Source organism: Loxodonta africana, chromosome X, assembly GCF_030014295.1.
Source record: "Loxodonta africana isolate mLoxAfr1 chromosome X, mLoxAfr1.hap2, whole genome shotgun sequence".
In the NCBI taxonomy this organism is placed as follows: domain Eukaryota; kingdom Metazoa; phylum Chordata; class Mammalia; order Proboscidea; family Elephantidae; genus Loxodonta; species Loxodonta africana.
Window position 1 is genome coordinate 142,323,136 of NC_087369.1, and position 72,089 is coordinate 142,395,224.

Genomic DNA, 72,089 nt, shown 5'->3' on the forward strand with positions numbered 1-72,089 from the left:
ATAGGTTTTAATTTTTCAGAGTATTTATTATATAATTTGAGTTACATGCATATTTAAATATAATGGTAAAAATAAGTACAGATTGAGATTTAGATATTGCCTATGGCCAGTGGCATTTAATTCTTTGAATTTTCATAAACCTGTTATTGAAATATGGCTTGATGGTAGACGATGATTTTAAGTAAAAATGTTTTAAATTCGGTTTAAAAGAAAAATCACTTCGGCTAAGCCAAACCATTATCATTTATTGCTTGGCCAACTGAAACAGCTTCCAACCTCTTTTCAGCCCTATTTACATTCTTGACCTGCTATAATCTCTAGCCCATGCAACAGTCAGGGTGGGACTTCACAGAGCTGATGACACCACCACTAGCAATACAACAAACCTCTCCCTTACACCTAGCATAAAATTCAGTCGTTTGCTATTGCCTTCAAGCATGTGCAAGATGGCCCCTTTGTACACATCTCCAACGGAGTTTCATCCCACTCTCTCTCTAACTCACCATACTCCAGCCACATTGGGATCTTTTCTATTTCTGGAAGATTTTAAGATTTTTCTACATCAAGACTTTTCCCACTGGAGTGCAGGTTTCAGGTCAAATGCTGCCTTGTCAAAGAGACCTTCCCTAACCTCCTTATGTAAAAGGAACAAACTCAAACCTCTGTGGGGTTCCTATCTCTCGCATCAACTTGTATATTGGTACCAGAATCACAACTTATAATTACCTTACTTATTTATTTACTTTTTCATTTATTATTCCTCCAAACGGGTGTAAACTGCACAAGGTTCAAGAAATTTTCAGTATTTGTCACCACTTATTGTCAAAGGAGCATGCTAGTACTCAATAAGTATCTGTCAAAGGAAAAAAAGTATGGATCAGATGATGAAGAGAGAAGTCTAAGTTGGACATAGATATTTGGGACAGAGGTAGTATTTAAAATGATGGGAGTGATTAAGCACCCAGGGAAAACACACAGAATGGAAAGAGGAGGAATCTGAGGACAAAACTTGGGGAACACTAACATTGAGGTACGATGCAAAGAAGAAAAAGTAGTTAAAAGACACTGAGAAAGAGAGTCGGGTGGGTAGGAGAATTATCAATACAATTCAGTGTTGTGGAATCCAAGACAGGATAGGGTGTCAAGGAGGGAATGGTCAACAGAATGAAACTCTACTGAAAGATCATATGAGAATTAACTTACAAATTATCCACTAGATTTTGTTCCGAGGTAGGGACAGCTAGTGACCTTATCAGAGAATTTTCACTAATGTTTTGGGAACAAGAAGCAAAGTGCAGCAGGTTGATTGGGGCAGAAGGAAGAGGACATAGTGTAGACTATTCTTTGATGAGACAGGAGAAAAGGAGGGGTTGAGAAAAGCAGGACATGGCTTTGAGCATGGAAGGAAGCTGAACATGCTTACTGTATGAGAGGAAAATATCCGTGGCATAGAAGAGAGGAAGATAAAGGAAGCACAGGGGGAATAACATGGCCTGAAGTTCCTGAAGAAATAAAATAGGAGGAACTATGATCGAGGGCAAGAGGAGAGGGTCTAGCAAGGTGAGTTGAAGGGCTTCATGACTCAAGCGCTTGATTTTCTCGATGACAGGGACTCCAAGGCCATCTGCTTAGACTGAGAAACCCGTTGTAGTTGAGTCGATTCCAACTCATAGCGACCCTAGAGGACAGGGTAGAACCGCCCCATAGAGTTTCGAAGGAGCACCCAGTGTATTCGAACTACGCCACCAGTGTTCCCCCTTAGACTGAGAGAGGAATGAATTGTGCGGACAGCTTGAGACTATATTGTTGTTGTGTGCACTCCAGTCGATTCCTCTAAGACTGAGTAGAACTGCCCCATACATTTTCCTAGGCTATAATCTTTACGGAGCAGGTCACCAGGCCTTTTCTCCCGCAGAGCACTGGCTGGGTTCACACTGCCGACCTATCCGGTAGCAGCCAGGGGCTTAACATTTGCACCATTAGGGCTCCTTATTGAGACCAAAAAAACTGTTGCCATCGAGTCGATTGCAACTCATAGCGACTCTAGAGAAGAGGGTAGAACTGCCCTGTAGAATTTCCATGGAGCTCCTGGTGGATTCGAACTGCCGACCTCCTGGTTAGCAACCATAGCACTTAACCACTACACCACCAGTGTTTACCATACTCTCTTCTATATGAGACTATATTGATGGCGTGAAACAGCAACCGAGAGTTAGGGGAGGCGGAGCTGAGCCAAGAGCAGCCCTCATGCACCCACGCATCCACACCCACCACCAGGTTAGGAATTCATTCTTGGTGGCCAGATGTGATTCCTGAAAAGCGATTGGAAACAAGAGTGATTTCTGCGTTCTGTGCGCCCCGCCCCCCAGTCCCACTGCCAGACCGCCACGCAGGGGGACACTCTTCCAAGGAACGTCAGTCCCAGCAGGCGCTGCGGCGAGATTGCGCTTGTCTCTGTGACGTGACAGGCCGTCTGGCCTCAGTAGGAGCTGGAGTGCCAAGGGAATCGGCTTCAGTCTTTGCGAGGAGAACCAAGGAGTAAGCGGGAAAGTAGATCAGGAAAGTCCATGACTGAATGAGACAGCAAAATTGGGACTGAGTGAGGAGGTGAGGGGCTGACCGGGTGGTGGCAGGGTCCCCTGAGGTTCGGCCTGCAGACTAGGCCGAAGCAGCCATGGCCCTGAACTCCGGGGACCGCAGGAGCGGGTTCAGCCACAGCGAGGTGGTCGAGTTCATCAATGAAGAGGTCCTCAGTAACGGCGGCGGCCCAGACTTCTACGTGGCCTACAGCTCGAAGCCCTGGAGCCTTGTGGAGGACCGGCTCTGGGCCATCCTGTCAGACCTACGGGTGCCCCGCACCATCAAGAGGGCCTGCACCTGGAGCGCGCTGGCCCTGAGCGTACGCGTGCTCTCGAGGCGGCGGGTACTGCAGGCGCGTCGGGTGCGGCACCTGCAGGAGCAGGTGGCACAGCGCGAGGCGGCCACCTGGGCCCTGGCCTCGGAGCTCCAGCGGCTGCTCGAGGAGCGTGAAGACATGGTTTTACAGCTGCGCCAAATGCAGGACGACCTGCAGCAGTCGCTGCACGAGCGCGAAGTGCTGCGTGGACAGCTGCTCCAGGCCAAGAGGTCGGCCCAGTTCAACCCACCGTCCGAGGAGGTCGATTGCGGGCCGCGAGCCCAGCAGCAGTGTGCCACAGCGTGGCCCCAGCATGCAGAGGAGCAAGGCAAGGTGGCGGCCGTGGGGGCAAACGGCAGGCGGGACGCACAGGCCCAGGAGGAGGCAGCTCAGGCAAGAGGTAAGGCCGGCAACATTTACGTGTCAGGACCCCTGAGTCCCTGGGTCCCAGTTTTTCCACCCCTTCTCCTAATGTTTCAGACACCCATTTCCATACCACACACCATTCCCAAAAGCGTTCCAATGCACCCTACCTCCCCCACCCACAGCTGTCACCGAGGCGGAAACAGCAGCAGGGGTTCCGTCCCAGATGCCTCGGGGAATGATCTGCACTCCTGGTGTGCAGGCTGCAGCGGGGTGGCAGAAGGAGATGGGCCCTCTCTGGGACCAGAGAAGCCCAGGCCAGGAGGAAGGTGCTGTATGTTCAGAGGAGGTAGACGCCCTGGTCGACAGCAGGAGCCATGGCAAGCAGGAGGCTACTGTGAGGCCCAGTTTCATAAACCCCTCTGGGCACAGCTGGAGCCAAGAAGACTCAAGGAACCAACCTCAGGAGCCAAAGACCTGCCCACCCAAAGGTAAGAAAGCCTTTGAATTCCAGCAACAGGGGAAATCTGCCCCAGACTCAGGCTGAGGGATTGGGATGGCCCATGGGCAGAGTGCGATGAATTTTTCCTGGCACTTGGACTGGTATCCATGCAAGAAAATCTGCCTATCAAACAAAAAACTTATCATCCATCAAGCAATAACCATTTTTAACACAATATAACTATTTCCACATATGGACCGCTTTCCCCAGTTTCATATTATACATGTGTTTGTGTGTCATTTTGACTACTTTGAAGAAAGCTGGGATTTCCGTAGACATCACAATTAATCTTTAAATGGAGATTTTCTCCAATTGTATTTAAATTCTCAGGTGGTGGACACTGTTAGGGCTACTACCACTTGGATGACACCCTGGAGAGGCTGAAGTTATGAACCCCGCTCTTTTTCCTCTTTCTCTCTTCTCTTTAACTGCCTCTCTGCATTCAAGCAGGTCTTCGACTGGGAAAGGCCAGGCTTCAAGAACATAACATTCATTATTGTCTAAGAATGCTGTTTTCATTGAGAATGTTATTGCTAAACTATAAAGTACATCAGTGTTTACAGTTTAAGGTTTTGAATTTTTTATTTCTATAAGATTCAAAGGTGAGGGCTTGTTCTTTGTGTCTCTAAGCTCCAGGAACTTTGCACGATGCTGAAGAAGCTCCGGCCTTCAGGATGTGATCCTCAGGAAATGACCCCCTGGCTCTCAAGTGCCTAAACCTCAGTGAGACCTCAACTGGCTGGAGCGGAAAAGAGTAGAAAGGAATAGGGAAGGAAAAAAATGTTTAGGCACACATTTTGAGAACAAGGGAGAGCAGACAGATATTTTTAGGATGTTAATTCCTCTGTCAGGTAAAGGGGAGTGACATAGCTGAGTTCACGGGGGTCATGAAGGGTAGTGTGAAATTTTACAGGTTATAACAAGGCCATTGAATTTTATTCATTAACTCATTGAAGAAATAGTTACTGATTGCCTAGTATGTGTTAGCAGTTAGAATTTGATGTTATTATCTTGTGCACACATTATAACATGCTTTGGGGAATTTGTTCAGTTGACAGGAGAGCTTAATTTAACTTGAGGTACACAGTAGATCAAGATTGTCATCCTTGCCTTGCATGAAGTGTGGCCTTCAGATAAACACAATTGAAATAACATCCTAATCCACTTATTCAGTGCTGGGGGCAACATCAAAGAGACTTTCATGAAAGGACTTGAGTGTCTGAGCTGCTCATCACACGTGAGAAAAATGAGCAGCAGTAAAGATCAGGAAGGACTTCTCTGATACTTTGCTGATTTCCTCGCTTGAGAGAGACACTTATGTTCCCGGTTGCCCACCAGCCTGGCTGAAAGACCACTGGCCTAGGGGAGTGTTGGCTACCCACTTGATCCCTCTTCCTTGGGCTGCCCCATCCCAGCCTCCCTTCAACAGTGAATGAAAAACAAATTGGATTCTAAGGACACACAATGGGGCCACAATGCTATGAGATGCTGGTTCTCTGAGAGAAGTAATTAGAGTAAGAGAACTAGACTGGAGCAAGCCCTCTTGGGAATGCTCCTGGACCCCTTCTCTTCCAACTGGTGTGTTCTCTGCAGGCTCTCTGCTCCCCCAAGGCAGCTGCTGCAAGGCAAGGAGGGAACCAGGAGGGAGCCCAGGTCGTAGGTTAGGTCGGCCTCCAGTCTGAACAAAAGGAAGCCTTTGATTCCCCCGTGAGATTCCACCCAGTTTACCAATATCCACTTTTGCCAGCCCTAACTTCTAATAAAGAGTGTGCATTTATGTGCCGTGTCTTCTGTGTAGTGTGTATCTCAGGACTGGTTTACTGAGCGGTGACAGCTTCATTCTGCATCTTACCTCCATCGCACTGAGGTGAAGCAAAGTTCAATCTCATTCACTGTTTATTAGAGGGCCTCTCCTCTTCCTGCGAGTTACTCAAGAATTGGGGGCTTCTGTGGGGCCTTCAAATCATGTTTTCCACTGCTACCCTCACTGTCCACGTCCACAGGGTCCCATGAGGTGGACATCTCTGTGCTCCAGAGTCAGTGGGGCATGGTTTGGAGGGGCATGTCTGCCCAGGCCGGGAGCCCTAGTCCCTGGGGTCCACAACCCCTACGTGCACCATGAAGCCAATCCCCTGAGGCGCTGTCTCCCTGAGTCCGGCTGAGATCTCATAAGTAGAAATTCACCTCTTTTCTTTCTGCCTTCCCAGGCACTCTCCCCTCTCTCTACTATGCATAATCCTCTCAAGAGGCTCAGGGTTCTGGAAAGCAGCCAGGCTATAGACTGTGGGCTAACAAGATAAACGTTCCATGAGAAAAATGGAGATCGAGGCTGGTGATATGCTTGGTATAGGGACAGGGATGAGGGCAGAGAAAGAAAGTGATTTTTACATGGGAGCGAAGCACTGGGAAGGTATGAAACTGTCTTAGTTATGTAGTGCTGCTAGAACAGAAATACCGCAAGTGAATGGGTTTAACAAACAAATTTATTCTCTTACAGTTTAGGAGGCTAGAAGTCTGAATTCAGGCGCCAGCTCCAGGGAGAGGTATTCTCCTTCTGTAGGCTCTTGCGGGAAGGTCCTTGTCATCAACCGTCCCTTGGTCTAGGAGCTTTTCAGTGCAGAGACTCTGGGTCCAAAGGACGCACACCACTCCTGGCTCTTCTTTCTTGGCGGTAATGAGGTTCCTCTCCTCTCTGCTCAATTTTCTCTTATATCTCAAAAGAGACTGAGTCAAGATACAATCTAATCCTGTTGATTGTGTACTGCCTCATTAACATAACTGCCTAATCCTGTCACATTAACATCATACGGATTAGGATTTACAACACATAGGAAAATTACATCAGATCACAAAATGGAGGACACCACACAATACTGGAACTCATGGCCTAGCCAAGCTGACACGCATTTGGGGGTACACAATTCAATCCATAACATTTTACCCTTTGGCCCTCAAAAATTCATGTCGTTGCCACATGTAAAACATTTTCACCCCATCATATCATCCCAAAAGTCTTAAATCACCTCCAAGTCCAAACCATTCTGGGGCAAAATTCCTTTTCATGTGTGAAATCTAGAATACAAGTTAACTGTTTCCAAAGGACGGTGATGGGGATGAGAAGGTACACAATACCGATTCCACATTGTAGGTACTTGTTAGAGCAGCACCCATTTTCGGTACCAAATTCTGTCTTAGTTATCTAGTGCTGCTATAACGGAATTACCACAAGCGGATGGCTTCGACAAAGAGAAATTTATTCTCTCACAGTCTGTTGTTGTTGTTGTTAGGTGCTGTTGAGTCAGTTCCGATTAATAACGACCCTATGTACAACAGAACGAGACGCTGCCTGGTCCTGTGCCATCCTCACAATTGCTGCAACTCTTGAGCCCATTGTTGCGGTCATTGTGTCAATCCATCTCGTTGAGGGTCTTCCTCTTTTTCACTGACCCTCCACCAAGCATGACATCCTTCTCCAGGGACTGATCCTTCTTGATAACATGTCCAAAATATGTGAGACGTAGCCTCACCATCCTTGGTTCTAATGAGCATTCTGGTCCAAATTCCAAATTCAGGGTGCTAACTCCAGGGAAAGGCTTTCTCCTCTGTTGGCTCTGGGGAAGGATACATGTCATCAATTTTTCCCCGGTCTAGGAGCCTCTCAGCACAAGGACCCTGAGTCCAAAGGATGTACTCCACTCCTGGCTCTTCTTGCTTGGTGGTAATAAGGTCCCTCTTGTCTCTGCTCACTTCTCCCTTTCATGTCTCAAAAGAGATTGAATAAAGATACAACCTAACACTGTAGATTGTCCTGCCTCATTAACATAACTGCCTATAATCCTGTCTAGAGGTTAGGATTTACAACACATAGGAAAATTACAACAGATCACAAAATGGAGGACAGCCACACAATACTGAGAATCATGGCCTAGACAAGTTGACACACATGTTTGGGGGATACAATTCAATCCATAACAGAGACCATCAGGGGCATCACACGCAAAGCTAAGTTTTCTGGTTTGGGGGCTGGTTTTGTGGTACTCTTGTGTGTGCTGGTAGTTTCCTGGAATTTTGGAAAGATGGGACACATATGAGACTTGGGATAGTTATGGTGCATTTTAATCCAGTTGTTCTCAACGTGTAGTTCCTGTACCAGCAGCATCAGGATCACCTGGGGACTTGCTAGAAACACAAATTATCTGGCCCTACCTGAGACCTCCAGAATGAGTTTTGGGGGGGGGGTCCAGCAGGTGTATCTGATGGGAAAATACCAGGATCAGAAGAGTGGCAGAGGAGCAGACGTTGATATAGATAAATGCACATAAAGATATATAGATCTACTTAACAGAGTAATTGTACATATTTCTTTGCAATGTTGATTTTTTACTTAACACTATGACATGAGCATACTCTCATATTCTTATTCTTGAGAATGTGATTTTTATGTTGTGTAGATTCCGTCACGTCAGTGTTTCACAATTCCCTTTACTAGTCCTATCTTATGGGCACTAACTTTTCCCAATTTTTCATTTTCACTGCCAACATTATGATCATGTGCAGTTTTCTGTACTGTGGCCAGTAGTGAATATTATCATTAAAAATATCTGAGGCATTTTGAAAGGTATCTTGTTTTAATTTATATTTTTTTGTTTACTAGAAAGATGGGACTTTATTTTTATTGTGCTTTAGATGAAGGTTCACAAATTAGTTTCTCATTAAACAACTAATTTTTTTGCGACATTGGTTCCCAACCCCACGACGTGTCAGCACTCTCCCCTTCTCGACCTTGGGTTCCCCATTTCCATTCATCCAGCTTTCCTGTCTCCTCCTGCCTTCTCATCCCTGCCCCTGGGCTGGTGTGCCCATTTAATCTCATATACATGGTTGAGCTACATGTATTATTGTTTTATTGGCCTGTCTAATCTTTGGCTGAAGGGTGAACCTCAGGAACGACTTCAGTACTGAGTTAAAAGAGTACCTGGGGGCCATATTCTCGACGTTTCTCTAGTCTCTGTCAGACCAGTAAGGCTGGTCTTTTTTTTTCCTTTGTGAGTTAAAATTTTGTTCTACATTTATCTCCCACTCTGTCCGGGACTCTCTATTGTGATCCCTGTCAGAGCAGTTAGTGGTGGTAGCTGGGCACCATCTAGTTGTGCCGGACTCAGTTTGGTGGAGGCTGTGGTAGTTGTGGTCCATTAGTCCTTTGGACTAATCTTTCCCTTGTGTCTTTAGTTTTCTTCATTCTCCCTTGCTCCTGAAGGGGTGAGACCAGTGGAGTATCTTAGATGGCCGCTCGCAAGCTTTTAAGACCCCAGACACTACTCACCAAAGTGGGATGTAGAACATTTTCTTTATAAACTATGTGACGCCAATTGAGCTGGATGGCTCCGAGACCACGGTCCCAGCCCTCAGCCCAGTGATTTGTTCCATTAGGGAGTTTAAATGTCTATGAAGCTTCTATGTCCTTGCCTTGGTCAAGTTGTGATTTTCCCAGTATTGTGTACCTTCTTACCCTTCACCGAAATTACCGCTTATCTACTGTGTAGTGTTTCCCCCCACCCCCACTCATCCCCTCCCTCAAAATCATCAAAAATTGTTTCTTTCTGTGTGTAAACCTTTTCATGAGTTTCTATAATAGTCGTCTGGGAAGCTTCTATAACTTTGCCTTGGTCAAGCTGTGCTGACTTCCCCTATAGCGTGTGTTGTTTTTCCCTTCACCAAAGTTAACACTTGTCTACTATCTAGTTAGTGATTTCCCTTCCCCAACCCTCCACTCCCTAGTAACTATCAAAGATTTTTTTCTATGTGTAATCCTTTTCTTGGGTTTTTAGAGTCTTTTACAACATTTGTCCTCTTGTGATTGACTTATTTCACTCAGCATAATCCATGTTGTGAGATGTTTTGCAGATTCATCATTGTTCTTTATTGCTGTGTAGATATTCCATTGCGTGTATATACCAGTTTGTTTATCCATTCATCTGTTGATGGGCACTTAGGTTGTTTCCATCTTTTTGCTATTGTGAATAATGCTGCAATGAACATGGGTGTACAAACGTCTCTTCGTGTGATGGCTCTTATTTCTTTAGAACATATTCCAGGGAGTGGGATTGCTGGATCATATGGTATTTTTATTTCTAGCTTTTTAAGGAAGAACCATATTGTTTTCCAAAATGGCTATACCATTTTACATCCCCACCAGTCAGTATCATTTTTTTTTAAAGCTAAAATTTATTTTTTACTATGTGGGTGGTGCAAAGGTTAACACACTCAGCTGCCAAGTGAAAGTTTGAAGGTTTGAATCCACCCAGAGGCACCTCAGAATAAAGGCCTGGCAATCTACTTCTGAAAAATCAGCCATTGAAAATCCTATGGAGCACAGTTCTACTCTAACACACGTAGGGTCACCATATGTTGGAATTGATGGCAACTGGCTTGGTTTGGTATGTACTTGGTGGTATTATTTAATTCTCTTTAAAATCCTACAAGATAGGTAGTAGCGTTATCCTCATTTTCCAGACAGGGAAACTTGGGCTTAGATTAAGTAACTTGTTGAAGGTCACATAGCTACTGTGTGGTAGAGCTGGGATTGCTGTATACTTATACAACATTTAAAAGACAGAAAAATGAACAGTAAATATTTGATCTGCTTAAAAATAGAAAATTGTAGCAATCATAGACTTCTGTTTTTCCCATTGAAAATGATATAAGAACTGGTACTTCATTCTAAAAACCAGAAACCAGTTGCTGTCAAGCCGGTTCCAACTCATGATGAGCCCATGTGCGTCAAGAGTAAAAACCTGTGCTCCATTGTATTTTCAATGGCTAAGTTTTTAAAAATAGATCACCAGGTCTTTCTTCCAAGGCACCTCTGGGTGGATTTGAATCTCCAAGCTTTTGGTTAGCTGCTGAACACTTTAACCATTTGCATCACCTAGGGAATCCCTTTGTACGAAAGGGAGGCTGTGATGGCAGAGTGCTTATGGCATTGGCTCACATTGAATCTGTTTACTGGCTGGTTGACCTGGCCTAGATCATTAGATGATGTATGATTATTAATTAACCTTTAATGAAAGATAGATCATGTACTCCACGTAGAGCACTCACTGCAGTGCTAAACACATATCAATTCTAAGATGCGCATTTTTTCACCTTTTAAGACATCTCTGAAACCCGCACGCCTCACAACCAGTTTCTTTGGCAGTATTTATCTTACAGTTCTTGGTATCTTAAATTTGATTTAACAAGTTACTGAGTACTTAATAAATGCTTAACTATTAGACAAGATGGCCACTTGTTCATTTAGCAAATATTTACTCAATGTGAAATATGTGTCAGGCACTGTTCTAGGGACACAGTAGTAAACACAGCACAAATCCTTGTTATCATGGAGTTTACCTTCTAGTGGGGGACATATATGAAACACAAACAAGTATATAGTATGTCAGATGGTAATAAGTAATAAGTGAAACAGAGTAAGGGCCATGGAAAGTGGCTGATGGTGGAGTGCTATTTCGAATAGGATGATCAGGAAAGGCTCTACTGAGGTAACATTTGAACAGAGACCTGAATGAGGTGAGGGGGTGAGCCATGAGGATATCTGGGGGAAGATCTTTCTAGGTAGAAGGCAGAGCAAGCACAAGAGCCTTGAGGTAAGACCACCCTTAGAGTCTCTGAGGAGCAGCAAGGAGGTCAGCATGGCTAGAGTGGAGTGAGCATAGGAGAGCAGATGAGGTGAGGTGTGTTTGCAGTTTATGGCTGGGAACTTCAAATATGCAGGGGTTTCTTGAAATCCCTTCACAAGGCTCTAGATCTGGGAGTAAGAGCTATGTATTGGGGTTCAGGACCACCTAACAAGGATTACTGAGTGTCATGGCTGCACTGCATCCAAAACCAGGGAAGGGCTGGGGGAGGGGGTGATATTAATTTAGGGAAAGTGAGGAGACAGTTCCATTTAGTCTCTTAAACACGCCAATGCACAGTGAAAATGATTTACGGTGTAGAACAGTTTGAGGGCAGAATGGTAATGATATGTGATCAGAATAATCAGATGAGGCTACTCTGAAAAAAGTGACATTCTGGGCTTAACATTACTGATGAGGTACAGCTCATGCTGGCCTTCATTTGATCTTTCAAAAGGCATGCTGCCACAACATCCTTCCGTGCCTCAAGCGGGCTGGACACAACTCAAGTTATTTTAAGAATACTGAAGAACAGTTATAAGGTGACTACATGCAAGATAAAGAGTACAGAAGTCAGCTTTCTATAACCATTTAGTATATGGCATAGGTTTTGCTTTGTTTGGGGAAATCTATCGTTTCTGAGAAGGGCAAGACATGTAGTGGTTAAGAGCATGGTATTTGGAGGCAGACAGAGTGGGTTCAAAGGTTACTTTTCTCGCTTACTCCTCAAGCAGCTTTGGTTAAGTCGAGCCTCAGCTACCTCATCTGTAAATTGGGAATGATACCGCCTAACCTCAGAGAGTTGCCGTGAGAACTAAACAAAATACTGTGTGTACAGTGTACAGCACTGTAAGTGCTAATAAAACTATAGTTGCTTTTTCCTACTAAAAATGCATTGCATACCAAGACTTTTCCTGTTCTTGAAACAAAAACCAGTTGCCACTGAGTTGACTACAACTCATGGCGACCCCATGTATGTCAGAGTAGAACTGTGCTCCATAGGGCTTTCAGTGGTTGATTTTTTTCAGGAGATCACCAGGCCTTTCTTCTGAGGCACTTCCGGGTAGACTTGAACCTCTAAGCTTTCAGTTAGCAGCAAGTGTGTTAACAGTTTGTACCACCTAGAAACAAAGGGACCCAAATTTATGTTCCATCAAAACACATTCAGGCAATAAAAGTAAAGCAAAAGAAAACATTTCCTCAAGAGTTCTAAAAGCAGTCTAAAAGAGTACATACATTGAACTAAAAAGATAACACTTCCAAATTTACTTTTTAGATACTCACTAACCCTCACAACAACATATTTAGAAGCATTCTTCTTGCTAACAGTAACTTTAAAGTGCTTCCTTCAGAGGCCTTGTGAGGTGCAGAATTGTGAAGTATATTCAATGAAGGAGCTAAGACAAGAAAGACAGGTTCTATTGAGACTTCCTACCACCCCTCCAGCAACAGGCAAGGCAAGGCCATTACTTGACTTAATTATAAGCCATTAAATGTCTTGTCAATCAGTAAATGAAACCCTATGATTCAGTAACTATGGAGAAATGCAGTGTTTGGTTCTTCTACCAAAAATGGCCCTTATGTAAAAAGGAGTATATTTATTGTAAGTTGTGTTATTTAATCCAATCACATACATTTGAACATTAGACTGGGTTGTAAGGAATCTAAAGGAATTTTCAGAAAACTGCCAGCTCTTCTTCTGCCCCTGCCATATCCCTGAGGAAGGAGTGAACTTCAACAAAGAGTACCAGTTCATTAATGCAGATAGATGTGCTGAAAGTACATTTGTTAAGGAGCTCTTATATCTGTTATATTTCCATATTTTGTTTTCAATGTGTTCTTGGTATTTTCATGACCATACAGGCCCCCATATATTTGAATTGTCTGTACTAAAGGGTCTAATGCCTTCTTCCTAAAGATGGCACTTTGTTAAGTTGTAGGCCTATAAACTCATATGATTTCTGTCATCAACTCAAGAGACTAGAACTTAGGGAACTTAGATTATACAAATCTAAGCTCTCAAGGCTGAGAACATGGGATAAAAATGAAGTTATCCATAGTGACATGGAATATATAGTCTTTATTATTTTTAAATCCATCAATCGAAAATCACACATATCAGATCAAACAGGAGAAGCACACTATGCTTTATTTTGCAGATATTAATTAGTCCCCTAAGTTGATATATTCAAAACTTTAGGGAACTGCAAGCATCAGTTCTTCCAAAGAAGCTTAGGTGGAAAACAATGTATTCATGAGTTCCAAGCCCTATTGCCTGAACCAGTGTTTTACTGACATAAATATGAACCCAGTAGGCAAAGCTGAACACTCAGTTCAGAGATACTAGGTTTCCTGTTTTTACTGAATTAGAAGCAGTTTTTGTTTTAATCTGCTGCTAACATTTTGTATTTTTAATTTTAATTCTCCAAGAGAATTAAACACGTGTTTGCCAATTACCTAAGATAAAGTCGTGATTCCCAATGAAGAATTTGTGATACTGCCTCCTACCCAAAAGGTAGAAAACTACTTAGCAAGGTCACAAGCTGATTTAACCAATCTGACTTCTAGACAATCATCATCTCAAAAATATTTATTGAAATGAAGCCACTGTTCTTTATAATGTCATCATTCTGACCAAATGCGCTTTACCAAGTAACAAATAGGCAATTCTTCTCAAAGGAGAACCTTTTAAAAGAAAACATTCTCTATATACTTAGCAAATAAAGGACAATTTGAGCTTGCAGGTCAGAGCTAGAGAGTTCTAATGGAGATGTAATTAAGCAATCCGACTTTCTATCTATCCCAGTTTGGAATAAATGCTTTTGAGATGTATAGTTAGATAAAATAATAAAGAAAGATGTTGATGAATTTTCTTTCTTTTTAATAAAATTTGTGTAACTCCAGTTATTGGCAAAGAATTCTGACATCAGTTAATGGCATTCCGCTGAGAGGTAGACTGGAACTTACTTAATCCTTGGATTTAATTACAAACTAACTTTACAGTTTAGGCTTAATTTTTTAATCCAAGGGGCACTTCTGAAATGCAGGCAGATCTTTGGGAACTTTTGTTTTTAGTTAAATATAGAAATAAAATAGCTTGAGAAAATAAATATCTGTCTTTTGCTCAGGACAGATATGCAAAACAGCCATTTGGGCCCTAGAAATTTAGAACACTGTGCTTCCAAATAAAAGGCCAATTCAACAGCCTAACCAATCAAGAAGACAGTGGGATGATGGTTCCTAGTACCTTACTCCAGAAGTCAGAGCCATTAGGGGTACCTTCAGGGATATAAGCCTAGACCAAGCTCAACAAATTTACAGAATAATTCCCATCCAGCTTTCGCTAGGTAGCCATCTGACTGATGGCCTTCCAGGGCCCACTAGCCTCTAGAGTTAGCACCTGCTGCTTTGAGAAAAAAAAGAAATACATTAAAAATATCAATTACAACCTATTCATATAGCAAATATAGGAGAGTGCAGGAGGCATAGGAAGTGTCTCAGTTTTTTAGGGGTGAAAGAACTTTCTGAACAAATTAAGGCTTGGGGGGGGAAGGCATAACTAATTCTAAAGAACACCTTTTTTAAAAAAAGCTATTAGTCTTCATCCTTCAGCATAAATGCCAAGTCTGAGATAATTGATTTATTCCAAATTCCAGAAGGGGAGGAAGAAAAAAGACATCCTTGTTGAAATATAGTAACTACTAGCAGTAACGAAGAAAGCCGCCAAATTTTGCTATCAAACACAATATCATGAAGTCATTTCTTTCTTTCTTTTTTTTTTTTTAAACACAAAGATACAGATTTAAATAATCCTGATTGGGAGGTGGGGGAAGGAAGTCTTATTATAAACCAAATGTTATGTTTGCCATCAATGGAAAGGAATTGATTATGCTCTTGAATTTATTTCCTGAAGCAAGTTAAATTCTCTAACAGCTTCAATTTTGCAAATAATGTCAAAGTAGCAAAATACAAGTAGCTGCAACATAGAAAATTATATTCCAGTAGAAAGGATCTCATAATTGGATTCAGAGGCTTAAAATCACTACTTAAAAATCATATTCCTATTTTGCTTTCGATCACACTAACAAGGGAAGAAAAACAAAAAAAAAAGAAATTGGCCCTAATACACATTTTCTTAAATAAATGCTACTCATGCCCAAGTTGGCTAGCAACTCACTGAGGTTATTCTGCATATCTTAAACAATCTATTGCACAGCATTTCCTGGCTTCTAGCCAGTGGAAACATAAATTCTGATTGCAAAGGAAGGAGGGGGGCAACAGCACTGAATCGAACTGATCACACAGACTGATAACCAGTACGACTTTTCCTTCTTCCAATCATGTAAGAGATAAAGACAACAATTATAAGGAAGCCCAAGGCCACACCCACTGCAACAGGAATAAGAAAGTTGAGGTCAGAGTCAGCAGAACATTCTTCAGCTGTTAGAAAAGAACAGAGAGCAAGGAAAGGAAATTAGTAAAGGAGGCAATTAAGTGGAAACAAGCAAATAAGAGACAAGCTTTTCAAAATGTACATAGTTTAGTCTTTTATAGCATTATCCCTATTTTCTTATTTTCTTTACATCCACCCAAATATCTCTAAAGCAACTGGTCACCTTCCGTCTCTCATTATCACTTCATCTAAAATCACACCAAATTCCACAGTAGAAAAAGCAGAAAGGGTCCAAAATAGCAATATGGTAATATTTTGTTTGTCTAATGGCACTGGGGAAAAGAACTATCACCCATGCTTAAAGCCGCTGTTTTATTTCCCCACTCCCTTTCTCCCTTGCCACAACTATCATTAAAATACACAGAAGAATTCTGTATAAGTAATAACATTTAAGTGGTAAACCTTAAACGAAATATATCCCCTGAAGTGTTCTTAAAACCAATGGTTTAGCTTAAACTAGTAAAGCACGTCTGCCTTGAGGGTTGTGCTCTTTCAAGATCTGTCTATATGGGATCAACTGACAACACCAACTCCAAGGTTAGATAGGAACCTTAGGGGCAGTGAGTTTATGTTAATGGTGGAGGAGCAACTCAGAAAAGGAGGGTGAGAATGGTTGCACAACTTGAAGAATATAATCAGTGTCACTGAATTGTACAAGTAGAAACTTGAATTGGTGTATGTTTTGCTGTGTATATTCTCCACAACAACAAAATAAATTTAAAAAAAATTTTTTAATGCCAAAAAAAAAAGCAATGAGGAACCTCTCTAAGCACAGACATGGAATGGAAAGATCTCCAGCATATATTCTTAACTGGGTTAAAAAGAAAAGTAACACAATAGGGTATACAGCACGATACCTGCTCTTTATAAAAGAGAAGTTACTGGTGTGGACAGGTGCAGCAGATGGAGACAGATTTCTTAATGCTGTTACAGCTTTGATTTTTTAATGATGTGAATACTAAACTATTCGATGCAAAAATTTTTTTTTTAATTTTTAAAAATAAATAAAATTTTAGTGGGACTTAGGACCAAGAAAACGCAGTATAATTTTTGTTCACACAGACATTAGGCAGCTACTCAAACTATAATTCTTTTTAACTGACTAATGGCCTGGAAGGACAATAACAGAATCTAATATATTGCAGTCCATTCCCCTGGACCACCAGGAAGCAGAGTTCAAACTTAGATTCAGACAGAACTGAGCTTGAATCCTGGCTCCTTTCCTTTCTAGCTAAAGGCTTTGGTCAAGTTATTTAAACTGGGTCTCCCTTTCCTCATCTGTAAAGGGGGGGATAAAACCATTCCCACTGAGTTGATTCCAACTCACAGCGACCCTATAGTGCAGAGTACAAGTGCTCCACAGGGTTTCCAAGGAGTGGTTGATGGATTTGAACTGCTAACCTTTTGGTTGGCAGCTGAGCTCTTAACCACTGTGCCACCACAATACCTATATTATAAGGTATTTGAGGGTTAAATACAATAATATTTCCAAAGCATCGGATACACATCACGTGGTCAACAAATATTCAATTCCCTTCTCTTTTCTTCCTATGCTTGTGATCCCATCCAAGGAGGTTCAGGTTTTGTAGTAGCAAACAGTGATCAAAAGAGTGTCTCAGTGTATTATTATTGAATAAGGCCAATATTCAGAACTTAAAAAAATACTTACGCAAGCCAAGCATCACGTATTATTTATTAAAAGTAGTTAGTACAGAAGCTCAAAGCGCCAAATTCTGATCTCATGATTTCAAGTTTAAACCAGCAGTTGTTTTATTATTAAGTGGCCAGATTTCACTGGACGCAATTTTTACCAAAATGTTAATAATGGTTTTGCCATCCACCAGATATATAAGCTCAGTGAAGTCACTCCCCTTTCTGTCAAATTATGGGGTTTAAGGTCCTTTCCAGCATGTGTCTACTGCAATTAACAAATTGCGATACTGACGTGACGTGATTTATGAGCGATAACTTGCATCTTCCCTCTATTAACTCTTCCTCCTCTTGTACTTTTGGCATTTATTAAAAACAAAATAGTTGCTATGGTTCTGAATACATAACATGAATTTGAGTAACCATGTTAACCCTTGTCGAAAGGACTTACGATATTTCACTGAAAACCCTCAAGCAGAGACTGATAGCTGCGCACCAAGACACTGTACTGTTAAACAGTAAGCTATAGAAACTATGAACAAGCCAATATAGACATAAAATGAATTAATAATCGCTTCAAGGTAAAAGTCTTCTCAAGTCTACTGATTAAGCCTCCTTCTTATTTGTCTATACATTCAATATTTGTGTTGCACTTACAAGATGAAATGTACTTCAATAGGGGCTGAATATCTAGCTCATTTTAATGCCAACAGCTTCTCTCTACACCCCCGTCTATGCTCTGCCCCACAGGGGCCGTCTTGAAGAAGCAAGAGCCTGGTTGCTATGCTTAACTGCCTCCCTTCTGAAATTGTTGTTAGCTTACATTTCATAAGTATCAGTCTGATGACAACACTAAATAGATTTAATGCTCTAGAGAGCAACAAGATGAGGTAGCGAAACAACACAATCTGTCCTAATTAGTTCATAGACTATTTCTATCTTTTAGTGCTAACCAGGCATCCAAGCAGGAACAAAAACAAGGAAAAAAGGCAAAGTGATTAAACACACTTGAATCTTTTCAGTTGATATTGCCGAAAACAACAACACAAAATACAACTCTAATCCTGTAGCCAGTGTAAGTTCTATTGTAGCCGCTTGGGTTTTGCTTTTTGTTTTGTTTTTTCACCTAGGGAAAAATCACAAGCAAAAGGCACAAAATCTAAAAAATGCTGTCGGCCCTGAGGACATTCTCTACTTCATTCAACTGAAAGCCAAGTTGGGGCACATTTGAGCATTTATGCCACATCAGTATTTGTTTAAAGGGTTATATGTAAATGTACAGTGATGAGTATTAATCAGGCTTATTTTTATACATTGAAACAGAACACTGGCAGTGAAACAATATTTATTAATTCCTTTAAAAGTCAATATTTATTCTTATAATGGCCATGTTAATAAGTATAAGGCATCTTAGGCTAGGATCAAAATTTAGCCAAGGCTTTTTAAGGCAGAACTTAAAACACTGCATATCAATGTTCTTTATAACAAGTTGTCTTCAGGACCAGCCAATACAACACTTTCGATTTTAAGCTGGTCAAGCCAAAAAAAACCAAACCGGTTGCCATCGAGTCGATTCCCACTCATAGCAACCCTATAGGACAGAGTAGAACTGCCCCATAGGCTTTCCAAGGAATAGCTGGTAGATTTCAACTGCCGACCTCTTGGTTAGCAGCCATAGCTCTTAAACATGTGCCACCAGGGCTTCAAGCTGATCAAAGAGAGCAGTTTTTATCAAGAATTATCCCAAAATGCTGAGACCGATTTAAAAGTTTCAAAATTATCAATTTTAAGGAACGGTGTTTCTTTCAAAACTGAGACGAATGAAAACCTTGTTATGTGTATGTATGTATTTTTACATAATCAATCAGATTGCAGATTTTAAAATTGTTCATATCCAGCGTGATGGCGCTTGAGACCAATAAAATAAGCCAGCAACACTAGAATAAGTACTGCTGCCAAGGCTGCTCCCACCGCTATGGGCACAAAGAAGTTGTCGTCATCTGCACTGCAGTCTTGAGCTAGATGTGGAGAAAGGACAATTGAGAACAGAAACAGTGACAAAATTTCACTTCTGTAAATTTTAAGTTAAAATCACAGCACTTCCCAACGCACGTATTTGTATTGTACACGAAGGTAACAAATAAGTATTGGCATTCATTATTTGCAAATGAGATGTTTCACAAAAACAATTTTCTAAATAACCAAATCACATGCTTTTAGGTACAAAAAAAATGCAATCATTTTGGATAAAAGATGTAGAAAATGATCACATACTTCCCAGATACCTTAAATAGAAAGTAATGAATAAATATAATTAGCCTTTCCTTGATGATCAGGCTGTGAGCTTTCAGGCGCAAAGTGTTAAGATGTTGAAACAAGCACAGTGACTGAAATACTGCAGGTTGTGAAGTAAATATTAACTTACCAAATGAACAACTACACAAATCAGACATAAGAACTCAATGCATAGGAATCTGGGGTCATTTAGTAGCAGAATAAAAAAACTGGTCCCGATGGCATAACTGTTTGCCTCAAGATGCGCAGTCTAGTGTGACAGTCAAGAAAATCAGTGGTTCTAATAATCTCAAAATGTGCTGTGGTAGGGGCAACACACAGTGTGTCACGGAAGTGTTCCAGAGGCACACTCAACTCAGCCTTGTTAGACAGGACACACTTTAAAAGAGGCGACACTTGAGCTGAGTTTTTCGGAATGAGTAGGAATTAACCACGCGGTAATGAGAGAAGGGCATTCTAGGTATAGGAAACGATACAGACAAAAATATGGAGGATAAGAAAACATGGTACTTCAGGAGAGATGCAAGCAGGCTGGCATAGCTGGAACAATGGCTCAAGTGGTACTCTTGGCTGGACAGGGGGCCGAAAAAGTATACTAGAACTAGCTCACAAAGACGTTGTATGCTCTAAGCGGTTTGGCCTTATCCTGAAGGCAAAACAAAAGGGCAGTAGGGTTTTAACTAGGGTTTTTGTTTCAGGGAGTCCCTGGGTGATGCAAACGGTTAATGTACTTGGCTACTTATCCAGGGGGTTGGAGGTTCAAGTCCACCCAGCAGCACCTTGGAAGAAAGGCCTGGCAATCTACTTTTAAAGACCAGCCATTGAAGAAGACTCTAGAAGGCTAGGATGTTGAACTTCTACTTATCATTATTTTCCAGTTCTTCTTTGACACAGATGGGGTCACCATGAGTTAGAATTGACTGGAAGGCAACTGGTGGTGGTGGTGATTTGTTTCAGAAGTTATGGCAAATGGAAAACAAGAGGTAGTAAGGTAGTAGGTGTCTCTATTGCTAGAGTCCAGGTGACCAATAATGTAGTACTGAACCGTGTCAGTGAAGTACAATTGCATAAGGTGCAGACTGGAGAGCTAATTAGAAGGCAGACTTGACCACGTGGATACTGGAGTGTGCCAGGAGGAGATAATAGAACGATTTCCATTCCCACACTTGGGTGATTAAGTAGGTGATGGTGCCATTCATCATGATAGGAAATTCAGAAGGAAGAATACTTGGATTTATGTTTTGTTTGTAGTTATTTTGTGTGTGGGTGGAGAGGGATACGTGGAAGGAGACGTTCCGTTTTTGATATGCTGAATCGAAGAGCCTGTGTCACAACCAAGTTAACGAACGTAAGTAATAATTAAAACCATGGACACCGATGTTTCTCAGTGAAGGCAAGTACAGTAAGAAGAGGACCAAACACTAAACCCTTGGGAACACCAATATTTGAGCAGACAAAGGAGAAAGAACAGGAAAAAGGAGAAAAGGCAGGTAGAAAATGGTGCCACAGCAGACAAGGAAAGGAACATTTTCAGTTAGGGTGGAGAGAAGAGTTTAAAATGTTAGAGAAGTTTGAGCAATGTCCATTGGACCTAGCAAGATGGAGAGTGGACAGTATAGGTCAAAGGGCTGCAGGTTTAGGAGTGAATGAGAAGTGATGGGTTAGACCGAGGCCTTGAGATTGGAAACATACTCTATTCAAGAGGTTTAGAATGATTAAGAGAAAAGGGAGGTAGTTAGAAAAGAGCTGTTAAGTACAGGCAAATACAGCTTCAGGGTGGAAGAGATTTAAATGTTTATAGAAATAGTCATTAGCAACTGACAGGTTGAAGATGCTGAAGGAAGGGTACAAGGTCTCCTAGGGGGTGGGAGGAATGGGATTCCAGAAGCGCTGATTAGGAAGAGAAAACCACCTCCTATGAGACTGAGAAAGAGGAAGGAATGGCACAGATGCAGCAAGGGAAGGAGGAGAGGACTAGGATGTTGAACTGCCACTTGTCACTACTTTCCATTTCTTTGCCTCTTATTGCCCTAGTTCCCTTCCTAGTAGCTGCTTGCAGTCTACCAGAGACAGGTAAATGAAATAATTAAGCTTATTAGAATTGTGTCTAAAATAAGAATCAATAGGTTGCAAGGCAGTTCTGATTGTCCTTCCATTCAAGAAATGCTCCAGGCTTTTGCTAGCCTCTGGGGAAATAACTAGGAGCCCTGGTGGTACAGTGGTTAGGCACTCTGCTGCTTACCGAAAGGTCTCCGGTTAGACCCCATCAGCTGCTCTGAGGGATAAAGATGGGGCCATCTGCTCCCTTGGAAACCCTTTGGTGCAGTTCTACTCTGTCCTATGGGGTTGCTGAGTAGGAATCCACTCGACAGCAACAAGTTGTTTTTTTGGTTGTTGTTGTTTGGGGCAATAACTGGGAAAACATCGTAATCCTGGAGTTTATAGGCTTTATGGCATTGACTTTGGTTGCCAGCTCAATGATCTAATTTTTTATTTGTTTCTTGATTCTGTTAAAATTCAGATAGCTGAGGTTACCAAATGTGACTTCCGAATATGTAGGGTTAACAGTACCCAGTTAGCCCCTCCCCTTCAATTCTGCAAATTACCTCCCAGCATATAAACTATTACCAAAACCAAACCTGTTGCCATCGAGTCGATTCCGATTCATAGCGACCCTACAGCACAGAGAAGAACTGCCCCATAGTTTCCAAGGAGTGCCTGGTGGATTTGAACTGCCGACCTTTTGGTTAGCAGCTGTAGCACTTAACCACTATGCCACCAGGGTTTCCAAAATGATACTACTGCTGTGGAAAACAATTTGGTTGTTCCTTAAAAAGTTAAACATAGAATTACCATATGACTCACCAAATTACACACCTGGCTATATACCTCTAATATTTTTTCATTTAAGCTATCCCTGCTTTCTCCCAAGATGAGCTTCAAACCTGAGAAAGTTCTCTCAACGCTGACCTGAGTAGCTGGTGCACCCAAAGCTACCATAGCAATTTCATACCAAACCAACCAAACCCACTGCTGTCGATTCCGACTCATAGTGACCCTACAGCACAGAGAACTGCCCCATAGAGTTTCCAAGGAGCGCCTGGTGGATTTGAACTGCCGACCTTTTGGTTAGCAGCTGTAGCTCTTAACCACTATCCACCAGGGTTTCCATACAAACTATTAGGTGACATATATTGCTCATGTACCATAAAGTATTATGCCTTGGATTTAATATAACTAGGTTTTTAAAAAATTCATTAGTAGATTAATTTCTTATTCTGGCAACAGTTCCAGAGTCTTCTCTTTCCCAAATTGGGTATTTGACCTAGTACTGAAATGACTTTCATAAATACTGCCAAGAAGGCTTTCATGTAAGACAAATATTCCCAGAGTAGATCCAAAAGGCAATTCTGCTAATACAAAGATCTTTCTAGATGCTGTCACTTACTTAAAATGCTCTCAATTAGTATGTGAAATATTAATTTATAATAACTATTGATTTTATGAATGCAACCTTTAAAATTTTGTAAGGTAATGGAAAGAAATTTTGGTAAAACAGCAATTTTAATAGAACTGCATCCTAAAGAAAATAAAATTTCATTCTACAAGTCATTTTAAGTTGATCTATCGCCTGATGTATACTTAAAGTAGTGAAAATATTTCTGGGGAAAGGAAATGTTTATTTGTGGAAGAGTTTAATAGTCACAGCAGCAGATTTAAAAATAAGTTTCACAGCCACTGAAATTTCAATAAAAAGCTTCATGTAGATTAAAAACTACTTTTAGTTTTTAATTTTCTGTTAGAAATTTTTCAAATACAATTTTCAATGTGAGAGTTAAAAAACTGAGATAAACATTTCAACAAAATATAAAACAAAGACTCCTCTTAAAAACTAATTGTATTGAAATTTCTCTTTGGAAGAGTCAGCATTAAGAATAAACCTTTTAACTCCTGAAACTATTGCCCTGAGATTATCTTTAAACTTTAGGCCTTAAGCCAAAAATTTCCCCTGAAGTCTTCTTAAAATCAAACGATAGTTTAGCTTAACTAGTAAAAAATGCCTGCCTTGAGCATTATGCTCTTTTAAGAACTATCTATATGGGGTCAAAATAACAACAGCAACTCGAAAGATTAGATACGAACCTTAGGGGCAGTGAGTTTATGTTAATGGGGAGGAAAAATTCCGAAAAGGAGGGTGAGAATGGTTGTACAACTCAAAGAATGTAATCAATGTCATTGAATGGTACATGTAGAAACTGTTGAATTGGTGTATGTTTTGCTGTGTATATTCTGAGCAACAACAAAATAAATCAGAGGAAAAAAAATAAACTTCTTAACATACAGTCAAACTATTTGAAGTATATCACATACATCTGAAAAGCTACGTGAAGCTACTCAGTATCACAGCACACATGTATACGCCAGTTCCAAAGACAAGATATGGTCATTATTAATGCATAAAGTTAGCCACTAGGGTAAAGGATGAAGAGATGGATGGGAAAGAGATGAGCTCTACACAACTTAACATTATCTACCTGAATAAACAGAGATGAATCTTAAAAATAGTCAGGTCTTTTAAGAATTTCTCCAAAAAAATGAAGGAACTTAAGATGGTTCATTTTATAGTATATATAAAGTATGTTGATACCTGAGACAAGTAGTTTACTTAACAGATTATTCCTAAAAATGTTTAGCTGTATATTTATCTTCACTGAAATGGAAACTGTCATGCAGAGAACTAAAAGTAAAAGGATTTTAAAGCCCCCAGGCTCCAGATGCAGAACCTGAGGCCACCAGAAGTTAAGCGACCTGACCAAGGTCATATGGTAGCTATTAGCAGAGTTGAGAGCCATGACGATTAACTGGCAGTCACAATGGCTTAACTGGGTTAATCCAGAAGGAAGTTACTGGCTGGGCTGCTAAATTTTCTTGTGTGATACGCTAAGGTGACTGGGAAGCTATCTGGAAATTGAAGGTTCGGGAACTGTAGGATGATCTAAGAGACAGATAATAATCCTTCTCTGGTTCTGATCAACAGCTCAATTTGTCTGCAACGTACAGCAGCTATCTAGGCATTAAACATCAGTATTAATTTAGGAGTTGAGAAAAGGGGACAAAGAGGTACTTCAAAGCTTTTACTATGGAATAAATATTCTAGATCACTGGTTCCCTAGCTGGCTATGCATCAGATCCAACTAGAGAGCTTACTAGCGCATGCGCGCACACACACACCCCCAGACCCCAACCCCAGACCTGTGAAGTTAAATTCCCCGGGAATGGAACCTGGAATCTGTATTTTTATAACAAGCTTCCCAGGTAATTCTTATTCTGTAGCCAGCGCAGCATCAGTCAAGACCTCTATACAGGACCACTGTTTTAGACAGTAACCCACAGAACATTTTGAAAATACTTTAGTTCTACTTCTAAGAGCTTCTAGGAACTGTCATTATGGAATATATAAAATATTAACCAATGGGGGAAAAAACGTGAGCAAGTTTCCTTAAGAAATAAAAGAATCTTTATTGTTTGTTTTCGAAGCAATTTATGCTGAGCAAATGGACAGGAAAATATCTAAAGAAAACTACCGTACAGGAACTAGTGGTTTAAACATTAGAGGGGAAAAAAAAAGGGAAGTATTTACATGAACCAGTTTCTTTATACAAATGCTAACACATGAAAGATACCCCAAACCAAATAGAGTGTTACCATCAAGGTGTAAACCCAGTAGAACAAATAAAACTACAATAGGTACAAAGAACATGTGCCTATAGGAAATAACGTAAATAGCAATATATAAACTGGCCCATGTAAAATACAAAAATATTCAGTGAAGTCAGATTTTCTATAAAACAGTGGTTATTAGAGGTATTTTAATATGAAGCAGGTATATAATCTAAATGTAAAAAGTTTTAGAAACATCAACGACATTAAGCCAGTGCCTCCTATTTATGCTTCCAATTTTTATTTAAAAAAAAATGCAGAACTGCTTTGTTTCAACTTATGAGAAATATCTAAGGCTTGCATTCTTATAAGCATTATCCATTCTTATAAGGGTAACAATTTCACACTGAAACGCTATTTAAATTAAAAAATAATTTTTGAAAATCCATTTTTATTTAGTGCTTACAAAGTGTCTTAACCTGGCAATATAGCTCAATGTAGCTCTAAAAGGAAAGCTAGTTGAGAATCTGATTCTGCGCTAGTAAGGTTTTCCAGCTAATTGAAAGAGAGTAATTCTGAGTGGGAACAAGTATTTCTCACTCCAATATAACTTAAAAGACAATTACAGACATACATATGTTAACATGCAATTGCCTACATATATATAGATATAGACATCTATATATATAGCTTTACTACCAAATTTATGCAACATCAATAATATCTTGGAACCCAGATCATCTCCTCATTTTCTAGTCAATGGGAAAGCACATAATAACCCCTCTCAAAAAATAAGAAACTTCTATACATGGCTGCATATTAATAATTTTTTCAGATATTTGCTCAGCCATTTCAATATAAAGAAGTCTCCTAGAAGCAGCGAGAAATACTAGCTATGTTAACTCTTGGGCTGAAATGGTTTGCTTTCTCATATAAACAGTAGGCAGTGCACGGTAAATGGACAATTGGTACATCTCTCCAGAGCACACAGAGTACATGAATTAATAATGACTCTACCTTCCATAATGAACAATAACAGTGTAAGTTTTGATTAGCACAAAAACATTTAAACGTGAAAGCCAAATTAGTAAATGGTGTAGAAATCAATGTGAGCTGGAAACAAAGAACGACTTTTTAATGGACACCACTGAGAGAAGACCAAGACTTTGGGGTTAGGTGCAAGTTAACTTTGTAAGTGTAAGTACACTTCTTTATCTAGACTCTAGCATAAAAAAAAAAACACTACTACTAACAAAAATGCTGAAAGGCTGAAGAGAAATCTGCATTAATTTTAGATGTACCAATAGTTCATTTACCATGCACCACCTAATGCTTATATAAGAAAGCAAACCATTTTAGTATGTAGAGGCCAATTTATGGTACAAAGGACTAACACCCTAAATTGGCATTGCCTCACAATTCTCTCTCAAGTACCTAGAAACTGGATTGAAACGCCCAGTTGGAATACGCTTGTGTCTTGTACGTCAAAAGGTTGAAATGTCTAGTTTTTTTTTAAAGGATTAAATAAGACTAACACCTATTTTAAAGTTTAAAAGGTTTCTGTAGCTTTTGCCATTGCAGCCACATTAAATACAAATGCATTCAAGAAGCATTAGAGAAGCTTTTATTACTAAGAACATAATACCAAGGCCCTGTTCAGGCCTCCTGGCATTTCTCTCTCATAGGTCAAACACGCAGCAATGCCAGAGTAGCTAAGTTAACCTGCAAACAAAATCACAAAGAAGTGCAAAAGGAGCAAGTACAAATTCAATGTAAGACACGTCCCAACTCAACGACATGCAGGGGGGAAAAAAAAAACTTTTAAAAATCGTTTATCCTAAATTGTGTATTTCTAGACAGAATATCTAAAGTGAAAACACTGAAACACTAATTCAAGACAATAAAATGAAACCTAATAGTCCAGGTGATTTTGCACATGTCTTTTGCTGTAGAAATGCTGTTATGTGCCATGAAGTCGATTCTGACTCCTAGCCACCCTGTAGGACAGAGTAGAACTGCTCTGTAGGGTTTCCTAGGCTGTAAGCTTTAAAAGAGCAAATCTCCAGGTCTTTTCTCCAGCTAAGTGGCCGGTGGGTTCAAACTGCCAACCTTTCGGTTAGCAGTCAAGTGCTTAACCATTGTGCCACCAGGGCTTAAATTTCTTGGTTGGGAAAACCAAAATCATGTGACTAAGTTGTAGTTTATAATTTTGGGGGATTTTTGCTTGCTTGTTTGTTTAAATTTGAAATCCCCCATACCACCCATTCCAGGACAAGGACTACAATATACCTTAAATTGAGTATTAATTCATGTTGGAACTTGTACTTGCTTTATTTTTTGGTAACAGCAATAACATGTATTAGTGTTACAGAGTTTGGTATCCAGCATAACTTTTTCTTCTGCCAATTAGGTAAGCAATCACTATAACGATAATCAAGCCTGAAAGACCAGCACCAACTATAATTGGTATAAGAATGGTGTCATCATCCAGCGAACACTCCTGGGCTGTAGATGAGAAAAAGTTTGTAACAAATAATGAGTATAAGCAAAAAATAATGTCCAAAAGTAAAAGACGTTGATTCAAAAGTCAGAAATTCTCTTATAAGATTAACTTTAACTACAACAGGTCTATTTTTTATGATAAAGCTATAGAAAACTATGGATTATTCTAAAATTAAAACCCTAAAACATATTTGTGTCCTTTCATTCATGTATATGCACGTGTGCACAGATACCTATATATGTATACATGAATACAATTTATATTACGCTGTATACATACATACATGTGTGTACATTTACATTATACATAGGAGCATTTTCAAAACAGGAGCCTTACTTCATCAGACATGAAGGGAATTAATCTAGCTCACTTCTACAGTGCCTCTCAGCAGTGCTGTAAATGTCTTTTGGGAAGAATGGAACAGATCAGGAAGGTATCAGGGGATCAGAACAGCCAGGCTGGTCCTGGAGTTCCTTTGGAGAAGGGGCCGGCAAACTGTAGCCCATGCTAAAGATGGTTTTTATATTTTTAAATAGCTGCAAAAAAACAATCACGAGAAGAATATTCTGAGACACGTGGAAATTACATGAAATTTAAACTTCAGTATCCATAAATAAAGTTTTATTGGAACACAGCCACATTCTTTTGTTTATGTATTGCCAGTGGCTGTTTATGTGCTACAATGGCCGAGTTAAATAATTCTGACAGAGGCTGTATGGCCACAAAGCCTAAAACATTCATTGTGGGGGCCTTTACCGAAAAAAGGGTACAGATCCCTGACTTAGAGTATACAGTCTTAGTGGCTACAAAAGTCAAAAAACCTGTTTACTACATTTCTTATCAATCTCTAGTCAGGGCTGGCAGCCTGCAGAAGCCATTTTTTCTATTTCTAGAGAGTACTCTGATCTAGTAAAATCCAATCAATATTCTTTTACCTTCCTACCATTCTATTTCCTCCCTCTAAATAGTCAAGTGGAGCCCTGGTGGCTCAGTGGTTAAAAGCTGGGCTGCTAACCAAAAGGTCGGAAGTTTGAATCCATCAGCGGCTCCTTGGAAACCCTATGGGGCAGTCCTACTCTGTCCTATAGGGTTACTATGAGTTGGAATTGACTTGACAGCGATGGGTCTTGTTGTTGTTTTTTAAACAGTCAAGTATCCAAGAATCTAGTTCCACAAATAGCTTATATACTCATTACCAGTATTAAATGTTGTACACCCCCTTGGGTGACATTTTTTATTCTACGCACATAAACATCAAAGTTTCAAATTAGAGAAAGAACACAGCTCGTCTCTATTAAGGTTGACAAGGTAAACAGGCTTGAACTAACACTGCAAACAATTTTAAATTCTAAACACAAAACTGGGCCCTAAATAAGGTTAATAATGTTGGGGAGCTAGATAAAGACTCCAAAAATAAAGCCATGAAAAGGTCAAAGTAATTGAAGAATACAAGCAAAGCTAACAAAAGAGAAAATGGATTCTTGAAAATATTTTTGAAGTGTGATTAACCTCTCTAGTCACCAGAACAAAAGAGTGGAGAGCTTGGTTTATTTTAGCCTAACCAACTCAGACTATGTATGCAGTACTACTACAGAGGCAGCTGAATGGCCCACAACATATTCACTTTTAAACACCACTTTTACATTTCAGCAGTTCAAATCTGCCAGGCGCTCCTTGGAAACTCTATGGGGCAGTTCTACTCTGTCCTGTAGGGTCGCTATGAGTCGGAATCGACTCGAAGGCACTGGGTTTTTACTGGGTTCTACATTTCCTTCTAAACCACAGAGCCAATCGTTAAAAAGGATGTAGACAACTGGAGCAGCGCTACTCAAAAGAGCTGTGATCTGCAAATCCCCTGTTTGGGGGAATCACTTTGAAAAGTCAAGTAAATAAAGGAATTTTTTGTACTTTATTTCTTTGTGCAAATTCTAATCTTGTAATGCCACATACATTTTTCGTATTCCTATAAAAATTGTAACGAGCCCTTCGATAAGGACTTCATAAAAAATCTGATATTTACCACCATTAGCCCTGAGTAAATCTTTGAACAGCCTCATTCACACTGGCATGTGTCTTTTAAAACTCTCCATTTCCTTTCAGCCAGAAAAAAACATAGTTCACGATATCTGAGGCTTTGCTACCACTCTAACCTCAGTCCTGACAAAGGAAGATCAAACTGCTTTCGTTCAGCAAAAATGTGTTTCCAGCCAGAGGATGGCACCAAGAAGGCTACTGCTCCTGCTCCCAAGTGCCCTCCTTACCACAAATGAGAACCTAGGAGGAGCATTTCTACTTTCAGCAAAGCTCACTTGAAACTTACATTAGATTTTAGCTTTAAGAATTTGTCCTGAATGGTTTGCACATCATCAAAAAAAAATCTATTTTGAGCCAAATGAGCCAAATTTAAGTGTTATTTGTAGATATCAAGATATAGCTACACAACTTGCTCAAGGCTATGAGAACTTTATAGCAGTCAAGAGCTGATAGTCTCAAATCCAACATTTAAATTTCCATGACTCAAATGAAAAGCCATTTATCAATCAACTTAAGAACAGAAATTATTAATAAAATGTGCCTGATTCTTACCTGTGGAATACTTTCCTTCCATCACATTGAAAGGCTGAACCCTTAGATCAAAGGTATTTATCTGAAATGTTCCAGACACTGCAACAGTCTGCTCTTTGTTGCACATATAAGAACTTCCCAGCGGAGCGTCCCAGTAGCTAAGATTGTTGTTTACAAAGCTGAAAACTTTAAAGAAAGAAACAAACAGGTTAGTAACTTCTTTTTCTGATCAACATAAAAAATAGGAGAGTCTTCATGATTTTGCAATTAAGTATGGGAGCTTGGGGCACAGATCTATCAACAAAAAACAATTCTTACTATCACCAAGTTCCCTTATCTTTATCTTTTTTTAATTGTGCTTTAAGTGAAAGTTTACAAATCAAATCAGTCTCTCATACAAGAACTTATACACACCTTGCTATGTACTCCTTACTGCTCTCCCCCTAATGAGACAGCACACTCCTCCTCTCCACCGGGTATTACCCATGTCCATTCAACCAGCTTCTGACCCCCTCTGCCCTCTCGTCACTCCTCCAGACAGGAGCTGCCCACATAGTCTCAGGTCTCTACTTCAGCCAAGAAGCTCACTCCTTACCAGTATCATTTTCTGTCTTATAGTCCACTCCAATCCCTGTCTGAAGAGTTGGCTTGGGAATGGTTCCCTTATCTTTCTATAGATATTTCTATAGTCTAAAATCAGTCACATCCTGTCATCCTCCATACTTTGAAAAGTTGGGATACTGCAAAAGGTAGAACACCTTAGTTCTTAGTTATTAATTTTAAATTGTGGCTAGGGTAAAATTTTTACATAGAATCATCTGTCCCATTAAATAAGGCACTATTTGGTAACAAGACAACTATGGTTTCTATTCCTTCAGCATAACCCACATTCTTTTCCCCCAGGCCAGTGCTTACCAGAGCCATTTCCCAAGTTCATGCTGACATTCACTTCCTTCAGATAGAACCGGTTTTCATTTTTCTGTTTGAAAAAGAGCTTCCAGTTAATACAGCCCAGCTGTCTACATGTATAGCTAATATCTACAGGGAAAAAAACTAATACTATTATTACACAAAAGAGGAAGTCATAGATTAGACCTGGGCCAGTAGAATAAATGCAACTAAGTAAAGGAGAATTCAAAATGTGGCCACAACCCTTTTCCTCAGCATTTAGTTTCTAATTTTTGGACCCCAGCTGTGGTCATGTGGTTCTTGGGCACTCGGCAATTCATTCCCTCAATTGTATTTTTTTACCACTTACTTCTGTGCCCTCACTACCTCCAGCCTGGATCACAGTAGTCTCTTTACTGGTCTCATTGCATTTTAGCCTCCCCAATCTTTCCTTCTCATTGCTATGAGTTATCTTTCTGAAGCACTCACCTGATCAGCAACCACCACCCCAAAAATAAACCACTGCCACTGAGTTGATTCTGACTCATAGCAACCCTATAGAACAGAACAGAACTGCCCCACAGGGTTTCTGTCATCTTTAAGGAAGCAGATGGCCACATCTTTCTTCTGTGGACCAGCTGGTAGGTTCGAACCACCAACCTTTCAGTTAGCAGCCGAATGCTTCAACCATTGTGCCACCAGGGCTCCTAATCTTTTCAGCCAGTCATTCTAATTTTAGCGCTTGCTATGTTCAAGGTAACATGTTTCAGTGCTCCAAGGAGCTGGCAAAACGAATCAGACTTGGTCCCTGCCTTCACTGTGTTTGCAATCCACCAGGAAGAGAAAATAAATATATAAATAAATAACCATATTGCAAAACAGAAAGTGCTAAGTTATGAAAACTAATAGGAGAGAGAGTACTTCTAACTAAAAAAAAAGGAGCAAAAGTAATGAAAGTTTAGGGATGGGGCATTTGGCCCGGGCAGGATTCAGTTCAGTTAGGAAACAAGTGGAAAAGGGGCATTCCAGAAAGCAACAGCATGAGCAAAGGTAGTTAGAAAACAACCACACTAGAAGGACCTCCTAAGTGCCAAGCAGTATTCTTAAAGCTTTACATATGAAGCATCACTGAATGCAACACCCCTTTGCAGGAGGTGCTGTTATGGTCTCCATTTTGAGATTGGGTAATGGAAGCAGTGAGGTTAAGTAATTTCCCCTAAGGATATACAGTTAGTAAGCAGGTGGTGAGCTGGGCTTTGAGCCCAGGAACTCTGGCTGCAGAGCTGAAGTACTGGTTACCACTGTGCTCTCCTACTTCACAGGATGTGTACAGGGGACAGTGGGAGGGAAACATAAGATTTATGAAGAAGCAAAGGAAACAAAGGCTAGAAATGCAGGTTACGCTGTTGGGTGGGGCTGGGTTTGAACTACCCTGCTATGGAGTTTAGATGTTACCTGTGGGCAACACAGAATCACTGTGCTTTAGGGAGACTAAGGTGATGCAGAAGAAGGTTGGGGGAGGGAAGTAGAGGAAGGGGCTACTTAGAAGGCTGTTTGAATAGCCTAGGCAAGAGGTTAATATGAGCTATCACCAGGGCACAGGCAGTGAGGAATAAAAACAAAAGGACAGACTCAAAAGTAATTTCAGGAGGAAGCATAAAGGAGGATTTGTGCACCTTATCATGTCCCTCCTCGGCTTAGGCTATGTCTCAGCTTGGCATTTAAGGCTCTCCACAATTTGTCTCAACTACATACTAACCTTTCACTAAGCATGCGACATGCCACATTCTCCCCGCAGTTCTGGATTGCATCCCTTTATCCAAGGATAACCTGTACTTTTATAGGTCTCTTCTTATCTCCACGTGTATAAATCTTATCCATCCTTGAAAGTCCAGCTCAAATGCCATCCCTTCCATCATACCTTCCCGACTCTCCTCCAGCCAGAATGAACCCCTCCCTCCTCAATTCTCCCACAGCATCTGTTTTTACCTCTGGTAGAGCATTCATCCCACTTAGGATGGACCATCTACCATATACTCTACTGCCCACGGAATCAAGTTCAAAAGCTTTAGCATGGCATTCAAGGCCTTCCACAAATAAAGGTTGAAAAAACGGTGTATGTTTCTACCTTTACACTAAACCTGTGGGCGCCTTAGGAACACAGGCCTTCTTCTTTGCATCCTACTACAGTAGCCTACATATAAGACACTCAAACTCTATAAATAATCCATAGAAGAAGTATCTATCATACCAGGGTTGAAGGTGATACGGGACCCACTGAACTCTGATGACACTACAGGTATTTCTTGACTTTTCAAAGTGCTTGTAGTATGGTTAAGATGTCACTATTTTGGATCACATTTTAAAATAGTCTGCCATGTAAATTAAATATTGCAATTGTTAAATATTAAATATTTCCCCATGAAATTCAGAAGAAACCATGTTCTTTTCAGGATTCTATCCATAGCTAGAAAGATCTCAATCACTCAAAAGGGTATGAACCTCAATGTGTTAGGTTCCTCTTTCTTATTGACTATAACCCCAATGAGATAATTTTAAAAAAGAACATGTCTGAGGAGGCCTCCTCTTACCATATTGGAGAAGACGAGCTTAATTAGCTGTTTCTAATAGTAACCTCACTGGTTGTATTTGTACTATAACAGAGGAATGATTTGAACACAGTAGGAAAAGAATTTTGTAAACCTTTCTCAAATATAATTGCCTAATATTCTCAATTACCAGCATATACTCAATAGAGAAAAATGCTTTAGACACAAGATACCAAGGTCAGATATGAAACAAACAACTAAATAACATATCTACTTTTTACATATCAAATGTTGAGACTATTTATCCATTCCTAAATAAAGCGATCTGCTTTAAAAGCAGAACTACTTTTTATCCACTTATACACAAACTCCTAGTTTGAGAAACTGTGCTTCACATTGGTGATTCTCACCATTTCCCACAGCCTGTGCCACACACACACATAGCTGAAGAGCCAATCTCTGCACTACTTACTCCCCTACTTCCATTTGCCATAGCATGTATACACACACCCCAAACTTGTTGCCATCGAATCAATTCCAACTCATAGCAACCCTATGGGACAGAGTAGAACTACTCCACAGGGTTTCCAAGGAGCGGCTGGTGGATTTGGACTGCTGACCTTTTGGTTAGCAGCCGAGCTCTTAACCACTGCACCACCAGGGCTCAGTAGATACACACAGCCCTCACAAAAATTATAGGGATAATGATTGCTCCTCAGAAGGTAGAAATAGAGGTCTTTGATGATTAATTTTTGCTAGCAAGAAGTAGAACAGGTATGCTTAACCTGAAACCTTCTGTGGAGGGTTCGGCCCTTGATCTATGCAGGAATGACCACAACAACCTGCATGTTGCTATCACAAACCATCCTAGTTTGATGAATTAATGCACGTAATGTACTTAGATAGAACTTGTACATAATAAACACTCAAAGCTAGCTAGTATTACTACTGATAATTCTGATTATAAATAGTATATCCTCCAAAAGGCCTGAAGTATTATTAGAGTAGACAAACATGAACTTTTCTAACCAGTAACAGAGAAAAATTTCATCATGGAATTACTTGTGTTTTTTTTTTTTTTCTCTAGATTAGATATATACCTTTTTGGATGTGAGTTAATTTTTGCTCCTATTTTACAGTCTATATAATAGCAGCATGACCACTCTCTTTTTTTATTTTGTCACTGTTGTTGAGAATATACATAGCAGAACATACACCAGTTGAACAGTTTCTACATGTACTATTTAGTGACACTGATTACAATTTTTGAATTGTGCAACCACTCTCACCCTCCTTTTCTGAGTTGTTCCTCTCTTGTTAACATAAACTTATTGCCCTCTAAGGTCCCTAATCTTTCAAGTTGCTGTTGTCACTTTGATCCCATATACATAGTTCTTAGACACGCATATTGCTAAAGGCAGGCCTTTTTACTAGTTAAGCTAAACTACTGCTTGGTTTTAAGAAGACTTCGGGGAATATTTTTGTTTTCAGGTTTGAAGATTATCTCAGGGCAATAGTTTCAGAGTTCAATCCACCCTCCATGGCTCCAGGATGTCCATGAAAATCTGAAATTCTGTTCTGCATTGTCCCCCTTTTGATCAGGAGTCTTCTATGGAATCTTTGATCAAAATATTCCGTAGTGGTATCCGGGCACCATCCAGTTGTTCTGGTCTCATGCCAAAGGAGGCAGTTGATCAGGGAGGCACTCAGCCACACATTCCATATCCTCCTTCTATTCCTGACTCTCCTCCCTTCTCTGCTGCTCCAGGCAAACAGATCAATCACTGTGCCTTGGATGGAGCATGGCCACTCCTGATGAACACTAATGCAAGAGTCTAGCCCACAGGCCTCTGAGGAGATCCTGAAGGATTAATACGGATCAATGCACCAATGTATATAATTAAGTAGTGCTGAAATGGAAAATAGAGCTAAATACTCCCTCCACAGACAACTATTCAGACTTTCAGATATGTTTCTAAGAGAATGAATCAAACTTTAGAAAATTATGTTACTCACCACAGCAAAGACAAAGTCAAGATGGTTGATATTGCTGCTATTTAATCTCAGTAGAGCAGTTTGAGGATGGCAGTTGCCAGTGAAGTCAGTTGTATTGGGGTTAATGTTAATAACTGAAACAGCCTTCAGGGGAAGAAAAGGGGGGAAACATACAGATTACAATAAAAGCCTGCAGCAAGCCTTATACTCTAATAACATCCAGTAAAGTGTAGAAAAAAAAAAATCCTTTGTCTGGAGACTTAAATTTATGGTGTCTTACTTTCAGACAAAGTTGGCACAGACCCTCAAGCTATGACTCAGAAGACTGCTAAAAAAAAAAAAAAAAAGAAAGAAAAGAAAAAGGAAAGCTTCCTCAGTAATGAGCCAAATGAAAATACAGAAGAGCCTGTCTAGCTTGTTTAAATCATAGCACCCTGGCTGTGGGATTTGTTTGTTCGTACTCCCTCTGTAGCCTCAGCGGAACATTGCAGCTAGAAGTAAATGCCGTTGCGTACTTGAGTATGTCTATACAATTCAAGCTGGAGCGACAGATGGCTGTGCTGTTCCCATACATCAACCTACAGGGCATTTCAGATAGAAGTGTGAAGGAGTTCGATTTTAAATGGCCTAAAATAAAGATCGGGTATTCGTATTCTTTATTTTCAATAGTATTTTATTGTGTTTTTGGTAAAAGCTTACACAGCAAATTAGTTATGTTTTTCACAATGTGTCAACTTTCTCATTAATTGCATTCTTCTTGTTCCGTTTCCAGAACTCTAGTTTCCCTGCTCTGCTCCGCCCCCATTTGTCTTTTCATCTTTACTTTAGAGTAACTGTTGACCTTTTGGTCTCATATATATATATAAAAAAAAAAAACCCATTGCCGTCGAGTCGATTCTGACTCATAGCGATCCTACAGGACAGAGCAGAACTGCCCCATAGGGTTTCCAAGGAGCGCCTGGTAGATTCGAACTGCTGAGTTTTTGATTAGCAGCTGTAGCTCTTAACCACTACGCCACCAGGGTCTCATATAGATGGCTTTTCAATGGAGCCCCATGCTCACGGGTAATATCTTTTATTTTGTGTGCCAACCTGTTATTTCGCTAAAGGTGACCTCAAGGGCAGTGTCTGTATTCTGATCTACTGATGGTAAATAGAATCTAAATTCCAAAGAGTTCTTTAAACTTCCAGGTTTTCTCCTGGCCAAGACAACATCTTTAAAGCTATAAAAACTCTTCATGGTTAGACGAAATCCAAACTGATCAAACTCAACAAGTCAACATCAAATAGCCATTTAAAATAAAATCATTCTAATAATGGCTACTTTTGGGCTGAAAGTTGAATATATTTGAAAAGAAATATACAAATGTAGCAATAAAAATGGACAAGTATACCTTATCCTGAGTGATGTTCAGCTGCAGCCCCATGGTAGCCAGAAGACAAGTACCATTGCCGTTATTAACTGAATAGGTTCCAACCTCTGGTTTTCCCTTTGGAGTGGGTGTTACAGTAGGAGATGGCACAGTGGTATGAATGATGGGTGCCACTGTTGTTGAATTTTTATCTTCACCGCACAGAAACTCTAAAACAAGCAAACAAACAAACAGAAAGGACAAAATAAAGTGGACTTTTTTTTTTTCTCAAATCCTAAGGCCAAGGAAGAACAAAATATTTCTCACGACAGAAGTCCAGGAGGGTTATATTAGACAAAGGGAATACTTTGTTCACATACTTTAAACTAAATGAGACAGAAGTGCTCAAGCTGCTGCTCCATAAGCAGACCAATTCTCAGAGTAAGATACAGCCGACAAGCTCAGGACACACACAAATGGTTTATCTACTCACGCCTAGCTGCACACTTGTCTTTTCATGCCCTTAAATCCCTGACTCCTAAAGAACTTCATATGCTTCTGACGTGAAATTCAGAGATTTAGTTTTGAAAACATTTCGTCCCTCCCTACGTACAAATACTACAAGGAAGGATACTGTCCGCCAGAAAAAATTTAGAAGTCACAAAAATAATTAAATACAAATGAACCTTTTATTTATGTTACCCCTACAGTATTTTTTTTTTTTTTACAGTAAATCACAGGTATTTCAATCTCTTCTTAGGAACTGTTGATAGTTTTCCAGAACTGGTGGATGAGAAATTATTACATGTCCATAAAGCCACATAAACCAAAACAAACCAGTTGCCATCAGGTCAATTCCAACTCACGGCAACCCCATGTGTGTCAGAGTAGAACTGTGCTCTGTAGAGTTTTCAATGGCTGGGATCCTTCAGAAGTAGACCGCCAGGCCTTTCTTCTGAGGCACCTCTAGGTGGCCGAACTGCCAGCCTTTCAGTCAGTAGCCGAGCACGTAACTGTTTGCACCACCAAGAAACTCCATAAAGTCATATGAAAGTTACAAAATGAAAGATTAGGACATAGAAATCTACTTTCTAAATTTTGGCCTTGGGACTGCTAAAGACCTGATGAACAAGCTATTTGAAGATCTGCTCAAAGATTAAGTTTTATCAGCTAAAACACTAAAGGTAGAGGTTCTGAAAGACGATTCCACAACATGTACACCATAAACTTAGAACTGCAAGTTCCATAAGAATAAGAATTGCTATTATTTACCAAAAAAAAAAAAACTTTACAGTCAACAACAAACAAAAGACTTTACAGTCTACAGGCTACAAATAAGCCTTAATATATAAAGGCTTTCAGATAACGACTTCAACTAAAGCTATGTGGTACACTCTAATCTTAAATTAGGACTCAAATATAGAAATACAAACTTAGAGTACTCACCTTTTGTGCTCACTGTGCCATTTTGGACAAAAGCTTGCACAAGAACATCCCAGTACTCCTGAACAACACCATCCTTTTCTAGAGCTGATAAACTCTTGCATCTAAAGATGTTATTCAATGGAATTACAACTGCCACAGGCTCATGAACAGTTAAAATTCCTACAAAACAAGATTGACAAGAGCTGTTTCCAAGCAGGTCGGAAAAAAGTGCCAATATATTTATATAGGCTCCCCTCTCCTTCTCTCTGCCTGTTCCACCCCATATTCCAGATGACAAAAGGCATGGCATGTTCAGGGAATGCCATATTTACTGTGACTGGAACACTGGAATGCAGAGAGTTTAAGGGGGAGGAAGTTAAGAAGGGTGAAAAGGAAAAGACAAGTTGCAAGTGGGTGGTCACAGTCGGAAGCACCTTCTATGATCTAAGGAGAGTTTCGGCTTTATTTTGTTAGCAACAGAGGTCTAGCTTCAGTTGTTAAAGCAGGTAAATAATACATATTTTATTTTAAGGAAAATAACAAAATTGTAGCAGAAAGGCATGGGAAAAAAACTTTTTAAGGGAAGTCATTTAAGAGGAAAATCAGCTAGAAAGCTTATGACCTGGTTAAGGTGAAAGGTGAGGGGTTATCTAAACTAAGATGATGAGCTACCACAGGGAGCTGGCAAAGAAGCCAAACGAAGACACATATCTAAGGTAGAATCAACAGGACTTAGCGATTTAACAAAGAACAGAGATGGATTCATCAAAGGTTTTAGAGGAAATTCTTGTTTTTCTGCTAATTTTCCCAAATCAGTTATAATAGCCATAATGAGCTTACAGGACCTCTTCCTTAACATAATTTAAAGTCTGTTCCATTTCAGGAAATCTTCAGAATACAAAATCAGTAAGGTACAGCCATTCTGTACAGATTCAGGCTTTTTATTATAATGCCGACAGTGAAACTTGGGAAAAATCGCACACACGTACCTCAAATGATCATGATCACACTTATTCACACAAGTGGCTTTGTCTCTTTTAGAGAAGCAGCAAGGAAGGTATTCAAGGTCCTTCACGTAGGCTGCTTCTGTACTTCTCCATCATGTAGCAAGGCAGCCAATTAATACTACCTTGCTCCCCCCTCCCCCCATGGCTAAGGGGAGTTTTTTAACTAATGAACTAGAGCATTTTTCCTAAGACTATTTTTGACAGTTAACATAAGTAAACAGATATATGGACTGGCTGTACATAGATCTCAAAAACGAATGAGTAAAAAAACAATTTGAAGATATAGTAGAGTTACCCTATGAAACTATAACCTTTTTTAAATTATGCATTGTTTACCGATGTATACCAAAACCAAAAACCAAACCCACTGCTGTCAACTCGATTCCAAATCACAGTGACCCTATCAGACAGAGTAGAACTGACCCATTGGGTTTCCAAGCTGTAATCTTTATGGAAACAGACTGCCACATCTTTCCCCCAAAGAGCAGCTGGTGGATTCAAACCGCCAACCTTTTGGTAGGCAGCCAAGTGCTTTAACCACTGTGCCACCAGGGCTCCTTTATAGATATGTACATATGTAATAAAATGTAAGCACACGGGCGGGAAGAATATACATCAAATTCGTTAAGAGCGGTTGCCTCTGGGGAAGGGAGGAGAAAAATGGAACTGGGGAGTGCAGCTGTGTTTATTTAAATAAATAGATAAAACAAATACTAAAATATGACATTTAGTAATTCTGGGTAATGGGTACACGTGGGTCCACTGCAGTATTCTGTACTTTTCTGTAGTTTAATCATGAAAAAGTTAAAAAAAGAAAGAAAGAAAGAAAACAGTAGCTTCAGAGCTACTTCAATTATCAGATGCCCAAAAAGAAAATTGTGGTTAATTTCAAAAATAACCATCAACAGTCCATTTAGGAAGCCATTTTAAATCCCAAACCCAAAACCAAACCCACTGCCTTTGAGTCAATTCCGACTCATAGTGACCCTAGAGGACAGAGCAGGGCTGCCCCATAGGGTTTCCAAGGAGCAACTGGTGGATTCAAAGTGCCAACCTTTGGTTAGCAGCCATAGCTCTTAACCACTATGCCACCAGGGTTTGCTTTTTAAATCCCAAATAGTTTAAAATAATTTATTACATAGAAGCTAGTAATAAAATATGCTATCTTCCCCTCGTTTAAGATAAAAGGGGGAGGGACAGGTGTTAACAATTTAGAATCCATCGTTCTTCCAACCAGGTGTCAGATTAACCCCCTCCTCCATTTGTACAGCTACTCTCTTGGCCCAGGCACTTATTACATCATCCCTTGATTACTATAACAGCCTCTTAAGCTGGCATCCCCGCCTGCACTCTCCTCACTTCCAAATTAATCCTGCAGAATGTTCTTTATAAACTACTGCCTCTGCTTTTGTTGTATCATTTTCCTGCTTAAAAACCTAAAATGGTTCCCCAGTGCCTACTCCATCAAGCTAAATGCCTTTCCTTGGCCTTCAAGGCCCTCTATAATTTAGGCCCACTGCACCTAGCCAACTCTCTTTTCCTTCTCCTACAAACACAACCTCTATTTTAATCAGGCAGCTCTCCAAAGACTGCTGCGCATGCCACGATTTCCCCTGATGGAAGTAGCCGCTGCAAATTCTCTGCTTACTCAAATTCAACCGTTAGTTTCAGCTGAGGTCTTACGTATCCTATCAAGCTTTCTCACTCCTTCGACACACCATGACCTCTCCTTTCTTTCTGCTCCTAATCAGAACCACTTGTTATAACACTTATAAATCAGGCAGCCCCAATCAGATAGGGTCACAGATGGGCTCAGGGACTACGGGACCACAGGCAAAGTTTGGCTGCAAACCAAAAGGTCAGTGGTTTGAATCCACCAGCCGCTCCCTGGAAACCCTATAGGATGGTTCTACTCCATCCTGTAGGGTTGCTACAAGTCAGAATCGACTCGACGGCAACGGGTTTGGTTTTTGGTTTGGTACAGCTTTCCTCTGATTGTCAGAAAAGATTTATGAACCCTCTACTCCCTAACAAAAACACACACACAAAAGTCACACTGACCTCAATGTTTTACCATCTTTTTCCATATAATTTGGGAAAACAATGTAGCTTTGTCTCTCCAATTACTTTTTAAGCTCCTGGAGAGTGAGAGGTGAATATTATGGTACTTCTGAATGACAGTGCAGGGAACAAAGCCCAATACATAAGACAGCCAATAACCACTTATCCTCTCAAATTAAGAGATCAGTGAAAGGAAAACTAGGATTGCTTTCTAAGTCTCAGCCTGTGACACCTCCCATGTTTTACATGAGCTCATTCACTTCTGGGTCTTTAAAATGTCATCCTTTGATATCCAAATGAGCCACTCATCTTGAGGTCTGAGCAGCTGAGGCCCATCCACCTGTGTTTCTGGGGGCAAAGTGAAATGCTATCTGTGAGAAGAGCTAAAGCTACTACGAATACCATGTTAACTCAATCTTAATGAGGGGAAGAAAGGAAAGAATTATATCCCTAACAAAATTAAAAGCTCCACCATCCACGCCTTCAAAATGTCTTAATACATATTTCAGTTCTGGAAATTACAAGAATGGCCTAATTGCCGATGCCTTCCCAAGTTCATTTTGACCTGAAACTGTCTCAAAACAGCAGCAAATGTTGACTTCTGTCATTTTACCTTTAATTAACCATCATTTCCTTTTCAGTTAAAATCTTATCTAAACAGTAAAAAGACTTGAAGATTAAGCATTTCTGCTGGTCTCCAGTTCCTGAATTTGTATATGTTTTGTTATTACTAAAGGATTTTCTCATTCATTTAACATTTACTGAGTGTCCACTAGTGAATAATAAACAATGATGGTCAAGTGCATAAATGCTATATAGTTCAACAGACTTTGCTTCAAACACTGGTTCATTCGCTTCCTAGATTGTGTGACCTTTGAGAAAGTCACTGAATCTCATCAAGTCTCAGTCCTTTTACCTGTAAAACTGAGGTAATATCTGCCTCACAGGATTGCCATTCAGGATTAAGTGAGACGCTGAAGGTAGTCCCCCTAGGGTAATACCTGGTACACAGCAAAGCACACCGGCAATGACAGCAAAAATCATCACTATGGTGAACACTGTACGGTGCATTGGCTGGGTGGGGGTGGGGGGTGGAGACATGAAGTTTCTTATCTCATTAGGAAGACAGGCATGTGTAATGATGACTTTTAAATTATTTACATTTTTATTATTAATAGAAAGCAAAAGAATATAGCATGAATTCAATTCTCAAGGTTACCTTTGTCTTTAGCTTCAGGAAATGTTGTGTTATCACTAGTGTTGTAGGAAATCAAGATGCTATCAATTGAATAAGTAGTCGCCGCCTTCGTAAAATTCACACTCCAGGAAAAACTGGATCCAAATTGTACTGCTATTTTGGGACCATTCCGGTCATCACCACAAATGCTTCCTTTATATGTTGCGGTGCCATGGTCTGAAATGGTTACGGTTTTCTAAAAGAATAAGAAGTTTGGAGGCAGGAAGCAAAAAGACAGCAATGAGTTCCCGGCATGTATGCACACAACCCCCATGACCAGGTTACCCTTTGCTTGGTTTGCTGTATAAACCAGTCTCAGACTCTTCAGCTACAAACCAGTCCTCGAGACAAATTTTTGTATGACATCAAGGGAAATGGGAAACTGGCCTGAACTGCTATTCTTAAGCTGATGTTTTAAAAATTAGGTTGTAAGTCGGCAGGACCTTAATGAAAAGAAAACAATAAGGCAAAAGGTCTGAGGTGCCCTGAGATAATCTTTAAACCTTAAACCAAAAATACCCCTGAAGTCTTCTTAAAACCAAACAATAGTTTAGCCTAACTAGTAAAAAAGGTGTGCCTTGAGCATTATGCTCTCTTAAGATCTATCTGTATGGGATCAAATTGACAACAGCAACTTGAAAGATCAGATAGGAACCTTAGGGGGCAGTGAGTTTATGTCAATGGGGAGGAACAACTCAGAAAAGGAAGGTTAGAATGGTTGCACAACTCAAGGAATGCAATCAATGTCATTGAATTGTACACATAGAAACTGTTGAATTGGTGTATGTTTTGTGTGTATGTTCTCAACAACAAAAAAATAACAAATTATTTTTAAAAAGGACTGAGAGAACAAAATAAAGGGGATTTTAATAGCAAAGTATTAAAAAAGTTGAAGCTTTGATGTATATTTTAAAAACATCACATAAGTAGTTAGTCCTGAACACCACAGTCTTCAGATCACTTGCCTTCAACCAACTCCAAGAAAAATTCTAAAAAACTCATAAATTAGAAGAAATATTCATGTTAGCACTAAGAATACCTTCAAATGTATATGTTAAAAAAAAACCCAACAGATTTTAAGTGTTAAGTTAGTCAACATACGAAATCTTATTTGTATAACTGTGTTTAAAGGATTTAAAAAAAAGGAGTCAGAATGAAATTCCTACTATAAAACCCAAAGAAAAATATATACTTACATAATCCCTGTTTGCAGTTTCATAGCGTATTTTGAAATCCATCTGCCATTTTGCATAAAGGCAAGTAGCTTTTTCTGAATTTGTCAAGTTAAGTTCCAATGCATAAGACCGGACAGCTCCTGAATTTATTTTTAAAAAATAAGATTTTAAAATTGTACTACAAAAATAAGTAAACATATATATAAAATAAAAATAAGTTTTATCCACAACTGAAGTTCAACCAACTTTAAAAATGTAACAAACTATTTGTAATATATATGGTATTCCTATGGTATCCTGGTGGTATAGTGGTTAAGAGCTAAGGCGACTAACCAAAAAGGTCAGCAGTTCGAATCCACCAGGCGTTCCTTGGAAACTCTATGGGGCAGTTCTACTATGTCCTGTAGGGCCGCTATGAGTCAGAATCCACTCGACAGCAATGGGTTTGGTTTATGGTATCCTAGTGACTGTTTTTCTTTGTATTCTGAAGCAGGGCTTCAAACCTGTCTGATGCAGTTCGAACCCCTGCTGAGAATCTGCATTTCTAACAAGTTCCCTGCTGAAAATTTGCATTTCCAGCCCAGATACACTGAATTAGAACCTACAGTTTAACAAGACCCCCAGGTGACTGTTATGTATAACTTACTGGGGACTTGTTAGAAATGCAAATTCTCAGAATTCATTTGAAGCCCTGTTTTGAAGGAAATTCATTTGCTAAAGTTAGATTATTCTGTCACAAAAGAATAGCTGCCAGACCTAGGATGCTTAGGTAATGGCACTGACTGGTGACATTTGCCTCATTTCCACATTCATTTGTGCCTTGCTAATTTTGTTTCAGGCAACTATAGTTTGCCGTTAGGACTTTTGTTTGAGGTAAATGAGGTAAGGGGAAACTTGGAAAAAAAAAAAGAAACTTGGAAGGGGGATTTAATTCCTGCTTCTCTCAAACCAGCTAGTGGAACATTCTCTGCAAAAATAATGATAGAGCTGGTGTCCTATGGTCTTGTTGCTTTAAGTCTTGTCATAAGCTACATGACCTATGACATGGATGTCTTCCCAACTATTTTATCCTGATGTGATCAGCTGTGGGCTAGCCCTTTTAAAGCATGTGTACCATGTGACCAAAGAGGCAGAGTTCCAAAGGGTTGTTAGGTCCCTAAGCAAAGGGTTAATTTTTAGAAATTCAAAGTTCATCACTTTGTTCCACATTAAAATCCAATTGATTAGAAGCGCTGATAAATCTTTTGACAGGGACTCAGAGGAATCCGTAAGCTCTCAACTGCTATCTCAATAGGCAGAGAGACCTTAAGGGGACAGAAAAGCACCTGGACTTTTCAGCTAACTTGACCCTCACCTTCTACACTGGGGTAAACACAGAGACATTATCTACTGAACTGAAGAGCCCAAGGACTCAAAATACAATTCACAGGGGGAAAATGTGTCAGCCGACATACCAGCACCATAAATAATGGGTAATTATCTAAGGGTTTTTTCACTGTCCCATTACCCAAGGGATGAGTTGTTTCCTGTTAAGATAGCTGCATACACTTTAATGATATCTGAGCAATCCCCTGCCATCTACAGGTAGGAACATGCTACAGACTATAGAGAATGAAGTCCTAAGAGAAATACCAAGAAGGCGTGCCTCAGCGACAGCTTTCAGGTTGTACACAAAAGCCTAGCGTCATGCTCTGGAGACCTGGTTGTCTCACCAAGCAAGAATATTATGCTAAAGCTCGTGGATACTGACAGTGACTAAATGTACTGGCAAAGACTCAAAAAGACCTTGCAAGGCCTAAGTAGCTTTTACAATCATTCTTTACTAAGTACAATAGGAATGGAGCTGTCATCAGTGATCCAAGGCCACCCTGTAGCAGTGCTGAGCTGAGAATTCCAGTTTATAATTTTTCTAATCAACTGGAGGAAGTCTGCTTTTATATCCTGGCTCCCTAGATCTTGTTTAAGGTCCCTAGCATTAGCATATTCTTCTCTTTGTATTCACAAAACCATTACAGTGAAACCTGTGAGAATTGGATCTTGACAGAACTGCCTTGTTTTTCACCTTTGAAAGGTTGCAAGTCTTACCATTTTTCCAGGGCTTGTTTTAATAGAAAATATTTGAGTTTTCCTTCTCTGACAAGTTTCCACCTTACACAGTGCCATGGATTGAATTGTGCCCCCCAAAAATATGTATATCAATTTGGCTAGGCCATGACTCCCAGTATTGTGTAACTGTCCACCATTTTGTCATCTGATGTGATTTTCCTATGTGTTATAAATCCTACCTCTATGATGTTCATAAGGGGGGACATGTGGCAGTTATGTTAATGAGGGAGGACTCAACCTACAAGATTGGATTGTGTCTTGAGCCAATCTCTTTTGGGATATAAAAGAAAGAAGCAAGAAGTGAGACGGGGGACCTCCTACCACCAAGAAAGCAGCGCTGGGAGCAGAGCGCATCCTTTGAACCTGAGGTTCCTGTGCAGAGAAGCTCCTCAACCAAGGGAAGATCAATGACAAGGACCTTCCTCCAGAGCTGACAGAGAGAAAGCCTTCCCCTGGACTGACACCCTGAATTTAGACTTCTAGCCTACTAGGCTGTGAGAGAAAAAAATTTCTGTTTGCTAAAGCCATCCACTTGTGATATTTCTGCTACAGCAACACTAGATGACTAAGACACACAGGTTCCAGCTTTCACAGGTTTTATTGTAGAACTAACCAAGAAAAGCCTCACCTGTATAAATCATGTTTTTTCCAAAGGTAGTAGAGTAACAGGAAGAAAAGAGTGTAAAAAAAAAAAGCTACAGTATCGCTGTGTCAAAGTGAGGAGTCCTTGGGTGATGCAAAGGGTTAATGAGCTCGCTTGCTAATCGTAAGGCTGGAGGTTCAAGTCCACCCAGAGGTGCCTTGGAAGAAAGGCCTGGAGATCTACTTCTAAAAGATCAGCCATTGAAACCCCTATGGGGCACAGTTCTACTCTGACACACATGGTGTTGCCATGAGTCGGCAACTGGCTTGGGTCTTTTTTTGGTTTATCAATATGTCCTGAGGTAACAGAACTGAAACTTTATGAAGCAGAAAGCACAGTTCGTAATTCAAATTTATCAATACTAGATACCTACAAATGAAACGCTCTGAAGGTTCTGGCATACTTTGTTCCATTCCCGTCACAGCCTTTGTCCCTGAGACAGCTATTCCTTACACAGAGCCTACTTCACTCCTTGGTCTCCAATTGCCCAGGTACCACTTTTACTCAAATGCCTATCACCTCAAAGTTAACAATCCAAAACGAAAATTCATTCTTCTACCTCCTCTAAACCTGTCCTCATCTCAGCATCTCTGGCTCCAGAAGAAAGGCAGGACAACACACAGTCACTCAGGCTCAAAAGTTTTGGAAGCAGCTTCTACTTCATTATCTTCATAAAGTTCTATTAATTTTTTCCCTTCAAATTCTCTCTCAATCACTCTCTCCCTTTTACTTCTGCTCCCAATCCACCACTCCACCTTTAAATTACTACAGATGTCTCCTAGCGGCTCCTGCACATGCTGCCAGATTAATTGATCTTAAGTACTACTTCCTCTCAGGACACCTTCTTGTTAAAAAACTTTCATTGGCTCTGAAATTCCCATATCAAATTTAAATTCCTCTGCCTGACTTTCAAAGTAATCCTTAACCTTGTCCCACCCTATTCCTTCAACTTCTCTCAAGCCATTTTCCCAAACACACCCTTTAATCTGGTTAAACTTGTTTCCACTAGACCCAAACACCATACTCTATTCAATTTCTATCCCTTGGTTTGTACTGCTCCTAACACTGGAAGTCTACTTTCTTTTACTGACCTAAATGTTCACCTCAGGAAGGATTTCCCTCTCTTTTTTCACTGTCCAAAATATGTCCTCCCTCTGTTAGGGGAGGAAAACCTGGCACAGTGGTTAAGAGCTGCTGCTGCTAACCAAAAAGGTCAGCAGTTCAAATCCACCAGGTGCTCCTTGGAAACTCTATGGGGCAGTTCTACTCTGTCCTACAGGGTAGCTACGAGTTGGAATAGACTCGACAGGCAACAGGTTTGGTGGTTTTTGGGTTTTTTTTTAGGAGAACTTCTGGCAGATATCACCACCCACTATAAAATCTGAAAATGTCAGACACTTGCTTTCCCAGCTTCCCTTGCAGCAAGGATGGGCACTTGTGCTAGGCTTTACCTAATGAATGCATCACCCCCACCCCCACCCCCAACTTTGAATAGGAGGGCAGTGACTCAGAAGACAAAGAAGCCAACAGTGGAGTCAGGAATGGAACAAGCTCCCTTGGGAGGCCAGCAGGACTACTGGCAGTGGCCAGTGGGGCAAGGTACAGTTCAGTGCCTAGCAGTGGTAGAGCAGTTCAGTGCCATGATTTGGGGTATTGAATCAAGCTCGGGAATATACAGCAAGAATCTCCAGTAATTCTGAGTTACCCAGTATACATTTTTAATAAAACAAACATTTTGTTGACGTGTAACACACATACAGAAAAACGCACACACAGTATAGCACATGTAGAGAAAAATGCACATAACATTAAGTATAAACAAACAAACAAAAAAAACCAACCTCGTTGCTGCCAAGTCAATTCCGACTCATAGTGACCCTATAGGACAGGGTAGAACTGCCCAGCGCGGTTTCCAAGGAGCGCTTAGTGGATTCAAACTGCTGACCTTTTGGTTAGCAGCTGAGCGCTTAACCACTGTACCACCAGGGCTCTATTAAGTATCCAGCTGAAAATTTTTTCACAAAGTGAATCCACTTACATAATCTACACTCAGATCAAGGAACAACATTACAAATACTCCCAAAGCCCCTTTTATGTCCCTTTGCAAAGACTAACCACTATCCTAACTTCTAACCGCATAGACTAGTTCTGCCTCTTTTTCAACTTGATATAAATGGAACCATTCACTATGCTCTCTTCTGTGTCTGGCTTCTTCACTCATATTATGTTTGTGAGCTTCACCCATGTTGTTGTGTGTTACTGCAGTATGTTCATTCTCACAGCTGTCCAGCTTTCTATCACTGGGTGAATACACCATGACTTATCTATTGCCACTATGCTCCTGTGGGTGGGCAGTTGGATAGCTTCCAGTCCGGTTCTGTTACAAATACTGCAGTACTGCTGTAAACATTCTTGCACACGTTGGTGCATACATGTGTATGTGTGTCAGTTGGGTATATATCTAGGAATGAAATTGCGGGGTCAAGAAGCATGATATGTTCTAATATGTTTTTAATGATTTCCTTTTCTGCTTAAAATCAAGCAGACTTTATTTTTGTTGCTTGTGATTAAGAATCTGGGCTGTTCGGCTACCCATTTTTCAAGACCCATTTTCTCCACAAAGCTTTCCTTGACTATAAAAGCCCCTGAGGAGCAGTCGTAGTGCAAACCCCCACATTTCAGTATATTTTATACTGTCCTAAATTATTCAAGGTTATTTTATGCCTGTAAATCCTGCCTCCCCTATGCCGTAGGCGCCAAAACAGCAGTTTTCAATTGTCACTTTACAAGAAACCAGTGTGTAGTGTACAGCAAGTAATCTGTTACCAATAAAAAAGTACCAAAGACTGTGAATGAATGCTACAAATGGACAGATTCAAGATTCCCTTTTGATAATGTCTCTCTCACTCATTTTAATTCCAATATGTCCCCTAAAGCTGCTGAGCTTATCAATGCCACAGACCCTAGGAGTGTATCTTTTATATGAATACCATCCATCAGGGGTGTCGTGGTGGAGATCATATCTACTACTTTTCCTGTATCCCCTATCATTCCTAGCAGTGCTGAACACACGAAAGAGTCTTAACACATACTGACTGACTATATCAAGGTAAAGATACCTTGCAATAAGGACTTGAACACATGAAAGAGTCTTAATACATACTGACTGACTATATCAAGGTAAGGATACCTTGCAATAAGGACTTGAAATATAGCTTAATCTAATTACAGGAAGGCCAAGCCTTTAGCCCTTCTGAATCATGGACCTATCAGTTTGCTGGATACTCAGAAATTCCATGCAGCTTTCTCCTCAACAAATTTTGGGCATGGATCTCAAACTAGGAATAATGCTTTTCCCATAGGGTAAGCTTACAATGGAAATATTTACCCTTTGGTAAGGAGTCTCTAACAAGAGATTTCCATCTTTATAGCTCTGTTTGATTTTAGAATAGCTAAACCATTTTGTTAAAAAGGCTTAGGGTATTGTTATGGATTGACACATGTCCCCCCAAAATGTGTGTCAACTTGTCTAGGCCATGATTCCCAGTATTGTGTCTCTGTCCTCCATTTTGTGATCTGATGTAATTATCCATGTATTATAAATCTGAACCTCTTCGGAGCCCTGGTGGCGGCGCAGTGGTTCAGAGCACAGCTGCTAACTAAAAGGTTGGCAGTTTGAATTCATCAGCCACTCTTGGGAAACCGTATGGGGTAGTTTTACTCCATCCTATAGGGTTGCTATGATTCGGAATCAACTTGATGGCAATGGGTTTGTTTCTGTTTGTTTTTATGAGTTAATGAGGCAGGATTAGAGGCAGTTATGTTAATGAGGCAGGACACAACCTACAGGATTAGGTTATATCTTGAGTCAATCTCTTTTGAGATATGAGAGAAGCAAGCAGAAAGAGGGGGGACCTCAGTACCACTAAGAAAGAGGAGCCAGGAGCAGAGTGAGTCCTCTGGATCCAGGGTCCCTGTGCAGAGAAGCTCCTAGACCCAGGTGTAGACTGACAACAAGGAACCTTCCCCCAGAGCCAACAGAAAGAGAAAGTCTTTCCCTGGAGCTGGCGCCCTGAATTCGGACTTCTAGCTTCCTAAACTGAGAGAATAAATTTCTGCTTGTTAAAGCCATCCACTTGTGATATTTCTGTTATAAGACAGGTATTAAACAAAAAGTCCATAGCTTAATATATCCTAGTGTTATAACTATACAACCAAGAAATTTATTCTCCAAAGAAAGGCATCCCACAAAATCAACTTTCTCAAATTCAAATATCCTTTCAAGTCTCTTTCCAAAAGTTCATTTATAGGTTCTTTTAGAGCTCAGAACTTATTTCCCCAAGGGTGAGACACTTCAAAAAGTAGCTAGGTTTTTACAAATCTATATGACACAAAGTGTAGCTGAATACACATCTGTAGACAAAGCGGGGGGGGGGGAGGAGCGGAGCAGAACACAATACTAGTCATAAAAAAAGAAATGACCTAAGAGGCAATATAATGAAGGGATTAAGCACCCCATTCCTGAAGTTGAAGAGCTTGAATTCAAACCAGGCAGGTTAATCTACCTGGTGGCACAGTGGTTAAGAGCTTGGCTGCTAACCAAAAAAAAAAAACCAAAAGGTTGGTTCAAATCTACTAGGTGCTCCTTGGAAACCCTACGGGGCAGTTCTACTCTGTCCTATAGGGTCACTACAAGTCAGAATCAACTCGATGACAAGGGGTTTGGTTTTGGTTTTAGGCTAACTTACTAGCTGTGAGACTTTGGACAAGCTAACCTCACCAAGAATTTTGTGTGTTTCTGTAATAGGTTCTTGCAAGCACGTAAACCCCTCAGAGCTAACAGAATTTAGCCAAGCAAGTCAGAGATTCCAGTTTATAAGCCTCCCTTCTAGTAAACACACCACCTAAAAAGATATTCCTTCCAACTTTTAGGTTATGTTTACTTTCATCTTATGAAGTTATGGGCTCTTGATCTCAAACTCATCAATTCAGAATGATATTGAGCAAATGGTCTCAAAAACAAAAAAACAAAAAAAAACAGGACATTGGCATATACTCTTTTCTATTCAGAGTGATGATTTTCCCGCAGGTTTGTTAAGTCAGATTAACTGGTCCTTATTTGCAATCCCTAACATGGTTAAGTCGAGGCCCTGGTGGCACAGTAGTTAAGAGCTACGGCTGCTAACTAATCAAAAGGTCGGCGGTTCGAATCCACCAGCCACTTCTTGGAAACCCTATGGGGCAGTTGTACTCTGTCTTACAGGGTCGCTATGAATCAGAATCAACTCAACGGCAATGGGTGATATAGGTAAAATCAGTGAATTCAGCTGCTTATATTCTTGCCTTAAAATAGAAAAAGAATAATCTGATTTTGAGCTACAAAATAATTTAATTTTTTTTTAAGGTCACAGAGTGGGTAAGGAAATAACATTGAACACTATTGACCTAATGGAAAGTGCTTATTGCTGAGCAGTGTTTGGCAGACCCCCAGAATTCTTTCGCAATGCATGATAGCATACCAACAAGTATTTATAAAGTACGCTTAAGGATCTGATCGCATTAATAGGAAATTATCGGAATGCTCTGTTACTACAGGAGAAGAACAGCCCTCTTGCACCAAGGGTCACTGAAGTCAGCTATAGTGCTGTGAAAGAATCTTTGATCACAGACAAAAGCCACCCAAAGGTATAGGGGAAGAAAGCTGTACTCACGGAAATATCTACATATGTATAACCCTATCTGATGTGAGAATCAATGGTTAATGGGCTAAAGATAAACCTGTCCTTTCAAGTATCTCTATTATCGCTAGAATAATTAGGCAGAACCTTGAAGTCTAAGTTACTAGTTTAACAAAATGTGCTAAGGCTACAGAAAAATCTCTATGCTTACTTTCTCTCTTTCAGATCACCTCCGAAAGGAGAAATACTGATTCTTTGTGAAAACGTCATTCTCCTTCTCACCAAGGACTACCTAAGTTCTCCAGGTTTATCCTTTACTACTATGTAGGTAGGGAACCCTGGTTAAGAACTCGGCTCTGCTCCCATAAGGATTACAGCCTAGGAGACCCTATGGGGCAGTTCTACTCTGTCCCACATGGTCGCTATAAATCGGAATCGACTTGATGGCCCACAGTAGCAATAACAACAACTACGTAGTTATATTTGAAGAGCTACAGATAAGATACTAATATTATATGAGATTATACACAGGTTTTTTTGTTTAAATTGGCTTAGAATTATCTGTACTGATTAGCACTGATCTTGAACTTCTTAATCCAAAGAGTCAAAAGAACTTCTTGTAAAACATAATTTAAGGTTCACAGAATAAAAAAGAGACCAAGTTGGTCTAGTTCACCATCAAAGCCCCAGTGCCCGCCAATGAATTCCCTCAAAAAATTTAGAGGACTAACCATGTACCAAAGGAGCCCTGGTGACACAGTGGCTAAGCGCTGGGCTGCTAACCCAGGGTAAGCATTTCAAGCCCACCAGCCACTCCACAGGAGAAAGATGTGGCAGTCTGCTTCTGAAAAGATCACAGCCTTGGAAACCCTATGGGGCAGTTCTACTCTGTCCTATAGTGGCACTATGAATTGGAATTGACTCAAGGGCAGTGGGTGGGTAACCACGTACCAGGCCCTGTGCTAGGCAGACAATGAGAAATAACAGTACATAAGATGGTCTCTGCTCTCAGAGATTAGTATTACAGGCGAGACTTGACTAGTACTAGATGGAAAAAAAGAGTAGAAAATAGGCTAATGTGTTAACGTAAGAGATGGGGAAAGACAAGATTTATTCCTCTTTCCCCAAATGGTCACGTGGCTGGCCTCCTGACACTACAGTCTCTGCTCAAATGTCACTCAACAAAGGCAGACCTCTAACCACATAAGGTAAAGGAGGGTCATCCCCCATCATCCACCCCCTACCATCTGGGCATTCTCTTCCTCCTTACCTGCATCATTTTCTTTACAACGCCTATCACCATCTGAAGTTATATTATTTACTCGATGGGCTGTCTTCCCTCACTAAAATTGTAAGCACCACAAGAGCAGACATCTCATCTGTCTTGTCCTTTGCTCTTATCCCTATCACTTACTAGAGTAGCTAGTACACAATAATCAAAAACCAAACCAGTTGCTGTCAACTCGATTCTGACTCACAGTGACCCTCATGTGTGTCAGAGTAGAACTGTGCTCCATAGGGCTTTCAATGGCTGATCTTTTGGAAGTAGATTGCCAGGCCTTTCTTCTGAGGTGCCTCTGGGTGGACTCAAGCACAATAAAACAACTGATTGCTGTTGAGTTGATTCCAACTCATAATGACCCAACAGGACAGAGTGAACTGCCCCACAGGGTTTCCAAGGAGCAGCCAGTAGATTCAAACGGCCAACCTTTTGGCTAGTAGCCAAACTCTTAACCGCTGCACCATCAGGGCTCCTTAGGGATTCCATAAACATTTGTGGGAAGGAGGGGCCAGTGAAGTACACATAAAGGATATTTAAATGAAGTTATTCCCACCCAGAAGAGCCTCAACTAAAAATAATACCAAAAATAAAGTTTCAACCTAAAAATACCAGAAGTCAAACTAAATCACCAGAGAAAAATTCTGAAATCTCTGATTATCACAACCAAACCTGAAACCTGTTGCTAGAGAGTCAATTCTGACTCATAGCGACCCTATAAGACAGAGTAGAACTGCCCCATAGGGTTTCTAAGAAGTGGCTGGTGGATTCAAACTGCCGACCTTTTGGTTAGCAGCCATAGCTCTTAACCACTACACCACCAGGACTCCTAGATATCACAAAGGGAATGTAATTAAGCAATGATGCTAGGAAAGGATTTTCAGCTACTACCTTCTTTATAATTCCTCTAAATCACATACCTTTACCTCAGAAAATCCTCTGGTCAGTTAAAATTCATTCAAGTAAATGTGTCAGCATTATTTAATTTCTGTGAAGAAGGCCAATACACAGACTCTAAGAATTACTTTCTATACTTAACTCTACAGCAGCTATTTTTAAAAAATTACCAATGGAGCTGGGATAGAGTTACAAAGCGAAACTGGCACACACAGAGCACAAGTTACTAATGAGACTATAAATTCAGGACAGATCCTGCTCACTGGTACCCTCTACAGTACCCAGGCAGTTATTAGGTACATAGCAGGTACTTTATAAATATTTATTAAGTTTTCAAAAACCTATTCTTGGTATCCACTTTGATATGTAAAAATAACATGCAAAACCCACCAAGCAACTGAAGACCTGCTGAATTCTAAAAAGCAACATAAGGAGACTCTGAGGTCCACCCTGATGGTCTGTTTTCTCCTGGAACCTGTTAAAAATCTGATCTAGATACATTATGAACATTTACTCCTCCAAATCCTGTTCTGAACTTGGAGGTGGAAGGAATCAGTCTTACGAATATTCCAAGAGGCTAAATCTAGTTAGTCCCAATCAATAAATGGCAAACCAGTAGATGAGCTAGCTGATGGGTTCATCTATGCACATCTTTTTGCCTGTTTTTTTTTTTTTTCCTCCAATGATCTGGCACTGATTTTCTAAAACAAAACAAAAAAGCTTTCATCATTTTAATTATGTCACTGAATTGTACATGTAAAAAATGTTGAAACGGCAAATGCTTTGTCACACATATATTTACCACAATAATCAAAAAGGTTAATGGCATGAAAGCCAACAAATAAGACAACTTTTTTTTTTACTTTCCCTAAACAATAGCAGCCTTGTGTTTGTGCACAAATTGGCAGTGAACTACTGATTAACAGATGCCTTCGTCAAATGCGTTCTTGTCACTGATAAGGGGCTTTCTGTTGTAAACAATCCTTTCTTAGGGTCACTCAGGCCTCAGTAAGTGCTCCATGGTAGAGTTAAGACTTTGAATTAAGCATTCAAGCACAGCCTCCCTGGCCCTCCTAAAGACATGCTACAGAAGTTTCCTGCACTGTGTGGACAGCTGGATTAGATCAGGGACTCTTAAATGTTTTGGTGTCTGGACCCTTTTACACTCTTATCCAATGACGACCTCAAGGAGCTGTGGTTTGTGTGTTATATCTACCGATATTTACCACATCAGAGACTAAAACTGAGCAATTCATAAAACACAAGAACATCAGAGCCATCCGCGTGGTGATGTCACCACACATTAAATAGCCTCTGGAAAACTCCACCGTACACGGGTGAGAGTGAAAAAAATAACCTCTTAGTTTTGTTCTGAGAATAGTTTTGCTCTCACAGACCCCATAAAAAGATCTTTGAGAATCATGGGATTAGATAATCAAGAACCCTTCCAATGCTATGGTTCTAGGGCAGGGTTTCTCAACCTCAGCATTACCGCCATTTTGAGTGGGATAATTCTTTGTGTGGGGGGGGCGGGCTGGTCTGTGCATGTAGGATGTCTAGCAGCATTCCTAGCCTCTACCTACTAGATGCCAGAAGCCATCCCCACCCCAGTTATGACCACCCAAAACGCTTTGAGATATTGCCAACTATCCCCTGGTTGAGAAGCACTGTTGTAGGGTGTTGATTTGATCCTATTGAAATGTGAATTACAAATTGTATTCCTCTCACTGCCTTCTCAGACCCCTAATATGCCTGTTTCTTCCCCACTCCCATCTCAGTCTGTTCCTTCTGTTCTTTTATTATTTCACAGATAGCAAGAGCCAGTGGGTAGCAACAAGCATGGGATGATCCACTCGGGAAGAGATATTCTGGTCAAAGTTCACTTTTCAGGCCTTAGAGCTATTAGGGCACCACTTAGAGGCACAGCACAATCAGCCAACATTCACCCAGTCATTCTTAGGACCTGGTAACAACTCAGTCCTTAGGAAGCTACCTATCCTCCCTCCCAAAAAACAAACAAACCAAAGTAATAGGCTACTTATGGGTTCAGGGAGAAGAAAAAAAGAGGCTCGGAAGGCAAGGAGGTAGTATACAAGATGCAAATATACCACCCGCAAAACCTCACATTTGGGAGATTCTCCCCAAGTGAAGCATCTGGGGGATTTCTTTGTCAGGGTCTGGCTGGGAGGAAGGAGCAAAAATGGTAGAAAAACAACATCCTCAATACATCCAAATCAGAAATTCACTCCCCACTTCCTCCTTTAGTCTCCCGAAGTTGGGTCCAAGTTTCTTGCCTCAAAATTGCCCCAACCACCTTAGGTTCCTTCATCCTCAAAACTCTACCTATATGTAACCAAACACCTCATGGGATTTGGTTCCTTGGATTAGAGGTTTAGGGTCATGGTTTCATGGAACATCCCAGCTAACTGGCCTAATAACACGATTAGTGCTTCTGTTCTACCTCCTAGTTTGTTGTGTAGTGCCTGGGGTCTTAAAAGCTTGCAAGTGCCATCCAAGGCACAACAATTGGTCTCCATTCACCTGGAGCAATAGAGGAAGTAGGAGAGTCAAGAATAGGAAAAGGATATGGGATATGTGGCTAATTGCCTACATGAACCACTGCCTCCTTTGCCAGGAGATCAGAAGAACTGGATGATGCCCGGATACCATTACTGAATATTTTGATCAAAGATTCTATAGAAGGATCCCGATCAAAAGGGGGGAAAATACAGAACAGAATTCCAAATTCTCATGGACTCCAGACTTTCTGGAGCAATGGAAGTTGGATGAGCCCCTGAAACTATTGCCCTGAGATAATCTTTAAAGCTTAAACCCAAAATACCCCCTGAAGTCTTAAAACCAAACAATAGTTTAGCTTAACTAGTAAAAAAAAAAAAAAAAAAAGGCCTGCCTTGAGCAATATGCTCTTTTAAGAACTATCTATACAGGATCAAAGTGACAACAGCAACTCAAAAGATTAGACAGGAACTTTGGGGGCAGTGAGTTCACCTTAATGAAGGAAGAACAACTCAGAAAAGGAGGGTGAGAATGGTTGCACAACTTGAAGAATGCAATCAATGTCACTAAATTATACATGCAGAAACTGTTGAATTGGTATATGTTTAGCAAGTATATTCTCAATAACAACAACAAAATAAAATTTAGAAAAAAATAACGACAACAAAAAAAAAACAAATGAGAAAAGTTTCATATAATCCTGGGGAACAATTTCTAGAATATAGATTTTTAACTAAAAAAGCGAAGTGCAGAATTGTGCACATAGTTTGCTATTATTTCTTTTTTTAAAAAAACTATTCTATCTATGCAGGAGCCCTGGTGGTGAAGTGGTTAAGAGCTCAACTCCACGGCAATGGGTTTCATTTGGGTTTTTGGTTATACATATGCATAAAATATCTCTGAAGTAATAACAAGCAGCTAGTAACAATGGTTGCCTCTGGGTTGCTGGAGGACCGACAGGGAAGGGAGACTTAATTTTCCTGTATATCTTTTTATAACTTTTATATTTTTCCTACTAAATTTTCACCTCCTGATAATTTTGTACAATGTTATGAATTAGCTGTTCAAAGGCAAATTAAAAAAATTTTAAAAATGTGATACTACAAAAAAAAAAAAACGCTCTGATTACCAAACTTAAACCCAGCATCATTCCTCAGCTCCTTCCTTCATGGCCTCAAATTCCTACCTACAAATACCAGTCCACTCCCCTCCCTATTCCTGAGACTGAATCCTCAGATCTGTCCCCTACCTAAGCTTTTCCCCCAAACTTCTCCATGCAGGCTCAGTCTCTTCCCTCTGCAATTTTCTCACCCACCCCATAGTTTCCCTACCATCTCCCAAACTCGCCCCTGCTCCTGGGAAACCAGGATTTTCCTCTCCAAATTGTCTCTACCACCCCTTAATCTGCAGGAACCGCCCTCCTACGCGCACTCCTCAGTATCCTTCCAAGTTATTCTTTCTACCCCGACCTCCTCCCCTCCTCACTCTTCTCTACCCACTCCCTCGGCGTCCACCAGCCCCCCCTTATTGCCCCATCCTACTCTCCTGGGCCCATCTTCCCCACCACCCCTCGGTCAGGCCTACTCTAGGTTACTGTTCGCCTCCCCGGGCCTGCCGCCGCCGCTCAGTGTCAGCTAGTCAGCCCCTCCACCCCCGCCCCGCCGACCAGTCTTTCAAGTTTGTAGCCTTTGAAGTGACGCCCCGCCGGGCCTAGGCTGGGAGCCTAAGCCGGCGGGCCTGACAACTCACCCAGGACGACGCAAAGCAGAACCAGCCCCAAGCCCGGAACCGGGGAGAGGCGGAGGCCTCGGTACATCATGATACCGCAAACCAAGAGGCGGCGGCGGCGGCGACAAGAGCAGCAACACCAAGGAAGCTGCTCGTTGGGACTTGGGTAACAGCTCCGGTGACCACTGACCACGACGCTGCCAGAGCCAGGAATCAGCGCTTAAGCGCGAGTCATAAGACTCAGGGCAGGGCTCTTTCTTGCCTTCAGCCAATCCCCGCTCTAGAAAGCGTCGAGAAGGGGCGGTGGGGTAGGGCCGGGGGGCGGGGCGATGAAGCCCTGGCTTTTTGGTTCACAACCATTCTTAAGTTCCTAAGAGATGTGCGCGGACGGCCTTTTTTAAAACCATAGCGAGAGGATAAACTTTTTTTTTTTGCAGGAGGGGGCGGGGTGTAGATAGTAGAGATTATTTCAGTTATGGCTCCTTGAGAAAGAAGAGAATGATTTTGCTGGGATAAAAACGGTGGCCAGGCATCTCAACGTAATAGATATGAGTTGGAATCGACTGGACGGCAGTGGGTTTTTGGTTGTATTGAGCACGCACTTAGTACCTATGCAGATCATGCTATTAATGGACAAGTAAGCTAGAGGGTAGTAATGAGTCCCTGACCACCAAAGCAGGACATGACCTTTAAATTCATCTACTTGCAACATCCTTGTGTTTCAGTTGGGAGAACTGAACCCAAAAAGAGGAAGAGCCTTTTTTAAATACAGGAAAAAAAAAATAAAGAAAAAGAAAATAGAAGGATAAAGGGGAAAAAATTAAGATCTTCCATAATCCCACTACCTGGAGAGAAACACTGTTAACATCTTGAGAAATATATATACATACATATGTATAGAAACCCTGGTGGCCTAGTGGTTAAGAGCTATGGCTGCTAACCATAAAGGTTGGCAGTTCAAATCCACCAGGCGCTTCTTAGAAACCGTACGGGGCAGTTCTACTCTGTCCTATAAGGTCGATAAAGTCGCTATCAGTCGGAATCGACTCAATGGCAACCGGTTTGGTTTTTTGGTTTATACACACACATATATGTATATCTCAAAATACATAGGAAACACATTTGGAGGGAAATATATGTATGTTTCCTTCCAAATGTGTTTCCTATGTATATACACATGTAAATTTTTAATGAGACCACACTGAACTCACTGTTTGATATACTTGACAGGTAAACGGATGAAACCTAAAGTCTTCAACAAATGAAAGCATCCGAAAACCTCAAGCTGGAATAAAGTACTGATTCTCAAATGTTATTTTCCAAAAGAATCACCTGGGGCTTTTTAAAGACACACAGGTTCCTTGGCATCATCCCCCAGAGATCCTGAAACAGTAGGTATGTAGTAGTCCTAGGGATCTCTTTTTAAAGAAGCACACCAAGTGGTTCTCATTCCTATCACCCATAGACCACACTTTGAGAAACACTGAAATACAGCTTCAAAACCATCTTGTCCTGGGGATTTTAATTGCCTCTGTGAATGGACTTGGGAGGAGGGTCTTTGACTTCCCAGAAGTTGCATGCAACATTTATGTACGTTTATTTTTATGGGGGAGGTTTCTAGCTTTCATGAGTTCTCAGATGGGACCTGTAACTCTCTACCTCCCCCACACTCAAATATTAAGAATCACTAATGTACCCTTTTGGAGCCCTGGTGCCACAGTGGTTAAGAGCTCAACCTCTGACCAGTTCCAATCCATCGAATGCTCCTTGGAAACCCTATGAGGCAGTTCTACTCTGTCCTATAGGGTTTCTATGATTCGAATCGCCTCGATGGCAATGTTTTTTTGTTTTTAATCTACCCTCACTATAGTTTGTTTTAATATAATTAATTCCTGAAAGTGAGAACACTTGGCAATGTATGTCTTCTGTCATAGAAGAAACTGAGTCATGTGTAAATGACTTGCCCAATACAGGACTAATATTCACTACAACTTTAGGCACTGCCTTTAGCAAAAGATCCTTTAATGCCTCACCATTAATAAGAAGTGACATTTTGAGATGGTAATTGTTACGGATCGAATTGTTTCCCCCAAAAAGATACGTTGAAGTTCTAACCCCTGTTCCTATGAATGTGGCCTTGTTTGTGTTGTTAGGTCCCATTGAGTTGAATCTGACTTATAGCGACCCTATGTAGGACACAATGAAATACTGCCAGGTCCAGTGGCATCCTCACAATCGTTACTATGTTTGAGCCCACTGTTGCAGCAACTGTGTCCATCCTTCTTGTTGAGGGTCTTCTTTTTCCCTGACCCTCTACTTTACCAAGCATGATGTCCTTCTCCCGGGACATGTCCAAAGTACATGAGGCAAAGTCTTGCCATCCTTGCTTCTAAGGAGCATTCTCACTCTACTTCTTCCAACACAGATTTGTTCATTCTTCTGGAAGTCCGTGGTTTATTTAAGATGCTTCACCAACACCATAATTCAAATGCATTAATTCTTCTTTTTTGTGTTTTTTTGTTGTTGTTGTTGTTATCCAGCTTTTGCATGCATATGAGGCAATTGAAAATACCGTGGCTTGAGCCAGGTGCACCTTAGTCCTTGTTTATAAATAGGGTTATCCTTTTGTTATCAATTAATAAAGTCATACCACAGTAGGGTGGGTCCTATCCCCTTCTGAATGATGTCTTAATACAGGGGGAAAACAGACATGGAGACAGGGAGAAGACACCATGTGAAGATACATCAGCAAACAGCAAAGGAATGCTAAGGATTGCCAGCAACCATTAGAACCTAGAGAGAGGCATGGAACAGTCACTCTCTCAGAACCCTCAGGAGGAATCAACACAATCAATACCTGGACTTCTAGCCCTCAGAACTGTAAGACAATGGATCCCTGTTCTTAAACCCTTTCAAGACCCATAGGACAAATTTTATCCCACCTACTTTTTAGGTCTCTGGAGTTCTTTGGAAAGGGGATAGCCCAATTTAACGCCTTTATCCTCAAGGTGGGAGCCTTTTGAAATGCGTGAAACTCAAAAATCCCGAGTGGAAGCCTCGTTTTTGTGTAGACTGAGCATTGTGTTAGGGTGATGCCTTTCAATTGTGTGAATTTTCTAAACTTTTGACAGGTTTGCCTTTATTTCTGTGAGATAAGCCTCCTCTTCACTATGTTTCCCACTTGCTATGTTCTCATGAGAATGTACTTATTGCGACAATAAGCTGTTGCCAGTCTTCATCCATAGTGGCCATTTCTCCTTCATGCCATTCATTGTTTCCAGGTGTTACTGGCTTCCATCTTTTCTAGCTTCTGAACAGTAAATAATGCCTTTCCAATAAGGAATAATGCGTTGAAGTGGTACTTTTTAAGAGATTGGAACTCCTGTAAATTATTCCTACTCTGCATTCAGTCTTAGGGTCCAGTCATTGCTTCCACATGTAGCAGGTGGCATGCACCACTGTGAGCAGTTCTGCAGTATTCCAGGGCAGCTGTTTCTGCTTCTTAGCTGTTAGTACTGCTTTTGTATTAATGAGCATACACAGTAGTAGTAATTTTCCTGAGATTCAAATTCTGTTAGTTTTATTTATTTGGCCTATTAATACTGCTTTTGCAGTAATGAAGAAAGCATTGCAGTGGTAATTTTCTTGATATAAAAAGTCCCTTGGCTTTATTTATTTGGGCTGTAAGTACTGCTTTTGCAGTAAAGAAGAATGCATTGTACCATGTTTTGAAAAATGTTTCATGAAAAATAATAAAAAGGCTAAGAAGATGGAGACTAGAATAAAATGTATGTGCAGTCATTACCAGGTCCCTTCATGTTTTACCTCATGTTTTGCAAATTTTCAAGAAAAAAAATTTAAAAAACAAATTTTATCACTCTCTTAATTTTCTAAGATTAAATCTTATGCAACATTTTGTAATAGAGGCAGATCTACATATTGGTCTGGGGTTGGTGTTTGAGGAACTCCTTGAGATCCCTCTCTCAAGTCTGTTGTTGATACTGCTGGGTCCAGAGGGCATTTATATGCACTTTCTCTCTTGACCAGAGCTCATACCTCTCCAGTGGGCAGAACTCCTTAATCTTCACCTCACACTCCACCACTATAGGTAGTTTATGACTCTTCTGAGCAGCTTTGAGATTTCATAAGTCTTTGGCCAAACAGCAGGGGGATCACTACTAAAAAAAACTAAACAGGTCCCAAAATGCTAACACATTGAATGGTTTACGAAATAATGACCCTATCAAAGTCGATGAATGATAGACAATGAACTGTGGGGGCTGGGGAAGGAAATGGACTTGAAGGTATAGAGATTTAAAATGGGAAAATAACCAATGCTTATTGAATAAATGAAAGAGTGTCCCTGAAGTATTGGTATCATCTGCTTGCCACCATATGATCTGTATTTTCATTTTGTCGTTGTTGTTGAGAATATACAAAGCAAAACATACACCAATTTGACGGTTTCTACATGTACAATTTAGTGACACTGACTGCATTCTTCAAGTTGTGCAACCATTCTCACCCTCCATTTCTGAGTTGTTCCTCCCATCAACATAAACTCACTGCCCCCTAAGGTTCCTATCTAATCTTTCAAGTTGCTGTTGTCAATTTGATCCCATGTAGATAGTTCTTAAAAGAGCATAATGCTCAAGGCAGACCTTTTTACTAGTTAAGCTAAGCTATTGTTTGGTTTTAAGAAGACTTCAGGGGATGTTTTGAAGATTTAAGGTTTAAAGATTATTGATCTGTATTGTTTTATTTGCATTCTCTCTCCCCTTGTTTTCCTCCCTCCCCATCCTCCTTTTAGTTTTTCCTACACTTCATCTCTTTCTTTTCCTCCTGTAGCATTTCCTTCTTTTCTGGATAATGCCTCTAAACTGTGAAAGCATGGACAGTGTAAGGTCATTGCTCAACCCCACGGAGAGGTCACTTGAAAAACCCCTTTGCCGTCAAGTCAATTCCAGCTCATGGTGACCATGCAGGACAAGGTAGAACTGCTCCTATAGGGTTTCCAAGGCTGTAATCTTTACTAAGCAGACTGCCACATCTTTCTTCCAAGGAAGAGCTGGTGGGTTTCAACTGCCAACCTTTCAGTTAGCAGTGGAGTGCTTAACCATTGCTCCACCAGGGTTTCTTCAGAGAGGTAATAGTGGGCTCAAAAGGCTGCTAACCCTTGAGCTAGAGATATCTGGGTGAGTGGAGACATGTCATTTTGAGTTGTTAGCTTTCCCCAGCAGAGTTGTTCTCATCCCCCCACTCTGCGATTTAATTTTCTGCTTAAACAAAATGGCTGTCAAACTTGAGCATGCATCAGAATCGCTTGTAGGAATTACTAAAACACAGATTGCTAAAACATCATGCTGAGCGAAATAAGTCGGTCACAAAAGGACAAATGTATGATCTCAATTATATGAAATAGTAAATATAGAGAAAAAAATATAGAGAAAGCAAAGATTATTAACGGTTACTAATTATCAGTGGTTAGAGTTTTTGCTTAGCAGGTGTCGAGTTTATGTTAAAGGTGGTAGAATGACTTGGAAAAGGATAGTGAGAATGGGTATACAACTTGAAGAATGTAATCAGTGTCACTGAATTGTTGTTGTTAGGTGCTGTCGAGTTGGTTCTGACTCAAAGCGACCCTATGTACTGCAGAACAAAACACTGCTTGGTCCTGCACCATCCTCACAATCATTATGCTTGAGCCAATTGTTGCAGCCACCGTGTCAATCCATCTCATTGACAGTCTTCCTCTCTTTCGTTGACCCTCTACTTTACCAAGCATGATGTTCTTTTCCAGGGATTGATCCCTCCTGATAACATGTCCAAAATATGTGAGATTAAGTCTGGCCATCCTTGCCTCTAAGGAGCATTCTGGCTGTACTTCTTCCAAAACAGATTTGTTCATTCTTTTGGCAATCCATAGTATATTCGAATATTCTTCACCAACACCATAATTCAAAGGCATCAATTCTTCTTTGGTCTTCCTTATTCATTGTCCAGCTTTCGCATGCATATAAGGCAATTGAAAACACCATGGCTTGGGTCAGGCAGCACCTTAAAGTGACATCTTTGCTTTTTAACACTTTAAGGACGTCTTTTGCAGCAAAAGACGCCCGATGCAATGCGTCTTTTGATTTCTTGATTGCTGCTCCCAAGGGCATTGATTGTAGATCCAAGCAAAATGAAATCTTTGACAACTTCAATCTTTTTTCCATTTATCCTGATGTTGCTTATTGGTCCAGTTGTGAGGAATTTTGTTTTCTTTATGTTGAGGTGTAATCCATACTGAAAGCTGTGGTCTTTGATCTTCATTAGTAAGTGCTTCAAGTCCTCTTCACTTCCAGCAAGCAAGGTTGTGTCATCTGCATGATGCAGGTTGTTAATGAGGCTTCCTCCAATCCTGATGCCCTGTTCTTCTTCATATAATCCAGTTTCTTGGATTATTTGCTCAGCATACAGATTGAATAGGTATGGTGAAAGGATACAACCCTGACACACACCTTCCCCGACTTTAAACCATGCAGTATCACCTTGTTCTATTCAAACGACTGCCCCTTGGTCTATGTACAGTTCCTCATGAGCGCAATTAAGTGTTCTGAAATGCCCATTATTCACAATGTTATCAGTAATTTGTTATGATCCACACGGAATTGTACATGTAGACATTGTTGAGATAATGTATGCTTTGTTATGTATATTTTCACCACAATAAAATTTAAAAAACACGCAGCTTGCTGAGCCCCATCACGGAGTTTGATTGAGTAGGTCTGGGGTGAGAAAAAAAAAGTTATGCATGTACCAACCTCTATATTTATATTCTTTTTCTTTTAATTAGATAAATGAGAACGTGTGCTACATATTGTTCAGTAACTCACTTTTATCACTTAGTAATGTATCTTGAAGATGTTTCTTATAAGTCATATAGCTTTACCTCATTCTATTAGCGGCTGCATAACTTTTAACTGTGTAACAGTACCATAATTTATTTAAAAATTAAAATTTTCTTAAAACCCCCTCCTCTCTAAACAAATCGCTAGATCTATCTGCAACATCACAATGTGGTTAATATAGAAACTGCATCACAGAATAAAACCATTAATGGAACAACACCATAAAAGTGGCAGGGTAAGTCATTTTGAAAATTGGAAAACTAGCCACAAGATAAATATTGCTGGTGTGGCCAGAGCAAAGTGGGGTCCCACAATTGTGATCCTGAACTGGATTTTTGGAAATTGTGATGGTTAATTTTATGTGTCAGCTTGGCTAGGTTATGGTTCACACTGGTTTGGCCAAACGCTAGTCTGGTTGCTTTCATGGAATAGTTACATGTGATTAAATCAGTTGGCCTTGGGTAGAGTAGATTACCTCCCATGATGTAATGTAATGTAAAGACCTCACATCTAATATAATGTAGGGGGCAGTGGTGGTTCAATGGTAGAAATTTCACTTTCCATGCTGGAGACCTGGGTTCGATTCCTGGCCAATGCACCTCAAGCAGTGCCACCACCATCAGTGGAGGCTATGAAGCTGAACAGGCTTCAGCAGTGTTTCCAGACTAAAACTGACTGGGGAGAAAGGTCTGGCAATGTACTTCCCAAAATCAGCAAATGAAAACGCTATGGATCACAACGGTTCAGTCCTATTGTACATGGGGTCCTCATGAGCTGGGGGCTGACTCGAGGACAGCTAACAATAACAATATATTATAACGTAATCACCGCTCATAATGCAGTCTAATGTAATGCAGTCAATCAGTCAAGATCTATCAGTGTAGGGTGGATCCTATACCAATTCACTTCTGAGTTATAAAAGCACCATAATGGACACTGACACACACACATAGGGGAAGACAGATGACATGTGAGGAGAGGAGACAGGCTCACAGAAGGATTGACATTGCTCAGGCCCTGATTTGGACTTCCAGCTTCTTAAATTGTTAGAAAATAAATTTCTGTTCTTTAAAACCATCCACTTATGGTATTTCTGTTACAGCAGCACTAGGTAACTAAGACAGAACCCATGTAGTCATCGGATCATCACGTGACTTTAAGGAAGTCACTTCATCCCCTCTGTGCATCTCGTCTCCCTCTCCCCGTAGAAATTAAGACTCTTTTCCTCCTATCCCGATTTGGAGGAGAGAGGGACATAGTCAAACAATAACTAGAAGTTGCTTCTTAGAAGAGGACCAAAACTCAAAAAGAAAGATCAGACTTGCTGGCCTGAAAGAGACTGGAGAAACCCTGAGAGTATGGTCCCCAGACACTCTTTCAGCTCAGTAATGAGGTCACTCCTGAGGTTCACCCCTCAGCCAAAGATTGAACAGGCCCATGGAAAAAAAACAATACTAAAAGGGTGCACCAGCCCTGGAGCAGGGACTGGAAGGCAGGATGCAACAGGAGAGCTGGTAATAGGGAGTCCATGGTTGAGAAGGGAGAGTGCTGACAAGTCGTGGGGTTGTTAACCAATGTCGTAGGACAATGTGTGTACTAATTGATAAGAAACTAGTTTGTTCTGCAAACCTTCATCTGAAGTTCAATAAAAAATAAAAAAGGAGAGAGCCAAGTTACATACTAGTTGGTCTCTTATGTACATCTCTTTTATCATTTAAAAAGGGGCAGTATAGTGTAGTAGTTAAGAGGTGGGGCCCTGATATTGGACTGCCTGTATTTGAATCCTACGTCTACCTCTTACTTAGCTGTGTGACCTTGGGCAAAGTTATTAACTCTCTGGGCCTCAGCTTCCTCATCCATAAAATGGAGATGCTAGTACCTATCACACAGCACTTACTACATGGGAAGTGCTGGCATATAGTAAGCACTCAACAAATATGCTTCATCACCAGTATTATTAGCAGTAATTGTAGTGTTCCTCTCTCCCTGGCTGTGTTTCAGACTTGAGGGCGGTATCACTGGTGCTTACTGATCAAGGGCACTAGTTGACCTGAGCGCCATTGCTATCCTTTATATTTTGTAATTATTTTTATAGAAACATAATACATATTCAATAAAGAACATTTCTAAAAACACTGCTAAGCACAAAGAAGAAAATTAAAATAACCTGTAATCCTACTTCTGCCTAGAATACTATTTCTCTCTCCAGCTCCTCCCCACCAGGCTGGTTCCTGCTTCCCCTTCATGTAGCATGAATTTCTCCAAACCAGCTAAGAGTGTTGGGGGGGGGGTCTCACCTATGTGCTCCCCTAAGACCCCAGACTTCCCTCATCACGGCATTCATCACACTGTAATTGTTCACTGACCCAGACCCCATAGTAGCCTGTGAGCTTCTTTGGGGCTCTTTTTTAGAGAACATGGCCATCTTTTTCAACCATCTGTTCTGACAGTAAGTGTTCAGTAAATGTTTATTGAATTAATGAATGAATGGAAGATATATAATAGGTTTCGGCTTTTGGAGAGCATAAAATCTAAGTGCTGAGCTGGTGGCACGGGCTCTCCAGCATACTATGTTCCAGGTTTTTTCCATCTGTGTCACATCAGGGAAAGTGAAAGGATATATGTCTTTTTCCACTAGACTAGCCAGATGACTGTTCACAAACTTCTGACTTCCGCCTGGACCACTTTCTCCTTGTCTTTATGTTTCTCTTTGTCTGTCTCTTTTTTTGAGATTCTCTCTCTCTCTGTCTCTCTCACACACAGACACAGACACAGACACACACACTTGCTTGCTGACCTTCCTTGCTTATCTCTCCACTGTAATCTATACCCTCTCTTCCAACTCAATAGATCATGAAAGAGAGTGACCTCAGGACGATAGGACCTGCCAAACTGTGAGATGATGCACTGATTAGGAAGTAATGTCCTATTGTTTTCTTCCTTTGTAGTGGAGGTTTGGAGGAGAGAGTATACCCCAGATTCAGAAATTCTTATCTCTCCCTTTATGACTCAACAATGATGACAACAACAACCTTACTCTGCAAGTATGACTGAAAAGGCTGCAGCCAGCTCTTCAGCACCTGATGACAGCTGCTTGTTGCAGACTCTTGGTGTGGAATGATAAGATATTTGAAAACCAGAAGGACCCTCATCTGCCCCCTCATCTTGCCCAGGGAGGTCAAGTTACTTGCCCAAGTAGGCAGCAGAGCTGGGAATAGAACTCTTATTTCTATATTCCTTGTCTTCTGCTCTATTCTCAGTTGGCTGAAACCCTGAGCCAACTCTCATTAAAGTTTCATGTCAGTGAGACAGGCCAGGAAAACACTGAGAGCCCTGTTCAGTTCTGGTGCAGAATATATTAAATAGAGACCTTAGTACTCTTATGAATTGAAATGTGTGAGTTTCCTAGCAACTTCACTCTTCCAGATGTTGTTTATTCCCATTTCTAGCTCACTGTTCACGTATTTGCTGGCCTTATAATGAATTTTAAGGAGGATGGTCCATCCAGCCAACCCATTCATTAGGGATTTAATAGAAGTCAAGAAAAATAAGTACATGGAACAAAACAAGATTAAAGGGGTGCACCAGCCCTGGGGCAGGGACCGGAAGGCAGGTGGGAACAGAAAAGCTGGTGATAAGGAACCCAGGGTTGAGAAGGGAGAGTGATGACATGTCGTGGGGTTGTTAACCAATGTCATAGACAATGTGTGTACTAACTGTTTGATAAGAAACTAGTTTATTCTGTAAACCTTCATCTAAAATACAATAGAAAATTAAAAATATTAAAAAAAAAATTAGTACAGCTCACTTGATTCTGTCCCTTTCCAGTCCATCTTTCCCAATCCTTTCTCCCCAGACACAGCAGTTTCTGAGAGCCAGGGTGGCTTCCAGAGGCAGACACACCACTTGAAGACCTATAAACCAGGATGGAGACACCAACCATCCAGATAAATCCTAAGCGATGGCTCTCGCAGGACCCTGCTGAGGTTTCTGCATAATGCCACCTCTAGCAGAGTGCTCACACCTAACAGCCACTTACTCTCCTCAGCAGAGAAATCAGGAGAGCTGGTTTCTAATCACAGTGTGGCCACTACTCACTCTGTGGTCTGTTTTGGCCACTTAATCTCTTCGGGGTACACTTTCCTCCACTGTAAGAGTCTGGACTATATCACACCAAATGACCTACTTCTTGCTGATGAGACATGAGGGGGCTTCTTGGAAAAAAAATTCCTCTATGAAAAAGAGATACACATGGAAAATGCCTCCTCCAACCTCTTGCTTGAGATAATAGAGTGAGGATGTGATGCTTGGTGTTGTGCAGCTATTTTGGAACCATGAGGAAAAACATTATTGTTACACCAAAGATGCCAGAGCAAAAAGACAAAGATACTGGGTCCATGATGATATGGTTAAGTTCCTGTACAAACTCTGAAACTTCCCACATCCCAACTTCTTGTTAAGCGGGATAACAAAATGTCTGTATAAATTTAAGCCACTGTTTGTTCAGGGAATTTGTTACTCGCATTTGAAGTCATCTGAACTAATACAATACCCTTCATCCAGGAATTTGCCCGTTGTTGTACCATAAATTCAAATCCTGAAATGTTTTCATGATACAGCTCAAACTCCATGGGCAAACCTTTCCCTGACCACTGCAGACCTCACTGACCTTTTCTGCTGAACTTCTGAACTAGCATTTAATATGTATCCCACAGTTTAGTACCTCATTATAACACCCATTGCCATTGAGTCAATTCTGACTCAGTGACCCTATAGGACATAGGGCTTCCAAGGCTGTAATCTTTACTGAAGCAGACTGCCACATCTTTCTCCCTCGGAGCGGCTGGTGGGTTCAAACCACAGACCTTTCGGTTAACAGCCGAGCACTTAACCACTGTCCCACATGGTCTCCTCTTTTATAATGCAGTTTTCTATAACTTTCACTCTAGCTTCTCCCATGTTTGTTTTGCCTCTCTAACTAGACTTAAGTTTCTCCAGGACCATGCCTTCTACTAGCTTATTTATTCCCTGTGCTGCCAGCAGTGCTTAACACTGTGCGGCACATAGGGTGGTCCCTCAACCCTCCTTGTCCGAAAAATAATGACGGCAGTTACTATTGGAACTTTTAGTGTTCAGCAAGAGGCACCTCTTATCTTTTCTCACAGTGATAAATTCACTTTTACTCTAGGACAAGTGACTCAAAGTCCAAGGTAAACAGGTGACATTTATGAGCTTGAAGGGTTTTTATGAGATTTGAAAAGTTGCTACGTTTTTCCTGTAGCCTTATCAGAAAGTGGAAACCCTGGTTGCAGAGTGGTTAAGAGCTATGGCTGCTAACCAAAAGGTCGACAGCTCAAATCTACCAGGCACTCCTTGGAAATCCTATGGGGGAGTTCTGCTCTGTCCTATAGGGTCACCATGAGGCGGAATCGAATTGACGGCAATGGGTTTGGTTTTTTTTTTTTTTTTTATGAGCAAGGAGGCACTGGAACAATCATATTGCTTAAGTGAGTGCTAATAGCTTCAGGTTATTCATATTTATTTTCCTTTTAAATACTTCTGCCTGGTTTTAAAATGTATCTTCTTATTTGAAGACTTATTTTTTACATTATGCCAGAATTAACTTGTTACCCTTATGTAAATTGATATTATTTAACCCTTAAATCCACCACTCATCTGTCAGTTTGTCGTACTATGATGGCTTGCCTGTTGGTGTTATGCTGGAAGCTATGCCACTGGTATTTCAAATACCAGCAGCAGGGTCACCCACGGTAGACAGGTTTCAGTGGAGCTTCCAGACTAAGACAGACTAGGAAGAAGGACCTGGCAATCTACTTCTGAAAAAACTGGCCAGTGGAAACAGAAGCAGCGGAACATTGAGATAGTGCCAAAAGATGAACCCCTCAGGTTGGAAGGCACTGGAGAAGAACAGCTCCCTCCCCAAGGTACAGTCGACCTAATGACGTGGATGGGGTAAACCTTTTGGGATCTTCATTTGCTGATGTGGCATGACTCAAAATGAGAAGAAAGAGCCGCAAACATCCATTAATAATCGGAACGTGGAATGTATGAAGTATGAATCGAGGAAAATTGGA

At 40.6% G+C, this 72,089-nt stretch overlaps 1 protein-coding gene across 2 annotated transcripts; it reads right to left on the bottom strand.

Annotated features, from left to right (window-relative positions):
- Positions 1–12,469: 12,469 nt before the first annotated feature.
- On the bottom strand, positions 12,470–59,320 carry LAMP2 (lysosomal associated membrane protein 2). 2 transcript variants are annotated; one of them, XM_003414768.4, is made up of 9 exons: positions 59,123–59,320; positions 44,275–44,393; positions 43,061–43,274; positions 38,795–38,953; positions 37,391–37,578; positions 36,018–36,140; positions 31,480–31,543; positions 30,586–30,750; positions 12,470–19,558 (listed from the first exon to the last, which is right to left on the bottom strand). In XM_003414768.4, the coding sequence occupies exons 1-9, from the start codon at positions 59,190–59,192 to the stop codon at positions 19,419–19,421; spliced, it is 1,242 nt and encodes a 413-aa protein (XP_003414816.1). In that variant the 5' UTR covers positions 59,193–59,320; the 3' UTR covers positions 12,470–19,418. The 2 variants fall into 2 exon arrangements, with proteins under 2 accessions (XP_003414816.1, XP_010592964.1); XM_010594662.3 differs by lacking the exon at positions 12,470–19,558 and adding an exon at positions 27,098–28,001 and having other exon boundaries at positions 59,123–59,317.
- Between the last annotated feature and the right edge of the window lie 12,769 nt (positions 59,321–72,089).

What these genes read in the sequence shown, in the direction of transcription:
- LAMP2 (XM_003414768.4), bottom strand. Translation starts at nt 59,192, where the DNA reads ATGATGTACCGAGGCCTCCGCCTCTCCCCGGTTCCGGGCTTGGGGCTG. An exon ending in TCTGCTTTGCGTCGTCCTGG is followed by an intron (nt 44,394 to 59,122) that starts GTGAGTTGTCAG and finishes AAATAAATTCAG; the next exon opens with GAGCTGTCCGGTCTTATGCA. An exon ending in GAACTTGGGAAATGGCTCTG is followed by an intron (nt 30,751 to 31,479) that starts GTAAGCACTGGC and finishes CTTTCTTTAAAG; the next exon opens with TTTTCAGCTTTGTAAACAAC.